This window comes from Triticum aestivum, chromosome 5B (assembly GCF_018294505.1).
Source record: "Triticum aestivum cultivar Chinese Spring chromosome 5B, IWGSC CS RefSeq v2.1, whole genome shotgun sequence".
NCBI classification, from domain to species: Eukaryota; Viridiplantae; Streptophyta; class Magnoliopsida; order Poales; family Poaceae; genus Triticum; species Triticum aestivum.
The window spans coordinates 155,157,514-155,229,602 of NC_057807.1; the positions used below are offsets into that span (position 1 = coordinate 155,157,514).

The 72,089-nt window shown below is 46.4% G+C and overlaps 2 protein-coding genes and 1 long non-coding RNA gene across 3 annotated transcripts; 2 read left to right on the forward strand and 1 right to left on the reverse strand.

The window, feature by feature from the left end:
- Positions 1–14,820: 14,820 nt before the first annotated feature.
- LOC123115876 (uncharacterized) lies at positions 14,821–16,422 on the reverse strand. The gene is made up of 3 exons (XR_006456789.1): positions 15,838–16,422; positions 15,658–15,750; positions 14,821–14,862 (listed from the first exon to the last, which is right to left on the reverse strand). It is a non-coding gene; the product is annotated as an uncharacterized lncRNA (long non-coding RNA).
- A 66-nt stretch (positions 16,423–16,488) lies between these two features.
- Positions 16,489–16,902, forward strand: LOC123114709 (early nodulin-like protein 1; the record flags this gene model as incomplete). The annotated part of the gene is made up of 1 exon (XM_044536142.1): positions 16,489–16,902. A coding segment is annotated over one exon (414 nt), but the record flags the coding sequence as incomplete, so codon positions are not given.
- A 4,279-nt stretch (positions 16,903–21,181) lies between these two features.
- LOC123110901 (translocase of chloroplast 90, chloroplastic) lies at positions 21,182–30,967 on the forward strand. Its single transcript, XM_044531535.1, has 3 exons — positions 21,182–21,404; positions 21,532–21,653; positions 28,566–30,967. The coding sequence occupies exons 2-3, from the start codon at positions 21,539–21,541 to the stop codon at positions 30,809–30,811; spliced, it is 2,361 nt and encodes a 786-aa protein (XP_044387470.1). The 5' UTR covers positions 21,182–21,404; positions 21,532–21,538; the 3' UTR covers positions 30,812–30,967.
- The last annotated feature ends 41,122 nt before the right edge of the window (positions 30,968–72,089 follow it).

Sequence of the window (72,089 nt, forward strand, 5' to 3'; positions counted from 1 at the left end):
ATGTAAAATACAATCCCAGCCGTAATTTTTTCAAGAAACATGTGGGATCCCAAACAAAAAGCACACGTCACTCTAGCCGCAACCGTCGGTGATACACAACAAATCACAAACGGTCTGCAACACTTGTATGTGTGCCAAGGGGCTCCTGAACCGTTTGTGATAGAACATTATCGTAGACGGTAAATGTTGGGAGAATGTGTGCGATGGAGTCTTGCATGGCAGACGGGTTCCGCCGAAAACTCATGTGTGATAGGGCACATATCGCACACAGTTCATATGTTGGCCCGTGTGCCTTACATACTGTTTCCCAAACGGTTCATTACAACACACCGTTTGGTTTCACTGCGTCATTAGAAACATTTAATCACCGATCCTGCAAGTGCGAAAGAATTTAGTGTGTGCTGCACCACACACGATTACGTTTTGTAAGGCCTCCGGATCATTGCTCCATATCCCCGACGGTTTCTGGGTTGTGTGGGAAGGACCCCCTATCGCCCACACTCACTTGGCAACGGTTCCAAATGCTGTCGCGGAAAGGGGTTAAAAACCATGTGTATAGCACCGACGCGTACCAGTGTTATCCTGTCCACCTTACTACTGAACCGGTTTACCAAAATCAGTTTCATGTACTACATTCTAAGCCTGTGATGTGTCTGATTGTTTCTCTTGTAGAATGCAAACCGAATATTGGAGAAGAGCACCCCATTGCAATGGTAGAGAAAGTAATGCATATAAGGTTCAAGATAGTGAGACAACCCTGTTGATCTCCAAGAAAGGTGATAAAAACTATCTTGTAGACAGTGAGACAACCCCAAAGTCATGCGTTGATTTAGTGTTCGAGTTACTGGCCACTACCGCTGGCACAAGCTCTTTGAACTCGCTGCTTGAATCACTTCAGCTTCTTCAGTCTCAGCTACAAGATGAAAGGCACAAGTAAGTTGTGATGCGGCAAGAAGCCGAAGGACTGAGGAAGTTCCTGCATAATTCACATGCATACTTTCTGGTGCAATAGCAAGCACCGGACGATTTTAGCGCCAAACAAGAGAAAACTAATAAGCTTGCTAAGCTTATTGCCAGCATGGTGGGTATCCAGGATATCGTTTCTTGAGCTCTTATGAAGTGGTTTCAGTTCTAGACTTGTTTTGCTGTCACGTTTATTTTCACTGGTGGCCAATTTAGACGCCCAGTGTATGTAATATGCTGCTTTGTTTACTATATTTGCACTAGTGGCAAACTTTGATGCCCAATGGATGTAATATTTGTAATAGCCATAATATCCTAGCGTAAGCTGCTTGCTTATTTATTTCCTTATTGTCTTGTTTATTTTTTTGCTGGTAGTCGCTGCAGTTCTTTTTCCGCGGTGACCTTTTTATATAGAACTAGGCCACGGTAACCATGGGCAACATACTGACCATTGTAACCATGGTCCTGCTACCTGCTGTAGTGGGCCTCCTAAGGTTCATATGATCCATGGGCTTTCTATGAGCCATAGATTCAATGGGACTTCTACGGGTCGTATGATCGATTGGCCAAACATGGCTCGTACTTTCGTGGACAATTAACGGACCGCAATATGGGACATAAATGGGCTATAATGGGAATTGTCTATTTATGGGCCATTAACAGGCCCATGTGTACAATGGGCTTAATTTCAACCGCAGGCATAAAGAGGTTGTTAATGGGCCATATTTGATGACGCCATGAAAACGGCCCAACGGATTAAAGGGCCACAGACGGGCCGACTTTAACCACGGGTTGAATTTGGCCCACAAGCGGAACATGCCAATAATGGACCGTAAGTAATCGAATGTCGGAAATGAGCCCAATAATAAAGTGGCCCTTAAAAGGCCGAAAGATAACACAGGTTGAAACAGCCCAATGGAATAATGGGCCATTAATGGGTATAAAGCTATATGCTGTTCATTATGGGCCAGTTTCACCACAGGCCGTTTATGGGCCAAGATTTAGAAAGGGCCTCATATGGGCCAAAATACATGATGGGCCATACATGGGTCGGATGTTACAACGGGCTGGAATCATATTGGACGCCCATATGGCGCTACTAGGCCTAATTCGGATAGGCTATAATGGGTCGTGAGTTAGCGGGTTGTAAATGGGCTATATGCGAACAGGCCGTTAATAGGCCTTCGGTGGGCCGGGGTTTGTCATTCTTTCACCCTTGCTGAGTAGCGAACTGAGCATACTCAAGATCCAATTCATCAATCATTTGAGTTGGTACGAACATAGGAATCCAGAGTTCCAGACTTCGCTTGATTTGATCTTTAGTTTCGACCTTCATCAGTGAGGAAAAAGAAGGACCCACTTATTCCACTCGGAGAGACCGAACCAGGCAACAAAAAAAGAAAAACTAAAGGAAGTTCTCTTTCCATTCCAACTAAACTAAGTGAAAAAGGGGGAGACGCTACCTTTTGACTAAGTCAAATGGGCCGCTCTTTTGACCTGAATGGGCCACTGTTGGTCCATGCCACGTGTCGATGTATCATAGAGGAGTCCCATCCATTCGCTGGATGACATTTGTCCCAGCAGTGAGCTGACACGTGGATACTCCGGCGAATGAGAATTTTACACGTGGAAAATCCCCACTGGTCAGGGATGTTAACGGGTTATCGGATCCAAACCGGAACCAGATAGCTTAACGGCGACCAGTTACAGTGGATGCCACGTGTCGGTTACCCTTGACGAAAACACTTCCATGACGCGCGATTTATCGTCGTGGAAGTGGACACTTCCGTGATGATAATTTTGGTATTGTCATGGAACACTTCTACGACAGCACTGGTATGACTATCTTGATACTGTCATAAAATCGTCATGGATGTACATGCATGACAGAAAGCGTGACCTACTATGACAAACACGCATAATCACGGAAGTGTTTTTTTTGTAGTGAAACTGGTTCAAACAGAGGGACATCTTCGATATAAAACCACTCCGAAGACCACTCTTTAGAGTCTTCCTTTGGAGTCCCAATTGGATATTCCGTACCGGCTATGCGACACACCTCGGCTCCGCCTACTTCGAAAATTGACCCTTCATGGGTGTGAGGGATAAGGCAGTAAAACTTCCTCCATAGTTCGAAATGGGCCTCGCAGCCCAGGAACATCTCGCAAAGAGCAACAAGCTGGGAATATGCAGAATTGATCCCAGGGTGAGGTGGTGGAGTTGGATCCTGTAAAACTACAGCAGGCCCCTTAAGAATGGGTGAATGGGGAATCGGAGACCCCTTAGAAGGAAGGATACAAAGCATACCCTCTCATGCATATTTGGACTAGGAAAGTTCTCTGCGAAGGCTTCACCATTGTCTGAAGTCAGCCCGGCGTGAACGGGCACGAGATCTACGGCTGGAAGGTGCCCTTGCCGTTGGAGGTTGCATAGCTAAAGCCGCGACATGGAGCAGCTGGGCCAGTCACCCGGGAGATGGCCGTGAGGATGCGAGGATGAGCTAGGGACGTCGGCCATGAGGATTTTCTCTGGGCAGGGTGGGGTTCGTTTCTTGGGTATGGATGGACCACTTGATGCGCCCTTGGCCTATTTAATAGACATGTTCCTGGTCCCGGGGGGTGTTCTTATAAAAAGACACAAGACTGCTCGCCTTCTAGCGGCTGCACAAAAATCGAGAGTCGCCTATGACAAAGTTAATGGTAATGGGGCCCGCCATGATTTGGTGGGTCGAGGAGTCATCGGAAACCAAAATGTTTAAGTTAGTTGAACAAGGTGAAGATGAGGAACTCGCCTCGCAAGCCGAAGATTTGGGGAATCACGGGACGACCAATGATTGTAGGCTCCAGCATTGAAGGCAATTTCGGGGGCTACCGAGGGAGTCCTGGATTAGGGGTCCTCGGGATGCCGGCCTATCTTGTATGGGCCGGATCGGTGGGTCGCATTGTATCTGGACCGGAGACCTTTTATGCCTTGGTGTTGAAAGTGCAACTAATCCTGGGTGGTTTGGTAATTCATAACAACATATAGCTCATTGAACTAATATCCTTTAAAGACAAATATTTCAGGAAGTTCAATGAATGGCATGGCATGGACTAGAGATGTGGACCCCTCAAAATGGTAAGGACATATATTCGCAAAAGCTCAAGACTCTTCATTTCTACTTTAGTGATCCAAGATCACATTGAGTCCATAGGAAAGCCAATACTATTAAAAGGGGATGATGTGTTACTTAATGGCTTCTTGCTCAAATTCTTAGTGATATTGCTCCAAAAACCCTCAACCACTTTCTCCATCCAAATATGTCAAAACCCTAAACTCTAACTTGGCCCCACCGATTCTTTCTATCTGGAGCCATCGAGTTCATATGACATAACCATAGCCACAAACCCTAACAGTTCGGTCACACTGATACACATCTTGGTCTCACCGAGATGGCCTTGCCAACTCCCTGTTATATGTTGCTATTATTTTGGTCTCACCAAAATAGCAATTGGTCTCATCGAGATGGCTTGACCAATTCTCTATTGCCCTATTGCTCCATCTCGGTCTCACCGAGTTGATGCTCGGGCCCATCGAGATGAGGTTTGCCCTAAGCCCTAGCACATCGGTCCCACCAAGTTGTTCCAGTCGATCCCACCGAGATTCCTAACACTCACATTTTGAACTAATCGGTCCCACCGAGTTTACCCATTCGGTCTCACCGAGATTGGTCAAATGAGTGTAACGGTTGCATTTTGTGTGGAGGCTATATATACCCCCACCCCCTTATCCATTTCTAAGAGAGCCATCAGAACATGCCTACACTTCCACCATACATTTTATGCGAGAGAACCACCTACTCATGTGTTGAGATCAATACATTCCAATTCTACCACAAGAATCTTGATTTCTAGCCTTCCCCAAGTTGCTTTCCACTCAAATCATCTTTGCACCATATCCAAATCTGTGAGAGATAGTTGAGTGTTGGGGAGACTATCATTTGAAGCACAAGAGCAAGGAGTTCATCATCAACACACCATCTATTACCTTTTGGAGAGTGGTGTCTCCTAGATTGGTTAGGTGTCACTTGGGAGCCTCCGTCAAGTTGTGGAGTTGAACCAAAAAGTTTGTGAGGTCAAGGAGATTGCCTACTTCATGAAGATTAACCCGAGTGAGGCAAGTCCTTCGTGGGCGATGGCCATGGTGGGATAGACAAGGTTGCTTTTTCGTGGACCCTTCGTGGGTGGATTCGTCCATGGACTCGCGCAGCCGTTACCCTTCGTGGGTGTACGATAGCACGACCAATCGGAACCACGCCAAAAATCTTTGTGTCTCCATTGCGTTTGCTTTCTTCAAACCCTTCCCTTTACCTTCATATGCAATCTATTACATTCCGCTACTACACTCTTAGAATTGCATGTGTAGGTTGATTGCTTGACTTGTGCTAATTGATAAAATTTGCCCACAACTAAAATTGGGAAAATGTTAGATTTTTATTTAGTCAAGTAGTCTAATCACCCCCACCCCCCCCCCTCCAGACATTCTTTCAATCCTACAGGTGTGCACCCCAAGTCAAGATGGAAGATCCGGAGTTTCCTTGATGTAACTGACTATCTGTAAACCCTAGCACCCTTTGTGTCTATATAAACCAGAGGGCTTGGTCCGTAGAGGCTAGGAGAACAATCGCCATCCTACTAGTTAGGGTTTAGTTCGTCTGATCTCATGGTATATATACTCTGTAACCCCCTTACACACAAGCAATACAATCAAGAAGGACGTGGGGTTTTACCTCTTAGACAGGGCCCGAACCTGGGTAAACACCATGTCCTACGTTTACTGTTCCCCATCAATCCAAGGTCCACAGTTCGGGACCCCCTACCCGAGATCTGCCGATTTTGACACCGACACCGTCTGCTCGCTGTCTACGGGCTCGTCTGCTGACGTATAAGGACTCGGATTAGGCAATTCCGGTTGTAGTAAATGCTCTTAGGCCAAGTCCAACAGGTGACCCCATTTCATTCGGGTGTGTCCATTTTGATACAAATGGACAAAATAATGGCCCAACACGCGGGAGCATACCGTTTTTCTGTCTGGTTTGTGTCTGTTCATTCCCATTTTCGGACCAAATTTGCTCGTGATTTGGGTCTGAAGCGGACACAAACCAGACTTTTACTGGGACTCCTTGTCCGTCCCTATTTGCCGCTTGCCCGACCTGGCCCACCTGCAATACACCCACCCATTGAAACAATGGGCCCACCCACCCACCCATCCCTCTCTCTGTCTCCTGCTTTTCTCTATTTCTTCCCTAGCCGTATGCTGGCCATGGGTGCCCTGCCACTGTCGCGCATCCTGAACCTCGCTCATCATGCCTCGTCGCTGCACTGATCCGCAATAGCAACAACAACATGTCACGCTAGAGCCCGCAGCAACGGCATTCACGACTCGTGGTATCAGCTCCACGTGGCGGAGCCGCTAAACCTATCGCTCCGTCTCTTCCATGTACCAAACCTTTATCCCGTTCGCACGCCTGTGGCCACGCCGTGCACTACTCCCACAAGCGCCAGGCTAAGGAGGTCGGGTTGGTGACAGAGTGAGGTGGCTACGAGCACGAGGCGGCCGAGGAGTTGGTGAGTGTGGAGCTTGGCATCCAGCTCGCGCTCCCCACGCCCGGGCTCGGCACCCCGTACGATGACGGGGGCGATGTGACACGCAGGAGGGAGAGAGGGTGATGCGGAGCATCCTACGGCCATATCGATGGACCTACCATCGTCTCACCAAGTGCCAAGAGGACCCATGACACGAGCACGATCTAGAGCTCTCGAGACCGAGGTGACTTCTTTCCTTAGTGATATCTCATTCGATCCTCTCGAGACATGGCCACTACTTAAGTCTGGAATGTTGTGCATGATTAGGTACCAAGAGAACCCTCCCTAGGATGCACATGAAGATGGTCAAGCCCCCAAGTTCATGGACGAAGAGGAATGACAGAAGTAACTGGAGAAGTCCCCAGGACCCGGACATCCGGCCCCCAAGCCCCGGACATCCGGCCCCTGGAACAACTACCACGGTCGCAGCCCAGCCGAAGCTACAGGCCCCGGACATCCGGCCCAGGCACCGGACATCCGGCGCACGGCGAGCAGCCGGACATCTGGCTCAACCCCCGGAAACCCGGCGCCCATCACAGAAGCTGAACACGGCCAGCCCGAACATCCGGCCCGACAGCCCGGACATCCGGCGCCTTGCGAGCACCCGGACGTCCGACCACCCATGTCTGCGCACAGTGTAAAGGGCCAATCCCATGTAACCCTTTGCCCCCTAGACTATATATAGTCCTCCTCCGCCCTCTTTCTAGGGTTAGCGTTGTGATAACATATATGTGAGATAGAGCCTCGCTCATCCATCTAGATCTGCTCCTCCAAGAGAGACTGTGCCTCTTCGAAGAAGATCCAGTTCGATTCAAGACCCCTAACGGGAAGAACTCACGACCTCCTCACAGAGAAGAACCGGTTACCCTATGTATCGTCCCTTGTTGGATTCAGATCGTGTATCTCTTTGTGTTTCGAGGATCTAGCATATGTGTGACCATATTCTTGTTTGTTGAGTGATTTCTCTCGTGTTTCCCTCGTGTTTCCCTCGTTTCCCCACTCATGTTCTTCGTGTTCTTGGTAGGATCCCCTCTAATCGTGAAAGATCGGGCATCTAGGGTTCCACCCTACATCATCTTGGTATCATGAGCCACGTTGATCGCGTTTTTGTAGCCCCTACCCTTTGGTTTCTAGCTTGATTTTGTAGTTTTTTGTCCTAATCCAAAAATCCCCACCAAAAATAGCCCCAATTTTTTTGTGATTTGTTGGTGTGATGATGTTTTGTTGGATTTCATCCATGGATTTGCTTTGCCACGTGTGGATCTAGCTTTCCCCCATCTTCTCAGCAATTTCCATCCACTAAATCCCCCGAATTTTGCCCTGGAGTTGCCTTTCCCCCGCGGAGTTCATCGCTTTTGTCCACGGATCCTGAGACTGGACATCCGGCCCGTGACCCCAGACATCTGGCTGCCCGAACATCCGGCTCCCTGGCCCAGACATCCGGCCCCTGTCAGCAACAACTCCATCCGCCGCCCCGTTTCCCGCCTAACTTTCGCCAAATTTTGCCCTGGTGCCCATGCATACTTCCGTATACCACCATCACTTCCGCATACCACCACCGCTTTCCGCAAGCACCACCATCGCTTACCGCTACTACCTATGACAATTTTGACCCATTTTGGTGTTTGAGAATTTGAGCTGTGGTTCCCGTGTCCTATTGTGTTTCGGCTATATAGGTACAGTTCGACATCAACATCACCACCGCTCATCTTCGCCAAGGACTCGTCGTCGCCAACACCCTTCAGTGCTTTCCAACGACTACCACGGCGGTAACCTCGATGACATCTTTGTCTATTCCATGCCATTGCATTGATAACCACTTAGCCTTACTTTTGCGTTGCTTACTGAAAGCACAAGTGCTCCCTGGGTGATTTTGGTAATTAATGTCAACATATCTCTTGTTGGACTAATACCTTTATCTAGTATGTTTCAGATAAGTTCAAAAATGGAGTGGCATGGACTAGAGGATGTGGAACCCCTTCAAGATGCTAAGGACAAAGGATTGGCTCAAGCTCAAAGCACAAGACTCTACATTTTACTTTTAGTGATCCAAGATCACATTGAGTCCATAGGAAAGCCAATACTATTAAGAGGGGATGAGGTGTTGCTTAATGAGTTTCTTGCTCAAAGTGCTTAGTGATATGCTCCAAAGCCCTCGACCACTTTCTCACATCCACATATGTCCCAAACCAAAAGTCAAACTCGGCCCTACCGAATATTTCTATCTGGCGCCACCGAGTTCTCTTGACATAGCCACTGCCAGAAACCCTAGTCTTTTCGGTCTCACCGATAGGGATCTCGGTCTCACCGAGATGGGATTGTAATCTCTCTGTGTGTGTCCATTACCAAAATCGGTCTCACCGAGATTGTGTAATCGGTCCTACCGAGATTACAATGCAAACTCTCTGTTCCCCTTTGTAACATTTTGGTCTAACCGAGATGAGAGAATCGGTCCCACCGAGTTTGCCTGACCAACCCTCTGTGTGTCTATTACCAAAATCGGTCTCACCGAGTTTGTGTAATTGGTCTCACCAAGATTACATTATTCCCTAACCCTAACCATATCGGTCCCACCGAGATGACATGTCGGTCCCACCGAAAATCCTAACGGTCACATTATTTACTAAATCGGTCTGCCCAAGTTTCAGGATTCGGTCCCACCGAGTTTGGTAAGTTGTGTGTAACAGTTAGATTTTGTGTGGAGACTATATATACCCCTCCACCCACTCTTCATTCGTGGAGAGAGCCATCAGAACGTGCCTACACTTCCAGCATTCATTTTCTGAGAGAGAACCACCTACTCATGTGTTGAGACCAAGATATTCCATTCCTACCACATAAATCTTGATCTCTAGCCTTCCCCAAGTTGCTTTCCACTCAAATCTTCTTTCCACCAAATCCAAATCCTGTGAAAGAGAGTTGAGTGTTGGGGAGACTATCATTTTAAGCACAAGAGCAAGGAATTCATCATCAACACACCATTTGTTACTTCTTGGAGAGTGGTGTCTCCTAGATTGGCTAGGTGTCACTTGGGAGCCTCCGTCAAGATTGTGGAGTTGAACCAAGGAGTTTGTAAGGGCAAGGAGATCGCCTACTTTGTGAAGATCTACCCTAGTGAGGCAAGTCCTTCGTGGGCGACGACCATGGTGGGATAGACAAGGTTGCTTCTTCGTGGACCCTTCGTGGGTGGAGCCCTCCATGGACTCGTCCAACCGTTACCCTTCGTGGGTTGAAGTCCCCATCAACGTGGATGTACGATAGCACCACCTATCGGAACCACGGCTCAAAAATCTCCGTGTCTCCAAGTTGCGTTTGCACACTCCAATCCCATACCTTTACATTCTTGCAATTTGCATGCTTTACTTTCCGCTGCTCATATACTCTTTGCATGCTTGCTTGATATGTATTGTGAATCTTAAACTTGTGCCAAAACTCCACTTCAACTTAAAGAAATTAAAAATTGTAACTTTTCTTGCTTAGAGTCTATTCACCCCCCCTCTAGACACCTCTTCTCGATCCTTTCACTTACCCATCGAGACTAGCCTTTGAGTATTGCCGGCAATGTGACTTGTGCACATTAGTGATCATACTCCATATAGCATACATACTATATCAAAGTGGTGCATATCTTGGTATCATCTTTTGTGTCACAAAGTTGTCATCGCATACACAATTGCTATCTTGGTTCGTGAAGTTTTGCATGAGAAAAGAGCTCAAAAGTGAAAGAGCCAAACAAGCTTTTAAGCAAGAAGGAAAGATAAGCAAAGAGCTTATAAGCAAGAACCATAGCACCATACCACATTAAGATTGTCATACTCGATCATCTTAGATCATACCATCGGAATACCATACATATAGCATACTTGGGATAGAAGTCGTTGCATTTTTGCCTAGTAGGTTGTGCATAAGTTCCGTATCCGCCTATTGTGCAATCGTGCTAGCGTCTCTCTAGTGTTGTGCCACAAGAGCATTTTCGTGGTCTTCACATTTTTGCTCATCCCTTGATTGCACGACCCCACTTATCTATTTGCGTGTGTGTTTCCGTGTACCATATCTTTTTATTGGTCTACTTGTTGCATTTGAAAATTTGTGAATCTTTTCCAACATTATTGAAGCTCACTAACAATTGCATCAATTTTTGTGCCACCATCCTAACCGAGCTCCACCATTAAGCTTTTACTTGTGTAGGTGTGAGAACCAACAAGAATTGGTACCAATTGTGCTATTTCCTTGTTCCACATTTGAGCGATCATTGATCCATCATCAACATTGGTCAAGGTACATTTGGTATAAGTTCTTCTCTTTCTCCCACTCACATATTTGCTTGGAATGATGGATAGGCCAAGTTCTTCTACCAACCCACTCTTCATCGAGCAACACGACGACATGTCATCATATGTCACCAAGAGCCACCTCTTTGGTGCACAACGAGCTTTGCATCAAGAACAACAAGCAATGAGCGACCGCATCGACAATCTCGCCACCGACTTGTGACTCTCAGAGCAACGAACAAGAGACTACTTCGACAACAAGCTCGACGCTCACAAACAAGAGAACGATGCAAGAATGGACGAGATTCGTGCCTTGTTGGTGAACGGCCATTCTTCCACTTCTTCCTACTCAAGACAGAGCCGTTCGAGTCGACACACCGATGACACCTTCTCCGGCTCAAGTACACCAACATCAAACACTCTACGTTGAGACGCGCGTCAAGACCGTCAAGCATCTTACAATCCTCTACACAACAATCATCCATAAGAGCAATTCAATGAGAAAGCACATCATCATCGACAAAAACAAGTCCCTCTTGCACAAGCACAAGAAAGGCAACATCAACGTCTCCAAGAGGAAGAGCGAGCATGATAACATCAAGATGAACAAGACGCTGAGGCTGAACGTCAAGAACAACGACTACGTGAAGCACAAGCTCTTGAGGCGCAACGTACCCTTCGAGAATCAAGTCGAGCCATTGCCAACCACAACCGAGATAGGCGCAATCAAGAGGAAGCACTTCGCGAAGAAATTCAAGAGCGAAACTACCAAGCAAGAGTGAATCGTCAAGTTCCTCAAGCTCCTCCACAAGCTCGACAAGCTCCTCCACAACCTCAAGTTCATCAAGAACAAGACGAAAATGGAAATCCTCCATGCCAAGAGCAACATGAGGTTGATAATCCTCTACTTCAAGGGCATCATCATCACCCTCGAACCCAACACAATGAGGAGCAATACTATGGCAAGCTCAAGTTCACCATGCCCAAGTTCCATAGAAGCAATGATCCCGAAGAGTACCTATCATGGGCATTGAAGGTCAAGAAAATCTTTTGTTTTCACAACTATGAGGAAGAGAAGAAGATTTGTATGGCATCCCTTGAGTTCCAAGACTATGTGCTCATATGGTGGGAACAAGTCCTTGAATGCCGAGAAGCAAGAGGTGAACCCCCAATCACCACATGGGAGGAAATGAAAGATGTCATGTGTGCACGCTTTGTGCCAACCTACTACAACCGCGATCTCTTCAAGAAACTCCAACTCCTCAAGCAAAGAACAAAGAGCGTTGAAGAATACTACAAGGAAATGGAGATTGCCATGATAAGAGCCAATGTCATGGAAGATGATGAGCAAACTATGGTCCGTTACTTGAATGGCCTCAATCATCCCATCAAGAAGATTGCCGACTTCCAACCCTACTCCAACCTCATTGAGCTCGTGCATCAAGCTACCAAAGCGGAACGTAAAGTGCAAGATGACTTCAAGTACGCCAAGTACTAGTCCAAGAGCCATGGCTTCTCCAACAACCAAGCTTCAACGACTCCAACAACTTCTACCTCAACCAAGCCATCTACAAGCAACAGCGACAAGTCGAGTTACAAGAAAACTTCAGTAACCTCAAGTCGTCCTCCTACTACAAGCAACTTCAAGCCGCGCGCTTCATCATCTACTCCAACCGATGAGACCGTCAAGACAAGTTCCATCAAGTGTTCCACTTGCGACGGCCGAGGCCACAAGTCCTTTGAGTGTACCAACAAGCGCACCATGATCCTCAACGACGATGGAACCTATGACTCCATGAGTGAAGAGGGAATGGAAGCCCTTGAGCAAGTGGCCATGAATCAACGCGTGAACGAAGATGAAGATGATCAAGTCTTTTGTGATGAGGATTCGAGCCCCGCTCTCATTGTCTCCAAAGTCTTGACTCTTCAACATCAACAAGACGAAGACCAAAGATGTCACATCTTCCACATCAAGGTCGGCATCAATGGAAGGTCCATCAAGGCCATCATTGATGGAGGGAGTTGTCACAACTTGGCAAGTGAAGAACTATGCTCCAAGCTCCAATTGGTCAAGATGAAGCACCCGCACCCCTACAAGGTCCAATGGCTAAGCGATTCCGGCACTATACAAGTTGAGCATACGGTCAAAGTCTCCTCAAAATTGGAGCATATGAAGACACTTTGGAGTGTGATGTCGTTTGGATGTCTATTTGCCACCTCCTTTTTGGTCGACCATGGCAATTTGACCGTGGCGTCATCCACAACGGGCGTACCAATCATTATAGCTTCAAGCTGAAAGGAAAGGAGTATGTGTTGCGACCCATGTCTCCAAGTCAAGTGATCGCCGACAAGCAGGCCACCCATCCTGGAGAAAAGAGTGAGAGAGTGACCCACCCAAACGAGAGTGAGCGCCACAAGCCAAAATCGAGTGCCTCCACGATGAGCGACAAGAAGAACTTAGTCCTATTTGCCACCAAAAGTGAGATGAGAGAAGTGTGTGAGAACCCATCAAGTGTTATGTACTATGTACTTGTGTGCAAGGATGAGGCACCAAAAACTAACACCTCTCATGATCTAACTTTAGTGTTGTCTTCTCTTTTGCAGGAATTCCAAGATGTTTTCCTCGATGAGCTACCTCCGGTTCTACCTTCACTACGAGGCATTGAGCACCGAATCGACCTCATCCCCAGAGCACCTCTACCTAACAGATCTCCCTACCGCGTCAACCCCGATGAAACTAAGGAGATCCAACAGCAAGTACAACAACTCATCGACAACGGTCAAGTACATGAAAGCTTAAGCCCTTGTGCCATTTTGGTAATACTTGTTCCAAAGAAAGACGGTACTTATCGCATGGTTTCCGATTGCCGTCCCATCAATGCTATCACCGTTAGATATCGTTACCATATTCCACGCTTAGATGATACACTACTAGGAAAAGGCCTACTAATGGCGCACCTAATTTGGCCATTAATGGCGCATTAGTGGTGCGCCATTAGTGCCACGCCATTAGTATATTTTACTAATGGCACACCACTGATGCGCCATTAGTATACCAGATACTAATGGCGCACCATGTGGTGCGCCATTAGTATACCATTCAGTGCTCCACTAGTATTCCCTCCAGGTGCGCCACTAATAACCTTACAGGTGCGCCACTAGTAATAAAGGAAGGTGCGCCACTAATAAGGGCTTAATGCGCCACTAGTAATGTATTTGGAAAACAAAAAAAAACTAAATTTACAGAAAACAACCTATAAGGAAAAATAATTTAAAAACAAAAAATGAAATAAAATCATAATTTTTATTATAGTAAGAATATTACAATGTCTTTACAATTTCCAATAAAAGGAAAATTTCAAGGAAATAAAAGAAAATCCTAAAACTAATCTTCTAATCTTTTCTTCTTTTTCTTCACTTTATCCCTGCAAAATGGAACAAAATAAACAGAAACACAAACAAACTATTTATAACATGTCAATACTGTCATTTTTTATGCAGAACTAGATATGAGCATATATTTCCAGAATTACATGGTGTGAATATTGTATGAGTAAGATTATAATGGAAATGAATTTTGATAGGAGCCCACTTTCGACGAGTATTTATCTCACAGAGCTAAGTAATCAGGGCGTTTACCTTTTGATAATATTATTATACTATACTACCAGTATACTACTTCACTTGGATTTTTTAGATGAGCAGATCTGAGATAGACATATGTTCAAGTGGCTATAGGTAGGCTTAAAGAATTCTCATCGGTTCAAGTGGTCGCACAGCTGGAATATAGACTACTAGTACTATTTGAGAAGAAAACAAGAGCAAATCTGAACGTACTAGTCAGATCCGATCACATTGAGCTAGAAAGAAAATTCATCAGGAAACAGATGGCCGACGACTTACTTGCAGACGTTGAGGATCTCGTTGTGACCGGCGAAGACGCTGCGGAGCGCGTTGCAGATGGACTGCACACAGTGATAGCTGCCGCAGATGAACTTGTTGTCCTGCAGGTAGTCTAGCAGCCAGGAATTAAAGATAGGAGGGCTAGAATTGAAAGAACTAACAATTCATGAGTAGGGCAAACATAAACATGCTCAAGTATAAGAAAAAGGAGAACACCCAATTCTATGCAACAACATAGAAAAAAAGGAATAATTTAGCTAATGCATTTGAGCTCATATGCTTTAGAAGTGGTCATACGATGTGTTTAGCATTCCCATACGATGGTGTCCTTTTTTCTTCTTCTAAGGAGCACATACTCTTTGTGGTATTGTGGTTATACTAAGTTACTAACTCACCAGCAAGCAATCTCAAACAAGTATCAGCAAAAAAAAAGGGTTACTTACTAAGTCGAAGCCTGTTCTTTAATGCAGCTAAACAAACATATGTTGTGATAGGTAAAATACCCTTTAAAGCAGGACTGATTCCAGAGTCTATGATGTTCACCAATCAACGCGGTGCTCTATATCTATCACTGCGAGAACTGAAAACAGACTATCCGAAAAAAGTACTAGAACACAAGAAGCAACATAGACGGAAAACAGGAATAGTTCAGCCAAATGCAGTTGAGCCAGTTGGCATACAATTCAACAGTTGTTAAGAATCAAATTAAGGGTGTGTGGCATTTCCATATCCTGGTGTATTTATCTCTAAAAAACACTAATACTCTGTTTGGTAATATTAAGTTACTAACCGGAAGCCTCTTTTAGTGCAGCTAAACAAATACATGCTCAAATATGTTACCTATTCTCTAGAACAACGCTGATTCCAAAATAAGCAACGCAAAGCATGTACATTACCCCTAGATGGTATGACCCGAAGGTGAAAAGCACGACATTTGCGTTGACTTGGCCTCTCTGAATAGCCAACTCCTTAACCCACTCTTTCACAATCTGCATTTCAAACATGCATATTGTTCACCAGACGATAAATTACCGAAAGGTAACGCCAACTTGCATATGGTAGGAGGAAACAGCCACCTTGTCAAGCTTCCCCAGCACCTCTTCTTGCCTGGCGGCCTCCTCCTTGCTCTTGTACAGACCCAGCTGGGCCAAAAGCTGCGATTTTGATCAACGAGCAAGGCTTCAATCGGCTCATCTAGTACTTGGTTGAAATAGGAAGGTAAAGAAGACCAGAATATACGAGTTCTGTGGAGTGTTTTTTTTTCAGCTCACCATAGAGGTTTGGTAGCTGGTAAACTTGGTTGGTGACACATATGATTGTGAAGTTGTTGGTATTTCACCAAGTTTCAGGCTAAAGCTAGACCCGGGTTCTGTCTGAAGTCTGAACTGACAAGTTATAATAAGCTCAAGACTGCAGTGACTTTATTCATCCCTATCCAGTATACTCTACTAGTGCAGAAGTGAATTTGTTGTCAAAATTTACTTGGTTGTAAGCGGGAGGTGAAGAACGCCAGAATTATACAACCTGACAGCCCAAGATTCAGATGTTATATGCCGTTCATGTTGCTCAGGGAAACTTGGATCAGAAGTTCAGAACCCAAGATTCAGATGGCATGATGTAGGTGACTCCTAGCTAAATGAGAGCACGCGAGAAACGGCAGGGAGGGAGCAGGTGTTACTTAGCTCACCTGGGAAACGAAGAAGTGGACGGATGCGCGCAGGAGATAACGATACGGAGCGCTCAACTTGGCGGCGCCGGTGGGAATGGCGACCCTAGCGGCTCTGGCGCTGCTTCTGTGCATCTCCATGACCTCCATGGACGGGTGCGCCGCCGCTCAGTACAAGGTGGGCGGGCTGGACGCGTGGGGGGTGCCGCCGTCCAGCAAGCCGGACGTGTATGTGCGGTGGGCCAAGTCCGTCCCCGTCAAGCTCGGTGACGCCCTCTTCTTCCTCTACCCACCCAGCCAGGACAGTGCCGTGCAGCTCACCGCCAAGGCCTTCGCCGCCTGCGACGTGTCCGACCCGCTGCTCAAGCTGGAGGACGGCAACTCCGTCTTCAACCTCACCAAGCCCGGGCGGGCCTACTTCAGCAGCGCCGCCTCGGGGCGCTGCCGCAAGGGCCAGAAGTTCAAGCTGCGATGATACTTGTAAGAAACAGAATCATAGCCTCGGAGTGGCCAACCTGTGGCAATAATCGAATCAGAGCGGCACATCGGTTCGAACCTGCTCCAATTCTTGCGTGCTGTGGAGGTCAGCCTCCAGCGGCCCGTCGAAGGACCGCATAATCGGGAAGCTAGACGAGGATCTGGAAGCCCGGCTATGGCCGTGGCGGCTGGGTCTGGGGCCTTGGGGTGGCGGCTGGATCTGGGGCCTTGGGATGGCGGGGAGCTCCTCCTCCTGCAGCTCGGCGGCCTCCACACCCCGGAGCAACGCCCTCGCCAGAGGACGTGGTCACCAGCTCTCCTCTGGATCCGATGAGGAGGGTTGGGGAAGGAGCTCACCACGGCTCCATGCCCTGGATCTGGTGTGAGTGAGGGGGAAGGGGGCTCGCCGTGGTCGGGAGGGAGAGGAATAGACGGGCGGCCGGGGCTTCCCGATCTAGATCGAAGTCGAGGGAGGTGGGTGGGTGTGTCAGGAGGAAGGGGGAGGGGAGAGAACGTGACTAGAGGGAGGGGATAAGGGGTGATAGCAATGGTGCACTGGTAGGCGTGCGCCATACGTGTAGATAGCAATGGCGCATCTCGTACTAGTGCGTCATTACTAGTTAAAACTAGTAATGGCGCACGGTGGAACAGTGCGCCATTAGTAGTTTTGCAAAAAAAGGAATAAAAAATATAATAAAAAAACAACATTAGTGGCGCACTTTCCGACAGGTGCGCCATTACTAGTTACAACTAGTAATGGCGCACTGTGTCTGGATGCGCCATTAGTATGTTTGGACAGGCGCACTAGTTCAAAAAAAATTGATACTAATGGCGCACCTTGGGCCAGGTGCGCCATTAGTAGTTTCAACTCTAATGGCGTATCAGAAGGTGGTGCGCCATTAGTATATACTAATGGCGCACCGCTTGTCTGGTGCGCCATTAGTGTCAATCCCATCTATAGCCCTTTTTCTAGTAGTGATATGCTTTATGAGCTTAGCGGAGCCGCCATTTTCTCTAAAATTGATCTTAAGAGTGGCTAATATCAAATACGCATCCAAGAAGGTGATGAATGGAAAACCGCATTTAAGACCAAATTTGGCTTATATGAATGGCTTGTTATGCTAATGGGTTTATCCGAAGCACCCGATACTTTCATGTGAGTCATGCATTTTGTTCTTCGTCCCTATATTGGTGTATTTGTTGTGGTCTATTTTGATGATATTCTTGTCTTTAGCAAATCCCTCAAGGATCATGTCACCCATCTTAGAACCGTGTTGCAAACCCTTAGGAAAGAGCGCCTTTATGCTAACATGGATAAATGCCTTTTTGGTGTTAATAAGCTTGTTTTCTTGGGTTTTGTTGTGTCTTCTAAGGGTGTTCATGTAGATGAATTTAAAATCAATGCTATTAAAACCTGGCCCCAACCAACCAACTTGCAACAAGTGCGTAGTTTTCTTGGTTTAGCCGGTTTCTATCGTCGCTTTGTGAAGGATTTTAGCACCATTGCTTCACCTTTACATTCTTTGAGTAAGAAAAATGCGCCTTTTGTTTGGCGACCATCTCAAGATACCGCATTTAATGAGCTTAAGAATTTGCTTACTCATGCTCCCGTGCTTGCATTACCCAACTTTGACAAACCTTTTGAGATTTATTGTGATGATGGTGGTAATGGCATAGGAGGTGTGTTAACGCAAGAGAAGCGCCCCATAGCATACTTTAGTGAGAAACTTTCCGGAGCGCAACTCAATTACCCATCTATGACAAAGAGCTATATGCTTTACTGCGAGTTTTGCGTGAATGTGAACATTATCTTCGCCCTCATGAATTTATCATTCATACCGATCATGAAACACTTAAGTACTTAAAAGGACAAACTAAGTTGACAAGCGTCACGCTAAATGGAGTGAATTCATTGAGTTATTTCCTTATATCATCAAGTACATCAAGGGTAAGGAAAATGTAGTGGCAGATGCCCTTTCCCGCATATGCACGCTTGTCACTAATCTTGAATTGAATGTCATTGGTTTTGAGCACATAAAAGACTTGTATGTACATGATCCTAGTTTTGCTATTCCTTATGCAAAGTGTTTGATGCATACATCTTGGGAACAATATTACATCAAGCATGATTATATTATGAGAGCTAACAAACTTTGGATTCCCGAGTCTTCTCTTTGTTTGCTCCTTTTGCAAGAGGCTCATGGAGGCAGATTCATGGGACACTTTGGACGCGACAAGACATTCGCCATGCTCTCCAAGAACTACTTTTGGCCCAAGATGTTCCGCAATGTCTCACACTCCACCAACTGATGCTCTACATGTCGTAAAGCTAAGTCAAAAGCTCAATCCCATGGTCTTTACATGCCTCTTGCTATTCCTTATCAACCTTGGGAAGACATTAGCATGGATTTTGTACTTGGTTTGCCTAGAACTCAAAATGGAAAGGATTTTGTGTTTGTTGTTGTGGACCGATTCTCTAAAATGGCTCATTTTATCCCATGCAACAAGATAGACGATGCTTCACATATTGCAAATATCTTTTGTAGGGAAATCTTGCACCTGCATGGAGTGCCCAAGACGATTGTCTCGGGCCGCGATGTCAAGTTGTTGAGTTACTTTTGGAAGACTCTATGCGCCAAGCTCGGAATCAAGCTCTTGTTCTCTTCGGCATACCATCCCCAAACCGACGACCAAACGGAGGTGACGAACCGTACACTCTCCACTCTACTACACGTGATGATCAAGAGGAACACCAAGGAGTGGGAGGAGTGTCTACCCATCGCCGAGTACGCCTACAACCGCGCAAGACATTCGACCACTGGCAAGTGCCCGAATGAACTACCTCAAGAAGATGCATGAAGATACAAGGCACACCATCGAGCGCCAAGTACAACGACTCGCGACCAAGCTCAACATCAACAAGTAACCAATGATATTCAACATCGGAGATCTTGTGTGGCCACACCTTCGTAAGGAGCGCTTCCGCAACGAACGCAAGCCCAAACTTCTACCACGAGCCGATGGACCCTTCAAGGTGCTTGAACGCTACAACAACAACGCCTACAAGATCGACATTCCACGCGACAAGTACTCCGTGAGCGACATCTTCAACGTCAACGATCTCTCCCCGTACCATGATGATGAGGATTTCGATCCGAGGTCGAATCTTTCCCAAGGGAGGGGAGATGATGCGGAGCATCCTACGGTCATCCCCATGGACCTACCATCATCTCACCAAGCGCCAAGAGGACCCATGACACGAGCACGAGCTAGAGCTCTCGAGACCGAGGTGACTTCTTTCCTTAGTGATATCTCATTCGATCCTCTCGAGACATGGCTACTACCTAAGTCCGGAATGTTGTGCATGATTAGGTACCAAGAGAACCCTCCCGAGGATGCACATGAAGATGGACATCCGGCCCGACACCCGGGCGTCCGGCCACCCCTGTCTGCACACATTGTAAAGGGCCGAGCCCATGTACCCCTTCGCCCCCTAGACTATATATACTCCTCCTCCGCCCTCTTTCTAGGGTTAGCGTTGTGATAGCTCATATGTGAGATAGAGCCTCGCTCATCCATCCGGGTCTGCTCCTCCAAGAGAGACCGTGCCTCTTCGAAGAAGATTCCACTTGGATTCAAGAGCCTTAACGGGAAGAACTCAAGACCTCCTCACGGAGAAGAACCGGTTACCCTATGTATCGTCCCTTGTTGGATTCGGATCATGTATCTCTTTGTGTTTTGAGGATCTAACATATGTGTGACCATATTCTTGTTGGTTGAGTGTTTTTTCTTGTGCTTCCCTCGTTTCCCCACTCGTGTTCTTTGTGTTCTTGGTAGGATCCCCTCCAATCGTGAAAGATCGGGCATCTAGGGTTCCACCCTACATCAGAGGGGCTCGGGGACACCGAGGTCATGCTCACCTGGCCACGGCGCGCCGGTGGTGTTCTCGGGCGGCAAGGGCGCGCTGGCGCGGGCGGGGTGGGCGCGGCGGGTGCGTGCGACGCCCTCTTGTTGCTCTCTCGTGCACCTCCACGGCGGAGTGAGGCGACGCCGGTCCTCCTTGCGCACGTCGCTGGCCACCAGAAGCTCTCTCCGGCCCGATTGGTGGAGAAGTTGTTGTGCCTATGCTCGTCGTCAACGCTGGCGGCGGCCGTCCGTGCTGTGTTCGACAAAATGTCAAAGCTAGAGAAAGTCAGACACTTTTTAAGATGAGTCGACCGCGTTGGGCGCATCTACCACGGTCAGACAAAAACCGCACACGGACCTCCCTTTCTTCTTCGTGCTGCGTTGCGGTTGGGCGTTCGCCCCTGAGGACCCTGTCCGGTTGGACGGCCGAGCCACTCTCCTCTCCGTCCTCTCTTTCGGCTGCCACACGAGAACAGAAACCCCAAAAAAATACAAATTATATATTAAGAAAAAGAAAGCACATCTCCAGCAACGACATCTATCGCCTCATCTCGAGAACGCGAAAGCCTCCGGCCGTGGGCGCCGACCCACCAGGTACCGTCGACCGAATCCCTCCAAGCGTCCCATTGCGAACTTTTTCCTTGGTCAATCCGATTGGGCTTTTCTGTTGCGAGTTGGCGGAGAAAACATCGCTGATTTGGTTGCTGCCACCTCTGTGCAGGTGAAGGATGATGATGAACTTCAGGGACTGGATCTCATACCGGCTCGGGTCGTCGCTGCTGTCGGCGAGGCCGTTCGCCATCTCCGGGTCCGGCGCCGGCGCCTCCCAGGGCGATGGGGAAGGTACTCTCCTTGCTTGGTTTACCGCATATATATTCAGCGTGCTAGCTAAGGGTTCCTGTCCGGTCGTATCGAATTGCTAGTGATTTTTAGCCTTGTTTACAATGATTTAATGGAATTAGGCCTATTTCTTGTTACTGCTTGAATGCAACGTTGATTCATCGTTGGTTAGTTCCAGTTTCTCTGTCCTAATATATGTTCCTGATGTTTTTTTTCGAGAGTATGCCAAAGGCATACCTTACTTTTATAGAAGGCAGAAAGACATTTACAAGAACTTGTGCAGGATAAGAACATCCCCACAAGGATACAACCTACACCAACACCTAGAGACTAAGGCTACTCTCTCACAAATCTGTGGAGTACACCAACAACACCCATACCAGCTTCTTTCCATTCCTTGATCTCGTTGAAGATGTGCCTGTGCAGTTGTGCCACCGTCTTGACTTGATCTGCACGATTGAACACTCTAGCATTCCTTTGCTCCCAAAGTGCCCAAGCCATTGCCGTGGCTAAAGTGTCGAAACCTCTATTGTCTGCGCCGTGAAAACTCTCCCTGGCCCGAAGCCACCACTCCAGAAAAGTATCATCCCTGTCGGGTCGTTGCACGGTAATGTTGAGGTCCGTTAAGCAACGATGCCATATTTCTCTCGCGTAGCTACATTGTATGTGAATGTGCTCTGCGTTATCCTCGTCCTGAAGGCAAGTATAGCATGCAGAAGGTGCATCCTGTAGCTCATGCCTAGCTCGGCGATCGGAAGTCCAGATTCTATGTTGCACTGTCAGCCAAGTATGGATCTTACACTTAGAGGGGCCCAATTGCGCCAGATGCAAGTGGCAAAGGGTACTCTCTGTAAGCCTAGGCATAGTCTATCATAGACCGACCGAGCAGTGTAGGACCCCGACACGTGACAAGGCCAAGTGAAATCATCATCGACGATCGGATCTCGCTGGACTGTGGTGATCGCTCGTTGCAAGTGCAGTAGTTGAATGTGGGCTGTGAAGGACAACTCTCCCTGCACGTCCAACAGCCATGTCGCTCCTGCGAGGGCCTGTTGGATGGTCCGTCTGTTCCTTGTACGCTTTTCCACCGCGCTGACCACCAACGGGGCAATATTGGAGGCCGCAAAGCCATGAATCCATCTGTCACGCCAAAACAGGACCCTCGTGCCATTCCCGACCTTGATCTTTACCAAGCTGTCAAACACCTGTCTCGCCTCCTTGTCCACAAACAGGAGGATTCCTTGCCAGGGTCCCTCTGGGTCTACTCTTCTTAACCATTCCCACCTAACCCGCAGAGCGAGGGCTTGGATTTGCAAATTCTTGACCCCCAGGCCACCATAGCCCACCGGCTTGCATATGTTGTTCCAGGCCACCAAACATTGCCCTCCATTTGCCTTATCTTTGGCCGTCCAAAAGAAGGCTCTCATCCACTTGTTAAGGTCCTCATACACCCATAGTGGCGCATCCATCACCAGGAAATGGTGTATAGGCCTCGCCGACATGATCGATTTCACAAGAATGAGCCCCCTCCTGGCCTCGTGATCAGGCCTCTCTGCCATGCCGGGACCACTTTCTTCGCGCGATCAAGCATCGACTGCCAGTCATTCCTTGTAAGCTGCTTGATCGCCAACTGTAGGCCAAGGTACTTACATGGAAAATCCGTCATATCGCACTGAAGCATGTTGGCCACCCTATCCTTGTCCAGATCGTTTCCACGGATCAGAATAGCCGAAGATTTGCTGTAGTTAACTCGGAGACCTAACGCTTCCCCGAAAGCTTGCAGTGCCCAGCGAACAAATGTAGGCCCAGCCACCGAAGGCCTGATGAAGAGAGCAACATCATCAGCGTAAATAGATATCCTCTGCACAACCTTAATGCCATGGAATGAGCTGACCACGTTCTCGTTCGTCGCCTTTGTGATCATCAAAGTTAGCACGTCCATGGTGATTACGAAAAGAAGTGGCAATATAGGGTTGCCCTGCCCCATCCCACACGCATGCGCAAACGCTTCCCCTGGCACTCCATTTACCAACACACGCGTAGTTGCCGTTTTCAGTAGGATGGAGATCCATTCAATCCATTTTCTTCCAAATCCTTTAGCCTGCAAAACCTCAAATAGAAACGGCCATGATAATGAGTCGAACGCTTGCGATATGTCGAGCTTAAGGAAGAGCCCAACTTCCCTGCGATTGTGTATCTTCCGTGCGACTTGTCTGACTAGCAAGAAATTGTCATGTAAGCTCCTAGTCTTGATGAAAGCGGTCTGGTTAGTCACAACCACTTCTTTCATCTGTTTCCTCGCTTTGTTAGCAAGCATCTTAGCAAAGACTTTGGCCGCACTGCGTGTCAAACTAATCGGTCGGAAGTCTCCCACTTCCACCGCGTCCGGCTTCTTAGGAATCAGCACGATGTGTGCACGATTGAGCTTCCCAAAGCCATGACCATCTCCGATGTACAGCTTCAGCATAACCGCCATGAGATCTTGCTTAATGATCGGCCAAGCACGCTGATAGAAGGCGCCAATGAACCCACCTAGTCCTGGCGCTCGGTCCGACGACATTTCCTTTATCGTGTTCCACACCTCATCCTTCGTGAATATTTCCTCCAGTTCGTGGAGGTCACATGCTTGAACACCAAGGAAATCCAGGGTCCAGGGTGGCCTCCCTCGAGTTAGCCTTGCCCAGTAGTTGCTTGTAAGCCTCGGTGAACACCTCTTCCTTACGAGCTTGATCGGTGATAATGTCATTTCCAAAGCTTATACGCGGGATAAAGTTTTTTGAGCGCCTTCCGTTCGCCACAAGTTGAAACAACTTGGTGTTCGCGTCACCCTCTTTAATCCATCTTAACCGTGACCGCTGCCTTTCTATAGTACGCTGGAGCGAGGCTAGGCCCAGCAGGGCCAACTTCAGCGTCCTCCTAAGCTAGACCTCCTCGATAGTCAACCCTTGATGCTCCTGAGCTCTATCAAGCCGAAGGATAACGTAGTTGGCCACTGTCATCTGTATCTTGATGTTGCCCACCTTCCTTTGACCCCATGCTTGGAGTGCACATGCCGTGCTCCGCAACAGTTCATCCAGCCGTTTGAAGGGATCTGTGATGTTCCCATCGCAAACCCAAGCGTCCCACCACGTCCAAGAGCCATCAAGCTTAGTCCAAAAAAGCTCGAATCTAAACCTCTTTTGGGGGGAGAACGTCGCAGAGGTGGAGGGTAGAAGTGGCGCGTGATCCGACACGTTCGTCGATAGAGCCTGGAGCAAACAGTCAGCGAAGTGCAGCTCCCAATCCACGAAACCAGAATTCTATCAATTTCGGTCATAACCGGTTCGTCTCGCTCGTTCGTTCAGGTGAAGTTGCTACCATGCATTTATAACTCTTTGAGTTCATGGTCGTCCACAAAGTCCTTGAACTTGCGCAGCATCGCTCTGTTCAGATTAGTGTTATTCTTTTTCGAAGCTCGAAGGATCATGTTAAAAGTCCCCAAGAACCATCCACGGTCCAAAACAGCCTGCCCTTGTAACTCTCAGTTCCTCTAGGAAATTTGTTTTGAGCTCATCTCCTTGAGGGCCATAAACAACCGAGATCCACCATTTGGCCCCGTCCTTCCTGTGTACCATCCCTGTGAGAAAATTGGTGTCCAGCTGTATGCTATCTATCTCCATGACCGTGGTGTCCCAAGCAAGGAGTACCCCCTCTCTAGTTTCCAACGCAGGCAAATACGCAAAGGCATCAAACGACGGCCCCAAACATTGTATAACACAGAAACGGTCAATTACATCTAATTTGGTTTCTTGTAAGCACACCATGTTCACACGCATCGATGTCACAAATTCCCGCACCGCCTTCTTTGCTGGATTGTTCAGGCCTCGAATGTTCCAGCACAACACTTGCGGTTGAGATCCATAAAGCATATCGATCTCCCGCCTCCAACCAAGCACTCAATGCGCCTCGATCCCCGACGACTGCTCCAAGAGGTCCCTCCTCGCTGGCATCTCCTTGCCGAAGAGGGCTGCGATGATCCTCACGTGCTGCTCTCTCAACGGTGAATCAAATAGCACGTTGAGCTCCTCTATGGTTGCATGGTCCACTTCCAAGTTTTCCGGGGCCAATCCTAGCGCCCGCATTAAGACGTTTTCAGCCGGGGAGGCCTTTCCTTTTTGTGTCGATGGCGCACGTTTGGTAGCTCTAGTCATGCGGCAAGGGGTATAGGGCTTCATCTCTGGCCTGAGCGTGGTCGTCTGAACTTCTTTGAGGAGCGGTGGGGCTAGCTTCTTGACCAGGTTGGAGCAAAACCACTTCATCTTCTCATATGCAGCTGCTTCTTGGGGGGTCATACCTGGGTTGCATGCAGCTTGGACGATTTGCATGTCGCGATCAGCATCTGGATTAACCTCCACCAGCAGCGGCGAACTCTGGGCCGGCACGTGTCCCTTGCTGTCCCCATCTTTGGAAGCTGCGTTGGTCTCCATCGTGATCTCCCTCGGGATCGACAGTGGGTATTTGGGTTCCATGATGGCAGCCTCCACTCGAGAATCCACAGTATCATACGCCGCCGATGGGCCCCTCTTGTCCGTCTCCACCGCCGAAATAGAAACCAAGGCTGGATCCTCTGCGGGCCGACTTGACGGCCCTTCCCTGCGGCCCTTGGGCACCTCCTCTTGCCCCACCACAGCCGAAGCCTGAACTGCACAGAAAAGATCCGCAGTGGGTTGCGGGGCGGGATCCACCACCAACAGTTGCGTCCCCTCCGTGGCTGGCCTCGAAGTCATGTCCTCATCCATATCTAGCCCTGCCGCAGCTGTCCTGGTCTCGCGAATCCCCACCAATGATGGCTCGGATCCAGCAAGGGGCCCCCCAGCCTGTCGTCCCTCTCGCAAGTCTTGCATGGCGGGTGCGCGCTCCACCTGCTGAGCCGTCGAGTTGGCGCTTGGGCGATTCAAACTTCCAGTTGCCGCGCGTGGACTGGTTGTCGTGGCGATATGGTCAAAAGCAGACTGTCGAACCGTCAGCCTATCCTGAACTCTGCGTGGGCCTCTCAATGCTTTTTGCTTTGTCGGCATTCATTGGTGGGAGCCTCCAGTCCTGGGGCGTCCCTGGCTGCCCCTCGCCGCCGGCGAACTGCCGTTCGCCACCACGGCCCTGCCCATGCTCCTGAACGCCGCCACTGCGGGTGTCCCTCACCCCCAAACTGCCGCTGCCAGTGCCTGGTGGTGATCCCACGGCCTCTCTCCATCTCATCATCGTCCGGCAAGCCACTTTGTCCATTGTCCGAAGAGCCACCAAGGAAGAAGGGCTCGCCAGCGCCGGAGTAGTCTGTCACTGAATCCAGGTGAATGAGAATCTTGTATTGCAGCATCTGCGGCTTGAAAACGTGCTCTGCAGGCTCCGGCACTGCAAGCCACCGACGAGTCGGAATAGATTTCGGGTCCGCTGCCCAAGCCGACAGCTGGAAAGATGAAAGGTTGGAGCGTGAACTCGTCTCCGGTGCCACCAAGTTGATGATGCAAGCAGAGCCCAGCAAGTCCTCCACGACGCTGCGGTCCCAAGCGTGCGGAGGAATACCTTCAATCTCAAGTTGAACCTTGTACCTCATCACCGCATGAACTGCCTGCGATTGTCTGTTCCATTGGCGGAAGAATAGCCGGACTCCATGATGCTCCACAGTCGGGCTCTGCCCTAGCCTGTTACGGTGATCTTGCCTCGCGAATACCACCAAGAAATCCTCTGGCCTGCAGGGGTGGACCGAGACCCACTCTGCAGAGATGCCCATCTCCGTCTCCAGCGCGTCGAGCACGAACCGCGGTGACACATCTCGCCTGGCGCCGCCCACATATGCGACCATGGCATGCTGAAGGCGCCGCTCCAGGTCAGCCATGGCGGCTGAGCGGTTGACGACACAGAGCTCCGAGGGCTCCATCTCCAGATCATCCCGAATTTGCAGCCTGGGGGCTGACAGCAACGGCCAGATTGGCCTCGCCGCCAAGGGAGGCGGCGGAGGGGGTGGAGGAGGTTGCCGGGCCACGACCGGCCTGTGCCGAGCCGCCGCCGAGTCCGAGGCCTTTGCAACGTCCCGGCCCCCAGCAGAAACTGAGCGGCAAGCCACCTTGGCCGCCGCCTCCCGCCTGAGCTCGTCTTCAGAAGAGGGGCTGCACGCGCCCTTGTGACCCGACAACCCACAACGAATGCAGACGACGTCATTGGTACAGTCCCGCCGGAAGTGCCCCTTCTCCGGGCACCGGAAGCATTTGTCGCGCATCTCCGGCGAGATCTCTTTGCAGACCGGGGAGGGAGGGCGCGGCGCCACCTTTGGCTGCCCAATGCCGCGCCTGTGCTTCCGCAGGGTCTTCCTCGGTGGGGGGGCTTCCTTCCAGGGAATTAGCCGCCGGCAGGACTCCACCTCCGGCGCCGGCGCCTGCGCCGCCTCCTGCGCAGCAGCCGCAGCCGACTTCTCCGAGGCCGAGGAAAGTCCCAGACCAGAGACAACGGGGTGCTCCCTGTGCAGGAAAGAGGAGGTGATGGAGAGCGGGCTCTCAGCCATGGCCTAGTCGGGGGAGAGCGAGAGAGGGGTGGCCACCGTCGCCGGAGTGGCGGGCGGCGGGAGGGTGGACGCTGGCGTCGGAGTGACGCACGGTGGAGGGCTTAGAGCGGAGCGGGAGCGCTAAGAGCGGAGCGGAGTGGGAGCCCTATGTTCCTGATGTAAAGTTATAGGACTTGGCGATGTTCACTTGCTGTTATTGCAGTTGTGATATCCCTTTAGTGTGCGGTCTATCTTGATTTCATTTGCATAGCTTAAGGTCCTATTGCTAATTGTTGTTTTATTTTTTATTCCGTCACATGGAGACATTTCCTGACAACAATTTGTTATAAAGCCATCCTCCTGTTAAATGTTAAGGTAAATTGGTGGATTTCTTGTTTCAGGTACAACACAAAGTGAGTTTGTAGAAACCGTATCCGCCAACAGATTTCCTTCCAATGATAGCCGTGCACTAGAGGTCGTCACATCCAACCCACAGGATGCTGTTTCCTCTGGTCTTCTTCAGCCAGATCATGATCACAACAAGTCAGATCCACTAAAGCAAGTTGAGGCACTTCAAATTAAGTTTTTGCGGCTGGTACACAGGACTGGAGTGCCTCCCAGTACCAATGTAGTTGCACAGGTACTGTACAGACTGCAGCTTGCCAACTTGATCAAGGCTGGTGAATCAGATGCGAAGAGAACTAACCTTGCTATCAACAAAGCCAGAGTTATAGCAGCAGAACAAGAAGCACCCGGTGGACCTGATTTGGACCTCCCCTTGCGAATTCTTCTTCTGGGAAAGACTGGTGTGGGAAAGAGCGCCACAATAAACTCCATGTTTGATGAAACAAAGGTTGCTACTAATGCACTTGTTCCTGGTACTAGTAGGATAAAGAGGGTTCATGGAAATATCAAAGGAGTAAGAGTTACAGTTATCGACACACCTGGTCTGGTACCTCATTACCATAGCCAACGGAGGAACAGGAAGATTTTGCATGCTGTCAAGCGTTTCATTAAAAGAAACCCGCCTGATATCGTCCTGTACTTTGAGCGGCTTGACCATATTAATAGCAGATGCAGTGACTACCCTCTGCTGAAGCTTATAACTGATACCTTGGGTTCTTCGATATGGTTCAACACTGTCCTTGTAATGACTCACTGTTCCTCATCTCCTCCTGAAGGACCAGATGGTCATCCTTTGGAATATGACGCGTACACCCGTTACTGTAAGAATGTCGTGGAGCGTCATATCCAGCTAGCAGCTTCTAACACACAGCTGGAGAACCCTATTGTTCTGGTTGACAATCATCCAATGTGCAGACGGAACACCAGGGGTGAAAGAGTTTTGCCAAATGGGCAGGTATGGGTATCAGAACTTCTTTTGCTGTGTGGGGCGACCAAGTTGTTAGCAGAAGCAAATTCCTTACTAAAGTTCGAAAATAGTTTTCTGCTGTCACAAGCAAATGCCAGGCTGCCTTCACTCCCTCATCTTCTTTCGTCACTCCTTAAACCTTCTGCGTCATTGAGTTCTGAGGGTGTTGACAATGAGATGACTGAGCTATCAGATGAGGAGGATGAATATGATCAGCTACCACCTTTCCGTGTTCTAAAAAGATCTGAATATGAAAAGTTGACCAAAGAACAGAGAACTGCATATCTTGATGAACTGGACTACCGTGAGACTTCATACCTCAAACAGCAGTGGAAGGAGGGAATCCGGAGTCAAAAGCTTGCTGAAGCTCAAAACAGCGAAGCATCATCTGCAGTTGCTGATGATTATGAAGAGACCACATCCCCAGTTGTGCACATATCAGATATGGAAATCCCATTAAGTTTTGACTCTGATTATCCAGCACACCGCTACCGTCACATTATAACTAATGATCAGTTGTTTAGACCAGTTTTGGATCCCCAAGGATGGGACCATGATATTGGGTTCGATGGTATCAATTTTCAATCATGTCATGACTTAAAAAAGAACATATCAACATCTATTGCTGGACAGATGAGGAAGGACAAAGAAGACATGTATATCCAGTCGGATTGTTCAGTAAGCTATAGTGATCAAAGGCGCTACTCATTGATGGGGGGCATGGATATGCAAACAGCTAGTAAGGATTTGGTTTTTACTGTTCATGGGGATGCCCGGTTCCAAAATCTGCCTTGGAACACCACCGGAGGAGGTATTTCTGTTACTAAATTCGGGTCAAAGTATTTTTCTGGGGCCAAATTAGAAGACTCCATCACCATTGGGAAACGAGTCCACTTGGTAGCCAATGCCGGGAGGATGGTTGGTGGTGGACAAGTGGCAGATGGAGGTGGCCTGGAAGTAACAGTAAGGGGGAAAGACTACCCTGTGAGAGAAGGGAGCACCAGCATGGCGGCCACTGCTCTGTCGTTCGAGAAAGAGACTGTATTCGGGGCGAATCTTCAGTCTGTCTTACGAGTGGGCCGTGGGTCAAAATTATCGGTCAGCGCAAACGTAAACAGCAGAAATCTAGGCCGGCTCTGTGTCAAGATCAGCACATCAGACCATGTGGAAATAGCTCTGGTCGTGGCCGTATCACTGGTCCAGTTCTTGCTAAGGAGAAGATTGCTGCCGACTGGCAAAGGCCACCAACAGGTTGACACCGACTTAGATGAGTAATAAGTGAACAGATAGACGGAAGAGCAGACAGCCATTTCATGATGTAAACGTTCAGCAGTTGGGAGTCGTACCTGGTCAAGCTACTGTACCCGCCGCTAATGTGGGGTTCCTAATTGTACAGATTTCCTAAATCTATGTCTGATTTTATTTTATTTTCTTTTTATTTTGAAACAAGGCAAAAGACTTCCATTTTTATTGATTAATAAGAGGAATTTGCAAGAAAACAACCGCAAAAGTAGCACAAGATACTCAAGTGCTTAGCCCCCGCGCAAGAGCAACTCTAGCAGATCATGTAAAATGTTGTACAGCAAATTTTGTTCAAGGGATCCTGTAAAACGAATTTGCGGTACCGTGGAAGGCATGGCAGAATAGATCTGCTAAACCATACTGCATAGTTTTTTTGTGAACACAACTATACTGCATATTTGAAATTTAAAGTTCGTGCCACGATAGTTCATCACCGGAGTTCATACATTCAAACATACAAACTTAAACACATAGTAGATAAAATCTAATCTAAACTAGTTTAGGGCTTTATGTTGAGGTAGAACTCGGCCGCCGATCGGTAGAGAACGTACGTGAGCTCGTACACCACCTTCGTCGCCACGAGCCGCTCGGTGGTACTGTCTTCACCAGCCGACATGGCATTGTCCGTGGCGGCGAGCTCAATCTCCGCCCCGCGGAGCCCCTTGGTGGTGGGCCAAAGCGTCCCCGCGGAGCCCCTTGGTGGTGGGCCAAAGCGTGTCCCCGACCTCGTGGAAGTTGCTCCACGCTCTCCGGACGCCACTACGGGGAGGGCGTTGCACTCTTTGGCCTGCTTTGAGCGCCACGACTCGACGGCGGGCCAGCTGGAGTTGTCGGCCTTAGCGTCGTGTTGGGCACGCTTGTGCGGTGGTGACCCGCCATGGGCCCCGCGCCCCCACGCCAGCAACCTCCATCGGCCATTGATTTGCTCCGAACGGGTGCGTGCACGCGTGGATCGGTCGCCGGAGTAGGGGGGATTGCGTTGGAGGCGGGCGTGGGAAATGCCAGATAGGAACCCTAAATCGCCGGGAATTCGGCAAATATAGCGGTGGAGTCGGGAATATACAGACCGCTTGTACATTTTTTAGGGCCCAGGCCTTCTTTAACCGGATCTGCTCGGGCCGAAAAAATAGCAGATCTTGTAACACGTCCAAAATTATAAGGGCCCGCGAGGTTTTACAGGATTTGCTCTAACAATGACCGCCACCGCGCTGCTTTGTTTTGGAAGAGGTGCACATTCCTTTCCTTCAAAATTGCTCATCCAACAAAGCCAAGCAACGCAAGATAGTTTTTTTTTTCCTGAGGGAGCAAGATAACTTTTCTTGGTCGTGCATTGTGCATTGTTCAGGAGGACCTCTTCCCACAAAGATTTCACCATTTCAGTGTGATGCCAAAGTATCGTACTAACTTGAAGACCTAGCCAAGAGATCATACATAACTTTCCTTGGTTGTGCATTAAAAAAAATCATACCGTTCCAAATTCGAACTAAAAACCGACACTGGAAGAGTAGGTGAGCTGTCGTTTCTTGCACTTGGATGCAAAGGGGGCATCAGTCGCAGTTTGGTCACCCTCTCCGTTGGAGCCTATCCGCCGTCCAAATTTTATTATGGATGACTAACCAAGCGACCAAGCGTAGAACATACATTTGGAAGGTGCCTAAACCTTTCAAATCGTGGTGACCAATTGGACCTTGTAGGTCGATGAAGCAGTGTAGTTCCACATGATGGTATCTTGGATGCCTAGTTGGGTCATGACATTGGCAAACTTCTCCCATAGGATGGTGAACTGATTAATGTGCTCAAGTGTTAGACCTCTTTGAGCGGCAGTCTTCTCAACCCAGTCATAATCTCTCAAAGACTTATCCGCAGTGGCACTTTTTCTTGCGGTATAGCTCAATTTTGTGGTGCAATGTTTTCAGGCCTTAGCCCTTCCAACCAAGATGATTCCTGAATTTCTGCGTTTATTCCAATATCAAGCATAACTGATGCAGAGCATCCTATGGACATCATCATGTCAAGAGCTTCATTTTCAAGAGACACATGCAATATCTACTTCATATATATAAAGGTGAATCTTCTTCTTTACACTTGTCTTCTTGCCCCCCTTCAAGGATGTTGTTTCTTCATTACCAGATCCTCCATAATCTGACAAGATTTCACCTGAAGGTGCAGAAAACTGTCAGATCCCTCCGTAGGGGTCCTAGCGTAGCTGAAAGTCTCAAAGCGGAGGTCGCACAAAGGGTTTATCCATGTTTGGGCCTTCAGAGAGTAATACCCTCCACCCTGCTCATGTTTGTTATTCATGATGGAGGGATAACTCGTGTGATGAGGGATGACTACCGAGAGTTGTTTCTACGGGAGTAGATGGAAATGAGGGCTCCCTAGCCTCCCCTCATATACTCAAGGAGGCTAGGGTTTTACATAAAGGCGAAATCAATCTAGGGTTGCCGTCGTATCAACTTGGAAGTAAAGTTGGCCGCATGGTGGTTATCCTTTCCTTGGGGCTACCTCTTCTCGCTGGGCCTTGTGGGCTCTCCAGTAGGCCTGCTGCCGGGATCCCTTCAGTGAGCCACCCTGGTGCGCCACACCGTCAATAGCCCTTGAGCATGGCAGAGGTTGCAGGAGTGGGTCTTCAGACCTCCGGTGGTCTTCACTACCGATGGTGCTTTAGCCCTCGTGCTTCTTTAGAGAGCTCATCTCCCGGGCCTCCATGAGTGGCAACCCGTGCTAGGAGATGATAGAGGCAAAGGTGTCCCGTCTTTCGATGAGATGATGAATTTCGCTTTGGTGGAAGTCAACTTTGACGATCCGACTACGAACGTGTGAGGACGTCGCGCCTTAGCAATCGCTAAACCAACTCCGAGAGGTTATTAACCACGCCGGAGCACGATCAACTTGACCACGAGGGTCTGTTTCCTGCGAGCAAACGAAGAACAAGCAAGAAAATGAGATTGCAATCTGGATATTGCGAATATAAGATGAAAGCTTTATTGATCAAGGTGGGGTTCTGTGACGCCTTTGTCTGGTCGTTGAACACAAACGAAGTACGTGAAGTTGCAGCTATGGCAAACTTTAATCTAAACAAAACCCAAAGTCTAAACGGTGCCCTAAGGGCTGTATATATGGAGGAAGAGGGGGGAATTTCGTGACCCTTGGTGGAGGGGTCCGAAATCAACCCTATCTCTTGTTTCCCCGCACATACGGACTCTAAAAATAACCTATACTTATGTATTTCGAAATTACATGGGCCTAGCCCAATAATAAGGTGACGCAGCACCTAGAATAGCCTCTAGACGAAATTTATGAAGTGGCATCTTGTATATTTCGTCCAAGGCTTCATGCACCCATTATGGTGGCTTCAAAGTCCTGAAATCATCACTTGTAACTCCGTTCTTGTTCCCCTTGCGCATGCCATCATCTCCATGCTTGCTCTTGCTCCAATGTTCATCCTTCTCCAAGCTAGGCCCTTCATTTGTAAGCAAAACAAATGTATCCAATTTAGGCAGCATCATATTCTCATGAACATTAGAATCATTACCAAGAAACGAAAGTACCTGGTAATTTAGTTGGCGTGCGCGAGCTCTAGTAATTGGTCCAATATGTATAGCAGCAGGGGCTGTGGGTGTAACAATGGTATTGATGTCCTCATCATCCTCCCCTTCTTGAAATGAAGTCGTCCTCGACGGAAGTTCATCTTCCTCACCCAAATAAGGCTTCAAATCTGCAATGTTAAAAGTGGGACTAACCCCAAAATCTGCAGGCAGCTCAAATTTGTATGCATTATCATTTATTTTCTCTAGCACCTTAAAGGGACCATCAGCACGTGGCATTAGCTTTGATTTGCGCAAATCAGCAAATCTATCTTTACGCAAATGTAACCAAACAAGATCTCCAGTTGCAAATACAACATGTTTTCTACCCTTATCTCCAGCAAGTTTATATTTAGCATTCATACGCTCAATGTTTTCCTTAGTTAACTCATGCATTTTTAAAATCAATTCAACACGTTGTTTAGCATCAAAATTAACCTTCTCCGAAGATGGAAGAGGCAACAAATCAATAGGTGCACGAGGTAGGAAACCATACACAACTTCAAAAGGGCACATCTTAGTAGTAGAATGCAATGAACGATTATAAGCAAATTCAATATGAGGCAAGCATTCCTCCCACATTTTCTTATTATTCTTCAAAACAGCCCTAAGCATAGTAGACAATGTTCTATTGACTACTTCAGTTTGTCCATCAGTTTGGGGGTGACAAGTAGTACTAAAAAGCAGTTTAGTCCCTAACTTAGCCCATAAACATCTCCAAAAATGGCTAAGAAATTTAGTATCACGATCTGAAACAATAGTATTTGGGACACCATGCAAGCGAATAATTTCACAAAAGAACAAATCAGCAACATTAACAGCATCATCGCTTTTATGACATGGTATAAAGTGTGCCATTTTCGAGAATCTATCCACGACAACAAATATGCTATCCCTCCCCTTCTTTGTTCTAGGTAAATCTAAAACAAAGTCCATAGATATATCCTCCCAAGGAACACTAGGTACAGGCAAAGGCATATATAAACCATGAGGATTGAGTCGTGACTTAGCTTTTTGACATGTAGTGCAGCGAGCAATAAAATGCTCAACATCCCGTCTCATCTTTGGCCAAAAGAAATGTGTAGCAAGTACGTCCTCCATCTTATTCACGCCAAAGTGTCCCATTAGTCCTCCTCCATGCACCTCCTGCAACAACAAAAGACGAACGGAGCTAGCTGGAATGCATAGCTTGTTAGCACGGAACACAAATCCATCATTAACGACAAACTTGTTCCATGTTCTTCCTTCTTTACAATTCTGCAATACATCTTTAAAATTAGCATCATGCACATATTGATCTTTGATGGTCTCCAAACCAAATATTTTGAAGTCAAGTTGTGAAAGCATAGTATAGCGACGAGACAATGCATCAGCAATAACATTTTCTTTACCCTTCTTGTGTTTAATGACATAAGGGAAAGTCTCAATGAATTCAACCCATTTAGCATGTCTACAATTCAGTTTAGCTTGACTTTTAATATGTTTCAAAGATTCATGATGAGAATGTATAACAAATTCTTTGGGCCATAAATAATGTTGCCATGTTTCTAAAGTCCGAACAAGAGCATATAATTCTTTATCATAAGTAGAATAATTTAGACTAGGCCCACTCAATTTTTCAGAAAAGTATGCAACAGGTTTGCCATCTTGTAATAACACACCTCCTAGTCCAATTCCACTAGCATCACATTCAAGCTCAAAAGTCCTATTAAAATCAGGAAGTTGGAGTAAAGGAGGCTGTGTCAACTTATCTTTCAATACCGTGAAGGCTTCTTGTGCGGTACCCCAAACAAAAGGCACATCCTTCTTTGTAAGCTCATTGAGAGGTGCAATAATGGTGCTGAAATCTCTCACAAAACGCCTATAGAATCCAGCGAGGCCAAGAAAACTCCTCACTTGTGTGACCGTTTTGGGCTGCGGCCAACTCTCAATAGCTTCAATCTTGGCTTTATCAACTTCAATTCCCTGTGGAGTAACAACATAACCAAGAAAAGGCACTCGATCGGTGCAAAAGGTGCACTTCCCAAGGTTACCAAACAAACGTGCATCACGTAGAGCAATAAAAACAACACGTAAATGTTCCAAATGTTCCTCCAAAGATCTGCTATAAATCAATATGTCATCAAAGTAAACTACCACAAATCGTCCAATGAAAGCACGTAAAACTTCGTTCATTAATCTCATGAAAGTACTAGGTGCATTAGTTAACCCAAAAGGCATGACTAACCACTCATATAATCCAAACTTAGTTTTAAATGCTGTTTTCCATTCATCCCCCAATTTCATACGAATTTGATGGTATCCACTACGCAAATCAACCTTGGAGAATATTATAGAGCCACTCAATTCATCAAGCATATCATCTAGCCTAGGAATAGGATGACGATAACGAATAGTAATATTATTAATGCCTCTACAATCAACACACATACGTGATGTACCATCCTTTTTCGGCACTAGAATAATAGGAATAGCACAAGGACTAAGGGATTCGCGTATATAACCTTTGTCGAGCAGCTCTTGTACTTGACGCATAATCTCCTTCGTCTCCTCTGGATTGGTACGGTATGGCGCACGGTTTGGCAGTGAAGCACCGGGAATTAAGTCAATCTGATGCTCAATCCCTCGAATAGGCGGTAATCCCGGTGGCACGTCTTGTGGAAAGACGTCAGTGAACTCCTGCAAAATGTTAGTGACAGCAGGAGGCAAAGAGGAAGGCACGTCCTCGAATGAAAATAATGCCTCTTTGCACACAAAAGCATAACAAACAGATTTGCTGAAATCTAGCTCATCAATATCAGATTTGGTGGCAAATAAACATGCACTTTTCAATTTTATTTCAGAAGCAACACTAGATGGTTTATTATTAGGCTTCATTTGTTGCTCAAATTCTTTTGCCACAATCTGATTTTCGCTCTTATTCTTCTCCTGTTTTGCTTTATTAGCTCTATTAATATCATCTTTCAAAATAGAATCAGGAGTCATAGGAAGCAAAGTAATATTTTTATCCTTATGAACAAGAGTATACTGATTGTTTCTACCATGGTGTACAGAATTTTTATCAAATTGCCATGGTCTACCAAGTAATAAGGAACATGCTTGCATAGGTACCACATCACAATCAACATAATCAACATATGTAGAGATACTAAAATGCACACGAACAGTACGTGTTACCTTAACCTTGCCGCTGTTGTTGAACCATTGGATGTAGTAAGGATGTGGATGTGGTCTTGTGGTGAGAGAAAGCTTCTCCACCATCTCCATGCTAGCCAAGTTGTTGCAGCTCCCTCCGTCTATGATGACGCGCACAGAACATTCCTTCACAACTCCCTTGGTATGGAACAAATTGTGCCTCTGATTTTGCTCAGCTTGTGTGACCTGCACACTCAAAACACGTTGAGCAACTAAACATTCATACCTGTCAGCGTCTTCAGGAGCCATGTATTGCGTCTCATGATCAGAATCATCTCCACCATGTTCTTCACGTGTAATAAGAGCCAGCGTCTCCTCATCATAGTCACTAGCGGACTTATACCCACCATCCTCAGTAGCAATCATCACACGCTGAGATTTGCATTCTCTCGCATAATGACCTCTTCCCTTACAACGACGACAAATAATATCACTTGTGTGCCCAGTTGATGCCATGGAAGAAGAAGAGCTCTGTGTAGGCCCGACAGGTGCGCTCTTGGCAGATAGTGGTGGTTGTGCCTGCTTTCTTGTATCACGACTGGAGGTAGCAGCTGATGGAGGTGCTGGTGTAGTGGAAGTAGAGGATGCACGCGGTGTCCATGATGAAAGTCGATCTGCAGAAAAGTTAGTTCGTGCCAATGCTTGTCGATCCTGCACTTCACGTTCAGCTTTACAAGCAAGATGGAATAAACGAGTGATATTAGTATACTCCTTATACTCTAGAATGGTCTGAATCTCTCTATTTAATCCACCTATAAAACGTGCAAGCATAGCTTCATTCTCCTCAACAATACCACATCTAATCATGCCATTTTGTAATTCCCGATAATATTCTTCTACAGAATTTTTCCCTTGTCTTAAACGCTGCAATTTTTGAAGCAATTCACGTTGATAATATGGTGGAACCCAACGAGTATGCATAGCAGTTTTCAAAGCAGCCCAAGTAGTTGGAATAGGATATAATCTACAATGTTCAGACCACCATACACATGCAAAACTAGTGAAAGCACAAACAGCAGCAGCAACCCGTCTCTCCTCGGGATATTGTAAACATGTAAAACGTTGTTCAGTTTCTAACTCCCACGTAAGATATATATCAGGAACATATCTACCCTCAAATGGTGGAATATTCAATATCAGTTTCGGAATATGGTCATTATCTCGTACCTGAGGTGGTAGTGCAGGCCTACCGTTGCGAATATATACCCGAGGTCGACCTGCTGGTGGTGGTGCTGGTGGCTGCACGTAGTTCTGATTTTGATCAACCTCATCCTCATAATATTCCTCCACCTCTGTAGTAACAGCAGGAGCTACAGAAGCACCAACAGCAGTAGCAGCGGCACCAGAATTTTGTCCTGGCTCAATAGGAACACACTGTGCTCGTCCATACTGATTCGGAAGGGGGCGTTGTTGTAGTTGTTGTTGTTGCAGAGGTGCGATAGGTGCAGCCGGAGGTGGTTGTGGAAAACGCGCGAGCAATTCATTAAACTTGCTATCAAGCTTTGTTTCGAATGTCTTCTCAATGCCATCTATCTTCTCCATGGCCTCGTCAAATCTGTTTAGCACATCTTGCACCTGTCCACTCATCATTTGCTGAAATTTATCATGTAGCTGTTTGTTCGTCAGGTTCTCCCAATCAGTCTCATCGGCTTGTGATCCTACCATGGTTAGCAGCAAATAGAAACACACAAGAATATGATCCTATAGACTACTAAGAAGTGGTGGTGGTGTATCACAAACCCGTGAAGCAAATCTCAAATTCTTACTAGTTCTTACCCAGCAGCAGGCGGTGATCGGCAACCGTTGTAGTCAAAACTCTCAAAGCTTGGATAGAGCGATTACCAGGGAGAGTCAAACGCACGACTTAGATGTATGTGGAGCTGGGAAGGCTTATAATATCGTAGCAAAAAAGGTCAGCAATAATCAATTCAGAGATGCAAAGTTGAATAAACGCTCAACGACGATACTGTGCTGGTCCTAGGCTAGACTGTGCTAGAGACGCGAGCCTAGAACACCAACAAAATCACGGCGCGGCACGTAAACAAGGGAGGAGCACACTCTGAATTTTTTTTCTTTTTTTTTTCTTTTTTTCCTCTTTTTTTTTGCTCCGCAACAATTTTTTTTTGAAAAAGTCTACAAATGGTCTAAAAACTGCCTAGCCAGAATTTTCCATACTTAGTTTTTTTTGAAACTGGAACTATTTTTCTTCTGCGGATGGCTCGGAAGTTGGGGAGTCCTTCTCTGTCACGACTCGGAGTATCGCATGATCTGGAAATCGAGAACAATGCAACAATTACTGGACCCGGACTAGGACTGGTGGCGGAGATGAAACTGGTGGAACTTGGACTGGTGGCGAAGATGAATCTGGTGGAACTCGGACTGGTGGCGGAGATGAATCTGGTGGAACTCGGACAGGTGGCGGATATATGTTGCAGGTGAACTCGGATTGGCGTGATGGCGGCAGATATGTGGTGGCGTATATGGATTCGGATTGGCGGTGAATATGTGGTGGTGGTATATGGCAGCAGCGACGATGATAACCTGTGAACAGAACTCGAAACTCTAAAAGACTAGACGCTAAGACCAGCAACTTGACACGACGATGCAACCGCAAATTCAACAAAGCAAATACAGAAAAGATTATGCAAAGGCTCAGATTGGTTCGGATGGGATGAACTAACCCTAAATTTTTTTTGGCTTTTTCGTGGACTATAGGTATGAAGAATAGACTCGATCTAAACTACGAAAAACTGTAAAATCTCACCGAGCAACCTGGAAATCTGATACCACTTGATAGAGGCAAAGGTGTCCCGTCTTTCGATGAGATGATGGATTTCGCTTTGGTGGAAGTCGACTTTGACGATCCGACTGTGAACGTGTGAGGACGTCGCGCCTTAGCAATCGCTAAACCAACTCCAGAGGTTATTGACCACGCCGGAGCACGATCAAGCTGACCACGAGGGTCTGTTTCCTGCGAGCAAACGAAGAACAAGCAAGAAAATGAGATTGCAATCTGGATATTGCGAATATAAGATGAAAGCTTTATTGATCAAGGTGGGGTTCTGTGACGCCTTTGTCTGGTCGTTGAACACAAACGAAGTACGTGAAGTTGCAGCTATGGCGAACTTTAATCTAAACAAAACCCAAAATCTAAACGGTGCCCTAAGGGCTGTATATATGGAGGAAGAGGGGGGAATTTCGTGACCCTTGGTGGAGGGGTCCGAAATCAACCCTATCTCTTGTTTCCCCGCACATACGGACTCTAAAAATAACCTATACTTATGTATTTCGAAATTACATGGGCCTGGCCCAATAATAAGGTGACGCAGCACCTAGAATAGCCTCTAGACGAAATTTATGAAGTGGCATCTTGTATATTTCGTCCAAGGCTTCATGCACCCATTATGGTGGCTTCAAAGTCCTGAAATCATCACTTGTAACTCCGTTCTTGTTCCCCTTGCGCATGCCATCATCTCCATGCTTGCTCTTGCTCCAATGTTCATCCTTCTCCAAGCTAGGCCCTTCATTTGTAAGCAAAACAAATGTATCCAATTTAGGCAGCATCATATTCTCATGAACATTAGAATCATTACCAAGAAACAAAAGTACCTGGTAATTTAGTTGGCGTGCGCGAGCTCTAGTAATTGGTCCAGTATGTATAGCAGTAGGGGCTGTGGGTGTAACAATGGTATTGATGTCCTCATCAGGAGAGCTCTGACTGGCTTTCGGGAGCCCCGAACAGTCATCATTCTGACCTACCTGGCTGACTCAGAGTCCTTTAAAGGGATGTTTGTACAAACCCTATTGATTAAGGGATGTGATGACGTTGGTTCCTGGATCCAGGCACCTTACCTTGCAAAATGGGGAGTCGCAGAGGATACAGATCAAGTGTCATGTCGTCAGGGCAAACGCTTCCGTTTCAAGCCCGCTATAAGTAAGGAAAAAGTACGAAGGATTTTCTTATTCCTCCACCCTCATGCATTTCCGTTTCCTGCCTCCTGCTATCGAAGGCATGCCACCATCGCTAGATCTTCACCGATTGCGTTTGTAACTCTGGTCCACCCCTTTCCGCCACCGAGATGGCTAGCACTAGGAGCGAGAGGGTTCCTCGGGATTCCAGCCAGGATCTGCCCCCGTTGGGGTGGGGATGACGCAAAAGAGGGTCATCTTCAAGGCGGTGAGAGACCGCAGTCGGAAATCCCCAAGATCATGGGAAAGTGGTTCCCTTCCTCGACCATCGACGAAGAACTTTAGGGCCTCGTGGAGATACGGCTGATTCCGGCGCATCTGGAGTGCCGCCTCCGAGCGGATGAGGCTCAACCAACTCCTCGTGACGGCCCATAATACCGTTAGATCCCTTGTTAGGGTTCATGACGAGGTAGAAAGTACCAGGACGGAGCCCGCACGCACAGGTTACCCAGGTTCGGGCCTCCTAAGAGTAATACCCTACATCTTGCTTATTGTTATTTATGGTGGAGGGATAACTCGTGCAAGGGATTACAACGGTGTCTGAGATTGCTACCAGAGTCTTCCTATATAAGATTGGATGACCTAGAGGGCTGCCTAACCTCCCTTTATATAGACAAGGAGGCCTAGGGTTTACATGGTGGTAGATGCAATCTAGGCCGCCGCTTCCCTTCTCTTGAGTAACAGGTCATAGCAAGGTCGGTTTCGCCCATTGTTGGGCCTTGATAACCAGCCCAACACTTCACTTGGTGTGGCTTGGTTATCCACCCCCGGGTCATGGCTCCGTTGTGTGGTAGAGGTCGTTGGCGGCTTTAGACCTCCGTCGAGCTCCTTTGTCATGTAGACGCGACCTCCATCGCTTCAAGCGACTCCCTTGTTTCGGAGCTCTTGCCTTTTGTAGGGGAGACCCGCGTGCATGCCTTGCGCCCTCTTCCCGTATCAACCATCCTGGTGGGGTTGTTTATCAGGCCACTTGAGCTATTACGTCGCCTTTTGCACGACTCAAAACCACCGCGGGCCAGCTCGTCACCTATGGGCAGTTGATGTCACTAGAAAGATTCAGATGCTTTTTCTGTTATAAATACAATGGTAGGAGGCGGTGCTTCGTCCGCTAGTTCTTCTTCCTCCAAATACCCTTCGCCCGCCATTACCAGGCTTAAATAACTGAACATCGAGAGGGAGATGGCTTCTTCTTCTGCGCCTCCTAGGGAGATCCCAGGTTAGGAGGGTTAGCTAGGCATGCAATTGTCGTCCTTACCATGTTTGCCTAGTCCGCCCGAGTGGGTGAGAAATTGGAAACACTCCTCCGTCTCTAAATCCGTTTTGGAGCAGTTGGTGAAGATGGGCCGGCTGTTGGAGTTCATCGTAATGGCCTGGATGGCACCCCGACAGAGGGATGTGGTTCCGCGGCCACTTTGTTGGAACCAAGTAGTACACGTGGCTTTTATCCATCGTGGGCTGCGACTTCCACCGTGAGTCCTTTCGCCAGAGGTGTGTTGACCCTCTACAGACAACAGCTGCATCACCTTATTCCAAGCGGTGTGTTGCATATGTCTTGCTTCGTGACTCTTTGTGAATGCTTCTTTGGGGTTCACACACATTTTGATCTCTTCAGGTATTTCTTTGAAGCAGCTCCTTGTCGTGGTTTTGTCACGGCAGATGTCCTAGTGTGAGGACTTAGTCGTGAGGCCATCGCAACTAGGTAGTATCTTGAACGGGGTTGGTCGGAATCGAGAGACATGAGATTTTACCCAGGTTCGGCCCCTCGTGGTGGAGGTACAAGCCTACATCCTGCTTGCTTGATATTGATGATGATGATCTCGGTTATAAGGGCGGTGCTTCGCTACCTCTATCTCGAGAGCATCTACTTTGATCTTGTCTAAGACTTGTTTGTCTGTCTAAAAGCTCGTTCCCCTTGGGGTGCCCTGCCCCTCCTTATATAAGTTGAAGGGTCGGGTTACATGTAGAGTTGTAGTAGGATTAGGACTTAGCCTAGTTATGACTTCTTATCACGGGCTTCTTAACCCTGGGCTTCCCACCGTGGTCTTCTTAACGCCCAGGCTTCTTATCTCCAGGCAGCTCATCTTCAGGGCTCATCTTTGAGATCATCTCTCCAGGATTCTAAGTAGATGCTGGGTTAGGATCTGGGTTACACAATCTGCCAGGTTAGGATCTGGGGTACACAATTGACCGGGCTACACAATCTACCAGGCTAGGATCTGCCAGGCTAGGATCTGCTAGGCTAGGATCTACTGGATTAGCACCTACCGGGTTAAGTCTAGAGATGACTTAACATCATGAGTCGGGTTTAACCGCGGGTAATTCCCCCGACAACCCTCGTCTAGGCTCCAATTATTTTGAGGTGGCGACCGCCCTGGAGCCTGATTCATGGAAGTGGGGGTGATTTTATGGCCTGAATAACTCCTTCGACCTTGACGACCCTGGGCTGTCTGAGTTAGCCGACGAGCCTTGCTGGCAGAGGCTAGAGTGGAGATCGAAGACCGTTTTCTCCTTGGAGATCGACCTTTTGATAGATGCGGTTTTCGTCTGCAGGAGAAAGGGCTCTCCGGGCTGCAGATCCTGAAGACCTAGGTGGAGCAGAATGTTCAGCCCTTGTGGTGGATTGAGTCCCCCATGTATGAGTATTGAGGGTTGGGTGACCCCAGCCGCCTGCTTTGGTTGGAGCTTTCGGAAAGCGAGGTCAAAGATCGTGTACACCTGCTGACTGGCCTCCCTCTCGGGGAGATCCACATGGAGGTCTCCATGAAGCCCTACAACCAAGTGAATCTGTGGCCTCCGATAAGTTGCAGGTGTCCACTTTTTTCTGTTTTATTGGGGACGACACACTATGCTTTGTCCTAACACTCCAGCGCCATTTTTCCTTCTTCGGCCAGTCTTTCAAGCATTTGCGGAGCAGTGCCTGCCCCCCGCGGCCTCATGGCTACGTTGTGGCCCAGTACTACAGGGGTCATGAGGCCATTAATAAAAGCAGTTACAATGATTCTGCGGTTAAAGCCACCGCTAAGGCAAGGGAATCTGTCAAGAGGTTGGCGTCTTCTCCAGGAAAAACTTTTGTGGTGAAGGTCGCATGGTTGCAGGCGGGGTCTGCTGGAGGGTCATCGATGGAAACAGGGTTGACATGGGAGGACACTACAAGATCTGACTCCTTGGATCCCCCGCTGGACACGTCCAATTCTCCAGCCAGAGAGCTCATGCTCCTGACGAACCACCCGGAGGAGTCGTCCAAAGCGCGGGCCTCCGCACCTTTGGTAAGTCCTCCTCAGAAGCCGAACGGTGGCAGCCAAGAAGAAACTCGCAAGCCGCCGCCCACCTCTATCATCCATGATCCAACTTCCCATGGCGGAATTGCCTTGTGGTCATTCAGGCTCTGGAGGTCTTGAGCATTCCAATCGCCCTACAACGCAGTTTGGGGCCTCGGTGGAGGCCGCGGTGTTACCTCGCGGGCTCTTCTCTAGGGCCGATGTAGTGGGCAGTGGTATGCGGCGTTTGACCTTGCTACCCTTACACGAGGGTCATCCGAACACCCCCCTGTGTTAGACCGCTTGAGGGCTGTTGTTCGCAGAAGTGGAGCCCTAGGATAGGCACTGCAGGTTGCGTTAGGGGAGCCTTGATAGAGGCAAAGGTGTCCCTGAAAAAGCACGGAGGCTGGAACTGAGGTAGCGCGTTGGTTCTCTCATAGTATGTCAGCAGCCTGACAACAGACACCAGCGTTGTAGCTGTTCTGGCATGCAACGAGGGCGCTAAAGATTCAAAGGTGGAAGATGGTCCAACGACGAGCCGACCCATGAGGCAAAAGAGAACACCTGCGCGATTTGCTGATCCAGCTTGGGCCCATTAACTATGTTAACGACCGCTGGGTTCGGCGCTAGGCATAGAATCTCCGGAGTCTGGCCACGTTCCATGGGTTCGGCTCGAGTCTGTTATCAGATGCATTACGTAAGCGGTATGCTCCTCCGGTGAGAACTTTATCAATGACGAAGGGACCTTCCCACTTAGGTTTGAGCTTGTCCTTCTTCTTCTCCGGTAGGCGTAGAACGAGTTCGCCAATATTATAAGTTTTGGCCCGCACTTCTCTGCTTTGGTACCGTCGAGCCTGCTGCTGATAGAATGCAGAGCGGGCTTTTGCAACGTCGCACTCCTCCTGCAGAGCATCCAAGTTATCCTGCCGATCTAACTCGGCTTCCTTCTCTTCGTACATGCGTACGTGAGGCGAATCATGTATTATGTCGCAGGGTAGTACTGCTTCCGCGTCGTACACCATAAAAAATGTTGTATATCCGGTGGTGCGATTCGGTGTGGTCTGCAGCCCCCAGAGTACGGAGTCGAGCTCCTCGACCCAGTGCGTGTCCGACTCTGTCAAGGATCGCACTAGTCTGGGTTTGATGCCGCTCATGATGAGACCGTTCGCACGTTCGACCTGGTTGTTTGTTTGGGGATGGTAGACGGAAGCGTGGTCGAGCTTAATGCCCATTTTGTCGCACCAAGTTTTCACTTCATCGGTTGTGAAATTTGAGACATTATCAGTGATGATGCTGTGGGGGACGCCGTATTGGTGTACAACCCCGGCTATGAAGTCTATCACTGGTCCGGATTCGGCCATTTTGACTGGTTTAGCTTCTATCCATTTGGTGAACTTGTCCACCATGACCAATAAGTATTTTTTCTTATGGCTTCCCCCTTTAAGTGGTCCGACCATATCCAGCCCCAAGACCGCGAAGGGCCAAGTTATGGGGATTGTTTGGAGAGCGGTAGGGGGCATATGACTCTGATTGGCAAAGAGCCGGCAATCGACGCAGTGTTGGACAAGGTCCTGTGCGTCTGCTCGGGCTGTCGGCCAATAAAAGCCTGTACGGAAGGCCTTGCTGACTAGTGCTCGAGCCGCGGCGTGGTGCCCGCCCAGTCCGGCATGGATTTCAGCCAAGAGCTGCCACCCTTCCTCTTCGAAGATGCACCTTTGGAGCACTCCGGTCGCACTTTTCTTATAGAGTTCCCCTTCATGGACTTTGTAAGCTTTAGAACGCCGCACGATGCAACGTGCTTCATTTTGGTCTTCGGGGAGCTCCTGCCTGTTTAGCTAGGCCAAGAAAGGTTCAGTCCACGAGGCGATTACAACCATGATTTCGTGGGCCGAAGATGTTATTTCGGTGGTGGAGACTCCGATTATGTCTGATGGTTCAGAATCTGGGGGTGTATTCGGATCCGTGCTAGTGCTGCCGGACTCCCCTTCCCATACCACAGATGGCTTGAACAACCTTTCTAGGAATATGGTAGGTGAGACAGGGTCGCGTTTAGTGCCGATGCGGGCAAGGATATCCGCCGCTTGATTATTTTCTCGAGCCACATGGTGGAATTTGAGCCCCTCAAACCGAGCTGACATTTTGTGGATGGCATTACGGTAGGCCGCCATTTTCGTATCCTTGACGTCAAAGTCTCCGTTTATTTGTGATATTGCGAGGTTTGAATCCCCGCGCACCTCCAGGCATTGAATGCCCATAGAGACTGCCATCCGAAGACCGTGCAACAGAGCCTCGTATTCGGCTGCATTGTTGGAGTCTGTGTATAATATTTGGAGTACGTACTGGACCGTGTCTCATGTGGGAGACGTCAAGACTACACCTGCTCCCAATCCGGCCAGCATTTTACAGCCGTCGAAGTGCATGATCCAGTTAGAGTACGCGCCGTACTCTTTAGGGAGTTCGGCTTCCATCCATTCGGCGACAAAGTCAGCCAGCACTTGCGACTTGATGGCCCGCCGTGGCTTGTATGTTATGTCGAACGGAAGGAGCTCGATGGCCCATTTAGCAATCCGGCCCGTAGCTCCGCGGTTATTTATTATGTCGTTGAGTGTTACTTCGGAGGCCACCGTAATCGAACACTCTTGAAAGTAGTGTCATAGCTTCTGGGATGCCATGAAGACCGCGTATGCTATTTTTTGATAGTGTGGGTATCGGGATTTGCATGGGGTGAGGACTGTGGATACATAATAAACCGGCTTCTGGAGCGGGAATTTGTATCCGTTAACCTCTCGTTCAACGACGAGCACTGCGCTTACAACTTGATGTGTTACAGCTATGGACAACAGCATAGGTTCGCAAATATTTGGCGCTATTAGGACCGGATTACTGGCCAATAAGGTCTTTATTCCGTCTAGTCCGGCCGCGGCTGCATCCATCCACACGAAGTGTTCGGTGCGCGAAGAAGGCGGTAAAGAGGTAATGCCTTTTCTCCTAACCTGGAGATAAATCGGCTTAAGGCAGCCACACATCCAGCTAGTTTCTGGATGTGCTTGAGGTCTGTTGGTATAGCCAACTGCGACAGAGCTCAGATTTTTGCCGGATTCGCTTCAATTCCTCTATTGGAAGCAATGAAGCCGAGCAGTTTCCCAGAGGGGACGCCGAAAACACATTTTTTCCGGGTTTAGCTTGATGTCGTATGTTCGGAGGTTATCGAACGTAAGCCTCAAGTCGTCTATTAGGGTTTCAACATGTCTTATTTTTATGACCACGTCGTCCATATATGCCTCCACTGTTTTGCCGATTTGCTTTTCTAGGCATGTTTGAATCATGCATTGATATGTTCCGCCGGCATTTTTAAGCCCGAAAGGCATAGTGTTGAAGCAGAAAGGACCGTATGGCATTATGAAAGCTGTTGCAGCTTGGTCGGACTTTGCCATCTTTATTTGATGTTATCCAGAGTATCCGTCGAGGAAACATAGCGAGTCGTGTCCTGCTGTAGCGTCGATGATTTGGTCGATGCGAGGGAGGGGGAAGGGATCCTTGGGGCAAGCCTTTTTGAGGTCTTTGAAGTCGACACATAGGCGCCAGGATTTGTCCTTCTTTGGTACCATTACCAGATTTGCCAGCCAATCCGGATGCTTGATATCTCTGATGAATCCGGCCTCGAGTAGTTTGGCTAGCTCTTCCCCCATGGCTTGACGTTTGGGCTCTGAAAAGCGCCTTAGAGTCTGCTTGACAGGCTTGTATCCTTTTAGTATATTGAGGTTGTGTTTGGCCAGTCTGCGTGGGATGCCCGGGATGTCCGAAGGGTGCTAGGCGAAAATGTCCCAATTCTCGCGCAGGAAGTCTCGCAGTGCGGCGTCCATTGTGGGGCTCAACTGTGTCCCGATGGAAGCTGTCTTCGTGTGGTCCGTTGGATGGACCTGGAATTTGACTATTTCGTCTGCGGGTTTGAATGAGGTGGACTTGGGTCGCTTGTAAAGTATCATGTCGTCCCTGTCCACGGTGGCGCGCATCGTTGTTAGTTCTTCGGCTGCTAGGGCTTCGGACAATGCTTCCAGGGCTAGTGCTGCGGTTTTGTTTTTGGCGCAAAGTGCGACGTCCGGATCACTGGCTAAAGTGATGATTCCATTGGGTCCGGGCATTTTAAGCTTCATGTACCCATAATGGGGTATAGCTTGAAAGCTTGTAAATGCCTCCCGCCCTAGAAGGGCGTGGTATCCGCTACTGAAAGGAGCCACTTGGAATGTGATTTCTTCGGACCTGTAGTTCTCCAGAGTGCCAAATACCACATCAAGTGTGATTTTTCCCGCGCACCATGCTTCTCGACTGGGGATGATTCCCCTGAAGGTTGTGCCACTTTGCTCAATGCAGCTTTTATCAATTTCCATCTTGCTGAGTGTTTCTTCATAGATCAAGTTTAATCTGCTTCCGCCATCCATGAGTACTTTAGTGAGCCGAAAGCCATCTACGATTGGGCTACGGACCAAAGCGGCTGGTGCCCGGACGGTCTAGAATTGAGGTTCATCACTGGCATTGAAAGTTATAGCAGTGTCATTCCACGGATTTATTTTTGCCACATGGCAGATTTCAGCGGAGCTTCGATGAGCTCGCTTGCACCTACTGTTTGAGGAAAAAGTCTCGAAGACTGTTAGTACCGTATTGTTTTCTTTGGCGGGACATTGTTCTGCTTTATGGCTTACAAGAAGATCCTCGCCACTTTTTGCTACCTACCGGAGTATCCAACATGCTCTAAGGCTATGTGTTGGTGTAGTGTCCGGCGTGCTGTGGAGTTTACATGGCCCGTTGATCCATTCTTCCAATACGGTTCCACGCGCTGGGGTGGGCTTTGGTTTCTTGGGAGTTGGATCGGCCGACTTTCTAGAGTTCGTCCATTTAGCTCCGACAAAGGTTTTACTGAGAGCCGGACTATCCCAAAATTCTGTTTGGGTTTTCCAAGCGCTTTCCATCGCACAGTACTTTTGTACTATGGTTGCCAAGTCTGCGAAGTTTGCTATGTCACGGCGACTTATAGCATTAAGGATTCCTTTGTTCGTGCAGTTTTTGCAAAAAAGTGAGACTGCGTCCTCCTCACGACAGTCCTTGACCTTGTTTAACACAAGGAGGAATCTGGCCAGTAGCGATGTACTGTCTCTTGGGGCTCTTGTCTGATATGGGAGAGAGGGTTTAAGTACGGGTGGGTGGGTGTAGCTGAATCTTGATTCTGATCCGATCTAACGCCCTGGGGCAGGGAAGCTTCCGGGCTTGACAGCTCGGGATCCAGCATGCTACCCAGTTTCTCCGACCCAATAGCCGATTCTAAGTCCGGGGTCTGGGTCATGTCTTCCCTTGAGCGGGTGTCCGGCTCAGGGAGCTCGGTGATCCGGACATAACTTGTCCTCAAGATAGAGGGGTAATCCGTATGTGGCTCCTCCACTACCGCTATCTCGTGGGTGACCAGCGGGGATTTAATGTCCCTTTGGTCGGGTTTAAGCCCAACCCGGTCATAGTCTGTGGCAACTCCCAGAGTGGCGATGCGATCCAAGAGCTCATTAAGAGAGGAGAGCTCCATCGGATCCATCTGTTCGGCGAGTTCCGAATCGACGTGGAGGTTATGCGTGATGACCCAAGAGGTCATCATCGGCGCGACAGCCGACGGGACAGCCATGATGAAGCCGCCTAGTCGGAGAGTTTGGCCTACAGCCAGCGCTCCCCCAGAGGTGATGCTGTCCTTGACAACGAGACGGGCCATCGAGCCTTGCAGCGACGACACAGAGGGACTCTCAATGAAAGCACCAATGTCGGTGTCAAAACCAGCGGATCTTGGGTAGGTGGTCCTGATGTGTGCGTCTTAGGCTGATGGTAACAGGAGACAAGGGACACAATGTTTACCCACGTTCGGGCCCTCTCGATGGAGGTAAAACCCTACTTCATGCTTGATTGATATTGAAGATATGAGTAGTACAAGTGTAGATCTACCACGAGATCGTAGAGGCTAAACTCTAGAAGCTAGCCTATGATGATTATGATTGTGATCATTCCTCTAAGGACCAACCTCTCCGGTTTATATAGACACCGAAGAGGGCTAGGGTTTACACGGAGTTAGTTACAAGGAAGGAAATACAATATCTGGATCGCCAAGCTTGTCTTCCACGGAAAGGAGAGTCCCATCCGGACACGGGACAGAGTCTTGAGTCTTGTATCTTCACGCTCCAACAGTCCGGACAAAGTATTTAGTCTGGCTGTCCGGATACCCCCTAATCTAGGACTCCCTCAACTACCGTCAGTCACAGTTTCTTTGCAAGTACCAGTTCAGATACTCCAGTAGCGCGTTCACCAGGTTGGCCATAAACTCGTGGCCCAGGGATTGATTTTATGGAGTGGTTGTTCTACTGACGAAGCCACTTGGGAAGATCTGGACTCACTCAAATAACAATCCCCGAGAGTTCCGCCTTGGGGTCAAGTCGTTTCTAAAGGAAGGGGGGATGTCAGCACCCCGACAACAGACAGCAGCACTGTAGCTGTTCCGGCACGCAACGAGGGCGCTGAAGATTCGAAGGCGGAAGATGGGCCAACAACAAGCTGGCCCATGAGGCAAAAGAGAACTCCGGCGCGATTCGCTGATCCAGCTTGGTCCCGTTAACTGTGTTAACGACCGCCTCCTTTAAATAGCTAGCTTACCATTGTAAGAGGATAGAAAGGAATTGGACGGCGGCTTTGGCCAATGCTTGTAATCTCTATGTAGCTGTGTGGGTGGTTGGCGGGTTAGCTATGCAAACACTTTCCCCTCTCGATTTGGAAATGAAACCCTAGTCCGATTCCAATAGATCGAGAGAGATCCTTACATAGTAGCCCCCGAGCCTGAAGTAGATTGTGACACAATGTGCTTGAGGCTTCATTTATTTTGTTGTAGGCCTTCGTTGTGCATAGAGCGGAGCTGACTGCGTGGTCCCGCTAACCAAGCCAGCTGGTGGTGGCGAAATAGGAGCGTGATTCTCGGTTTGAGAGAACTCTCACAGACGTCTTGTGTAAGTCCTATGTGTCCTGCCTTCAAGTTACTATGTTGTGAATTTGTTCCGAGTATTCTTCACCTAAAATAGTGAAGGATCGTGTGCTGGAGATGCAAGGGCGCCTCGACGCCAATCGAAAGGTGGCGAGTCGTGCTCGTGATGTCGTGGAGGCCAAGCTCATGGAGGCGCGGTCCTACCAGGACGTTCTTCGTGCTGAGGGTGATGTGCTGGACAGGAACCGGGACATTACCGAAGACCACCATGATGAGATGCAGGAAGGTCGGGTGAAGGAGGCTGAGCTCCAGAGGAGAATGGAAAGTGCTTGAGGTCATATCGCGGCCACCCATGTCCAATTGGAGGGTTTCAGGGTGCATGAGGCCTCGTTGTTGGAGGCCGGGCAACAAGTTGTGCTACTTGTAAGTTGCTTTGGGATTTTCCTCGAAGAGGAAGGGTGAAGCAGTATATTATCGATAAGTTTCCTTAGTTGAGAACCAAGGTTTATCAAACCAGAAGGAGCACCAACCAGATCTTAGTGAACAACACCTGCATACACAAAAGTAAACACCTGCACCCAACACGGGCAAGAGGGTTGTCAATCCCCTTGAACTCGTTACTTCCAAGAATCAAATCTTGTATAGGTAGATGGATAAATTGCAAAACAAAATAAAAGATAAAAAATTGCAGCAATGTATTTTTGGTGTTTATAATATGATTAAAGTAGACCCAGGCACTACTAGCTAATACCTTGTAGGTAGAGGATTAACAGTAGCGATGGCTTAATGGGAAGCGCTATTGTTATTTAGCAGCAGCACGGGCATGCTATCCGCACTGCAGGTGGGATTTAGCAGTAGGCTAGCCTGCCAGACCAGCGCAACTACTATGCGGGCCTCGCCGTGTCCCCATGGGCTGGCCATATTGGCAACACGGGTCACAGACCAACGGTTCTGCTAAACCCATTAGCAATAGTGCTGGCTGATGGCCCGCGCTGCTATCATGGCCAGCCCGGGCCCACAGGCTTGTCCCCACTTAGCAGCAGTGCTAGCCGAAGACCCGTGCTATAACTAATGGGTTTAGCAGTAGCGTTGGGCTCTGACCCCGCACTGCTGCTAAGTGGGCCTTACCCTGTCTATATTGGCGCCCGTTGTGCACTCTCCCTCTCCACTCTCTCTACCTTCATCACCTCCCGTGCTGTCACCGTCGTTGCCGCACCGACATCCTGCTCGGTAAGCCTCCTTCCTCCTCCAACCGGTTGCCCCTCCTCCCTCCTCCAACCGTTGCTGCCCCTCCTCCCTCCTTATCCTCCACCCCCCGCCCCTCCTGCCCCTCCTCCCTAGGTTTTTGGGATTTTCTTCAAGTTCTAGCATTTCTTCAAGTTCTAGGTCTAAATGGAAATTAATTGCTAATGTCCTGCTATATGCATGTTTTTATAGGTTTTCATAGATGTAGTAGTAGTAGATGAGTAGTTGTGAAAATGTGAAGTCATTATTTTTTTGAAATAAAAATGTGAAGCTAGTATTCTTTTGACATGAAAATGTGAAGCTAGTATTTTCTTTTGATGAAAAACTGAAGCTAGTATTGTTTTTCAAATGAAAAACTGAAGCTAGTATTTTTCTGAAATGGAAACATGAGGACTTAGGGCATCGACGAAAAAGGTTAGTGTCTCACACAATTTGACTTTAGAAAGGAGCAACAATAGTTGACTATAGTAGTCCTTTGAATGATTTTAAAACATGGGAGAATGGGCATTACAATTTCTTTGCTCTCTTGTGGTACGATATAGAACTTGGAAAATTGGTGGGAAGGAAATTGAAACAAAATCACAATTTTGAGTTGGAATTTCATTTTTGCATTTGTTAGTTCTACATGGAGAGGACTGTTGAATGCTCATGTGGTGCAGGGTAGATCACCGACGAGCCACTCGACAATGCCCAGAAAATCACTGATGACACCTGCATCCTCGACAACCGTCTAGTGAGTAAAGATGGTCTATTTGGACATGTGATATGTGGAGTAGTGTTGTGTAGTACTAGTGTTGTCACAGAATGATATTTTGGAAAATTATATGATGGATATGTCTACTACAAGTGTATGTGTTTTCCCAAGTGCTATCTTCGCTTTTATTGTTTGCAGGGAACACCTTCGAGTGGCCTATGTTTTGCCAGAGTGTTGATTCATTTCCGTTCAAGCAAATTTCAGGCGCTCGATATGTCCTATTTTAGCAAAGGTCATGCCGGAATTTTCCATGAATTTTAGATTGACTTGTGCTATAATATAGGAAATATCAAGTGCCTTGGATTTGTCAGAAAGATAATTAAACGACCTTTCAGGTTAACTTCAAGTCTGTCGGGGCTCCATACATGACGGTAAAAAAATCAGTGAGGGAGAGTGTCCGCCATATATGAGACAAGAACAATGCCGACTATTGTCATGGGGGTCGCTCTTCCTCTTCTTTCTCGTGATATACCTTTTGGTAGTGCACGGGAAGGAAGAGAAGAGTGACCATCACCAACGGCCAAAAAATCAGTGAGGGAGTGTCCACCATATATAGTTGAAATATCAGTGAGGAAGAATCCCGACTGTTGTCCTGGGGGTCGCTTCTTCTTCATTCGCAGGTGCTAGACATTTTTGTGTAATGCACTTTCGAATGAAAGGAGGAGCGATCATCACCGATGGTCGAATATATCAGAGAGGAAGAAGCCCAACTATTGTCGTGGGGGTCGGTTCTCCATGTTCCTGTGTGCTAGAAATTTTGGTGTAATGCACTCGGGAACGAAGGGATGAGCGACCATCACCGATGGTCGAATATACTAGAGAGGAAGTGCCCACCATATACCCCACATGAGATGAGAGTTTTCAAGGAAGACTCGACAGACCAAAAGTCAACCCATGCTGAATAGTGATATGTGTGTTGAGTTTTTGGTAATATCCGTTAATTTATAAGCTTTGAATTATGAACACAGGAAATGTCTGACGATGATAGGATTTTCGAGTGCGAATACTACAACAACGACTAGGATATGTGCGACATGCATCACCTGGAAAACAGTAGATTCTTTACCATCAAGCTGGATGAGACCTTTGACGATTTTATGGTACGCAACAACGACAAGTATTTTTTTCGTAATTAAGCATGGCTTGCACTTATTTGCTTCAACATGTAATTTCTTTTTTACAATTCTACTAGTGCATCCCCTGCCATGCAAGGCTGTTTGTCTTGGATAAGCTTGATTTCCAAGATAGTGACAATATGGAGATGAAGATAGCCCATCTAAGGACTCAACATGGTTACGCTTTTGCGGTTAAGGTCCACAATGCAGTTAATCACACACATTTTGGTTGCTCAAATTAGAGAGCTCTATGCAAGGCCTATCGATTTCAGGAGGATATGCAAATAACCTTCGATATTCGTCCTGAAGATGATGTTCAAGATAGTATCGAACTTTGGGTGAATCTGGATATGCTTCCAGTTCTACCTCTATGTGAGTTTGTCAAACAAATTTGTCAAGTAATTTATATTGCTTATTTAAAAATAGTTGACAACTTATTTCCATTGACAGCTTATTTCCATTCTTTAAGAACTGTACGGAAGGTATAGACAACACATACTGCAGTTATGGCTCTGAACTACTTGCGAGGAGAAAAATCATCTTGTCTCATTTATTGATGATATTGAGACTCACAACAACAATTATGAAAATAGCCCACATTATGGTCAATACCTGCCACTAGTCCACGTGATGAACTACGATAATATCAATGGAAATAGCATGGTAAGAATTTTACTATTATGTCACTAGTGCATCTTTTGCATACATTCTTATTAAGCTAAACTACATTGCTAACTATGTTATTATTATGTTCTTCAAAAGAAACTACCGAAGAATTGTGTGCCTCATCTGTTGCATATGCAAGGTGACCCGAATATTATTATCTTACAACCAAGTTTGCCTATTGTTCACCACTGTGCATACTTGATTTCTCGAAGAGATGAAGACCTCACAATCAAACAATGGATAAAAGTAACGAATGATCACAGGGAGCTACTTGGAGGCGACATGGTGTGAAGCCCACAAATTGGAGACAGGTGCATCTCCATTCTCCATAATGGAGAATCAGGGGCTATCCTATTTTATGCTATTTTACCTTAGAGAGAGTAGCACACCCTAGCTAGCACTCATCATGTGCTCAGAACAATTAACTAGTGTTGGTTATGACTATGATGATGTGTTGTTATTATGATGATGAAGATGAGTTATGTGCTAGAATGATTAGTTGTTATATGAGTGTGATGATGATGAGTAGGACTTGTTATTATGATGATGATGTTGAGTTGTTATTATGTGCTAGAATGATGAGTTGCTATATGACTATGATGATGATGAGTAGGACTTGTTATGATGATGATGATAATGAGTAGGATTTTTGATTACTTTGTATACATCCACTTGAATCAGATCCTTGTTTGTTTCACCGACTGATATAATAACTCATCATGATCATAATGATATAACAATCTCTAAATTGCTACTATATCAAATCTTGTATAATGGTGTATAAAAATAGTATAAAACAAATGAATCGAAATACAGATGAATAGTTGTAGTGCGGGGCTAGGGCGCATGCTGCTAGTACATAGCAGTAGCACGGGTGAGAACACACATTATTGCTAAAAGTTAGCTGTAGCACCATAGCAGTAGCATGGGTACCCACGCTACTGATAGCCTCTAGACCCGCGCCACTACTAGTATTTTCCCTAGTTGTTTTTTTTGGGGGGGGGGCATAGTTTTCACTAGAGACCTCTCTCTTGAAACAATAACATACGATGGGTATACAAATTACTGTTGGGCAACTGATAGAAAAGTGCACAGTTACGACGTATTCATGGCAATGATCATGTATACAGGTATCACATCCGTGACAAGTAGACCGACTCCTGCCTGCATCTACTACTACTCCCTCCATTCCTTTATATTAGGTGTACTTTTTGGTTAAATTCCACAAATGTAAAGTGCATTTGTTCTAATTCATCATAATTTCATTCTTGGCCCTTGAAAGAAGGAAAGTATCTTTCACCTGATTGCATGCATCTCTCCTTGTAGAGGAAAAATAAAACTATCTCTCCCCTGATTGCGTGTATCTCTTCCTTTTCTAGCCTAAATGATTTACTTGCCACTAATCAACAAATTAGACAAGGGTAATTTCGTCCTAAATTGTTTACAATTATGTGCCTTGGTCACAGTGCCGAAAATAATACACCTTACATAAAGGAATGGAGAGAGTATTACTCAACCAATCGACCGTTGTCCAGCATTCATCTATGGTATGTTCATGACAAACAGAGTAATGCAGTAAGCAAGATGACATGATGTATACAAAGTAAACTCAAGCAATATGATTAAATCCCGTGGTTTTACCCTTAATAGCAAAATACAATACATGCCTTGCTACCCCTTCTATCACTGGGTGAGGACACCACAAGATTGAACCCATTAAAGAACACCCCTCCCACTCAAGATAAATCAATCTAGTTGGCCAAACCAAACTGATAGATCATAGAGAAATACAAAGTTATAACAATTATGCATAATAAATCTTAGAAAAGACTCAATTACTTTCAATGAATAATCTAATCATAAACCCACAATTCATCGAATCCCAACAAACACACCGCAAAAGAAGATTACATCGGATAGAACTCCAAGAAGATCGAGGAGAACGTTGTATTGAAGATCAAAGAGAGAGAATAAGCCATCTAGCTACTAGATATAGACCCATAGATCTGTGGTGAACTACTCACACATCATTAGAAGGCATCAAGGATGATGTAAAAGCCCTCCGTGATCGATTCCCCCTCCAACAAAGTACCAAAAAAGGCCTCCAAATGGGATGATGGAAGAACATAAGGTTGAGGCAGCGGAAAAAGTGTTTGGGGTGGCTCTCTGTTGGTTTGGGAATATTTATGAATTCATAGAGGTGGAGTTAGGCCAAATGGAGCTTTGTGGGCCCCACGAGCTCAGGGGGCGTGCCTTGTGAGCTTGTGACTCTCCCGTAGGTCTTCTGGCCTCCTCCCAAACCTTGTAGAGTCCTTTCTAGTCCAGAAAAAATCACCATAAAGTTTCATCGTGTTTGTACTTCATTTGGTACAGATTTTCTGAAAAGCCCAAAATAAGCAAAAAAAAAAAATAACTCGCTCCATGCACTGTGTTAACAGGTTAGTCCCAAAAATGATATAAAATAGCATAAAAATGCATATCAAGCATCGAAGATTGATAATGTAATAGCATGAAACAATCAAAACTTATAGATATGTTGGAGACGTATCAGCATCCCCAAGCTTAATTCCCGCTCGTCCTCGAGTAGGTAAATGATAAAAACAGAATTTTTTATGTTGAATGCTACCTAACATGTGTATCATGTAACCTCTTTGCGGTGTAAATATTGAGAAACGATGAAGTAACAATATCAACATAATAATATCCATGAATATAAGAAGCATAATCATTACTTTTCAAAATATATGATCCTTAAGGATTGTTATCCCTACTGATTTTATCATGTTAACATGGCATGACTCCGCCTTCACCACATAAATATAAATCATGAGCACCCCAGTGTCAAACTAGGTAATTGGATTGTACTTCTAACGCGCTTCAGCATTTTTAACCCCACGAAATACATGAGCGTGAGCCATGGATATAGCACTATAGGTGTAATAGAATGCGGTGATAGAGATCAATAAGGGAAGTCGAAAAGTAAGAAAGTCTCGCATCAACATGGTTGATCAACGGGCAATGGACAGACCCTCAATCGATGTCAATGCGTGGAGTTGGGATTGCCATCCAACAGATGCACGAGCTATAAGTGTATGAAATTTCGACGGAAACTCAGTGGGTGTGCATCCACCTTGCTTGCTCATGAAGACCTCAGGCATTTTAGGAAGCCCATCATCGGAATATGAAAGCCAAGTTCTATAATGAAACATTCCCACTGGTACATGAAAGTGATAAATCAGGAAACTCTCTTTATGAAAACAGGGTGCTACTCTGAAGCACAAATGTGGAAAAAGGATAATAGCATTGCCCCTTCTCTCTTTTCTCTCATTTATTATTTTTCTTTCTTTTATCTCTCTCTTTTTTATTTTTTTATTTTTCATCCGGAGTCTCATCCCGACTTGTGGGGGAATCATAGTCTCCATCATCCTTTCCTCACTAGGACAATGCTCTAATAATGATGATAATGACACTTTTATTTTGTAGCGACCACAATCCTAATGGACCGAAGTCTCTGTGCTTAAGTGTCATCCCTGGATCGGTATGCTGACACACACACAATACTCGAGGAATTATAACAGAGTTCAGTCACACACTTATTACATCGAGGTCCTCATAAAGACTATCTATTGCAGAAATAAAATGGCTGAAGGCCATCTAACTAAATAACCGCGGAAGCTTCAAAGATAAATGAGTCCATTAACTCCAACGGCATAGCTGAGTGCACGACAACAACCTATCGCACCTTATTCTTCATCGGTAAAGTCTGCAACATGAGACGTTACAACCGTGTAGGTTAGCACATGGAATATGCTGGCAGAGTTACACTGTATAACAAGGTGAATGCAGGAAACTATATCTACATGCATCTTTGGCTGGTGGAGGCTCTAAGTTTAATGTTTTGCATAAAGCTAATTTTTCCCTACAACAAAGGAATAAATTTTATTTACTATAAAACTAAACCAATATTTGAGAAGGTTCCTCCAACTCAAATCCCAAATTTAATCAAGTATCATCATTAAACCCAATTCATTAATTAAAGAGTGATGAGATCAACAATAATATCCACTTCTAGATACTCAATATGTCCATAACAGGGGACACGGCTAACCATGATTAGTTTATACACTCTGCATAGGTTGCGCACTTTTCCCCACAAGACTCAACCGCATCCATGATCGGAAGATCGAGACATAGTCTTCCTGAAGCATTAACTCTCTACTCTGGGTACACCGGTACACCTACTTTCCCCTACATATGCTAGTCAACCGCTTCAAGAGCTCATACAACTTAATCAACTATGCCAGAGCCCATAATGGCTTGTGGCTGCACGCGGAAGTTTCTAGGCATGAAGTATCATATGATTCCTTTGATCCTGGGTGATGAACCAAGGAAAAATCACATGGGTACTCCGGGATTTCCCAAATGGGCAAGCACCGGTTTCTCCAGGTGCCGCAACTAGTCCACCCAGATGTGTATTAAAGTTGCCACCTTAATGTTATCCAAATATTAATATCTCTCACAACTTCCATGTACATCATGATCCAATCCCCATCTACGTGCATGGCTAAGCAATAATTGAGCATAACATATATTCCCGGGGTGATCAAAGGTAATAGGTTCCTACCTCATGAACTACAACCAAACCACATGTTCCCAATCCTACTCATGCAAATCTTTGAGGGGCAATACTAATGCGTAGTAAAAGCTGGGTATAGAAAAGTATGATCAAGTGTAACTTGCCTTGCTAACGATCGAAAACTCTAGAGATTCATAGTAACAAGCTTCGCACTCCGGAAAATCTAGCATAGACAAACAATAGCATACATAAGCAATCAAGCAGATGACGCAGAGAGAAAGCGAGAAAAGATCCAAATAAAACTTGAAACAAACAAATTAACAAAAATAAACAGAAAACAAAACTTAACAGCATCCTTATTATGTGGATTAGATCTTAACAGTAGGTACTTGTGATTAGCTATGATTTGCAAAAAGAAACAACAAACGGAGCTACAAAACTCAAGATACAAACAAAACAAGATCAAATACTAATATGAACTAAACTCAAATTTTAAATTTTCAAAACCATGTTAAAGTTGGTTTACTGGATAGAGGGAATCGTTCTGAAGATTTAGGCGTTGGTTTCATCTAATTTGACCAAACGAGCTAAACGTTACGCTAGCTTGAAGATTAGGGGCTAATCTGCGATAAAACTATTCACGGATAGGTCCCTGGCCGAAAAAACAGAAAAGAAAAATCTATCGGACGAACGTCCGCTAACAGAGACTAACGGATGAATTCGTTCGTTAAAAGATCTAAATGGGTGAATGTTTGTTAACTAACGAACTAAAATAAATAAATAAAAAACTGATCTAATCTAAACCGAAAAAACTGGGAAAAGACCGGCGAACCGGATCGGGTTTTTACCGGCTAACGGCGGCGAGCTAAAACTGATGGCTGCGGTGGCGGCTCCGGCTAACGGTGGCGAGGTGAGGCACGGTCGACGGCGGCGGCTGTGGGGCTCCGGCGGGGCGGCGGAGCGGGCGGTGACGGCGGCAGCAGCGGTAGGCGCCGACGCAGGACGGCGACGGCGGCTGCAGTGTGGCGGGCGGCGACGGCGGCTTGATGAGGAGAGAGGGGGCCGGGGGGGGGGGGTCCCGTATTTATACGCGGGAGGAGGTGGCGGCGACTTGGGGAGGGGGTCACGCGGCGGCGGTGGCGAACGAGGAGTCCGACTCGGACTCCTCCGGCGACAGCAACGGTGCTCGGGACTTCGGTCCCGAGTCGGTTGAGCTTGCGAGGCTAGCTGGGCCGTGGCCTGGCTCAGCTGGGCTAGCTGAGTTCGGTGAACTTTTTTTAAAACATTTTTTCCTGGAGACTAAAACACTCAAAATAAATAAAAATATAAACCTAAAAATTCCAAAAAAATTCACGTAGCTAAATGGCCTTATATATGACATCGTGATCATTTTTCTAGACTTATATGCCTAAACTAAAAATAAACATTACAGTTCTCATTACTCAACTAATAAATAAACAAACGAGCGAATATAATCAAATAAGCTCTCAAAAATTCAAAATTCAATTTCCTATATTTTTCTACTGATTTGAAGAAGTCATATTATCTTCTCTCATTATTTTCAAAAATATTTGGAAAAAGAATTTTGAAAACAATTTGATCCAATTACCAAATTTTGATAAATCAAAACTGGATTTTTGAGAAACCTCCAACTCTCTCAAATTGGTCCTTGAGTTGCTTAAGGCCTCTTGGATCAAAATGCAACCAAACTAAACAACAAAATGCAATAAATCATGTATGCATATGAATGATCTATGTATAACATCCAAATTGAAAATTGGGATGTTACAAACCTACCCCCCTTAAGATGAATCTCGCCCTCGAGATTCGGGTTGGTCAGCAAAAAGGTGTGGGTGGTCCTTGCGGTGGTCTTCTTTTCGCTCACAGGTGGCTTACTGCTCGGTATGGTGGCTCCACTGAACTTTGCAAAACTTGATGACTTTGCTATGAGTAACTCGGCTGGAAAACTCGAGAATCTTAACTGGCTTCTCTTCGTAGGTCAGATCACTATCCATCCGTATTGCTTCCAGCGGCACTGTATCTCTCAGAGGAATGTCAGCCATCTCTGTGTGGCACTTCTTCAACTGGGAAACATGAAACACATCATGAACCCCTGACAATCCTTCGGGTAATTCCAACTTGTAAGCAACTTCACCCATACGTTCCAACACTCGGGCAGGGTCCCACAAATCATGGCGCTAGTTTTCCCTTGACTCCAAAACGCTTAACTCCTCAAAGTGGGGACACACGAAGATATGCTCTGTCTCTGACTTCATAGCCTACCTCCTTGCGTTTAGTATCTGCATAACTCTTCTGCCTGCACTGGTCTATCTTGAGCCTATCACGAATCAACTTAACCTTCTCCTCGGAATCTCTGATTAGATCTGGTCCGAACGATTGTCGATCTCCAACTTCATCCCATGATAATGGTGTCCTGCACCTCCTTCTATACAAAGCTTCGAAAGGGGCCATCTTCAAACTAGCTTGATAACTATTGTTGTAGGAGAACTCTACATAGGGCAAATTGTCATCCCAACTAGATCCATAATCTAGCGCACAAGCTCTCAACATGTCCTTCAGAATCTGATTGACTCTATCGGTCTTACCATCTGTTTGCAGATGAAAACCTATATTGAACTCTAGCTAGTACCCAAAGTTTCGTGCAACTGATTTCAAAAATTTGAAGTAAACTGTGTTCCTCTATCTGATACGATGGTCCTCGGAACTCCGTGCAAACATACGATCCTAGTCATGTATATCTTGACCAACTTAGCACTGGTATAAGTTGTCTTCGCAGGGATGAAATGGGTTACCTTGGTTAAGTGATCAACTACAACCTATATAGAGTCATATCCTAAACGGGTCCTGGGTAATCTGGTGATAAAATCCATGCCAAGTTTATCCCACTTCCATTCAGGTATCGGCAAAGGCTGTAGTAACCCTGCTGGTTTCTGATGCTTTGCCTTAACTCTCTGACATACGTCGCATACTCCTACATACTCCGCAATATCCTTCTTCATTCCTGTCTACCAGAAACTTTCCTTCAAATCCAGATACATCTTGGTATTGCTTGGATGAATCGAATAAGGCGAGTCATGAGCCTCCTGAATATTTAACTTCCGGATCTCATGGTCATTAGGCCTGTAGATACGATCCTCAAACCATAAAGTGTCGTGCTCATCCTCTCGAAAACCTTTAGCTTTTCCTTTACTCATCCTTTCCTTTATCTATGCAATCTCCTTGTCCATCTTCTGGGCTTCCCGGATATTTCCCAGCAAAGTGGACTGAATTTCCAATGCTGCAACATAACCTCTCAGAACTATCTCCAAGCATAGTTCTCGGAGATCATTGGCTAACTCCTGAGGCAATCCTCCGGTTATGAGCGTGTTAACATAACTCTTGTGGCTCAACGCATCTGCTACAACATTGGCCTTTCCTGGATGATAATGCAATCTCATATCATAATCCTTTATGAGCTCCAACCATCTTCTTTGCCTGAGATTCAACTCCTTCTGCATGAAGATATACTTCAAACTCTTATGATCCGTGTAAACATCACAACGGTTTTCGATGAGAAGTGTCTCCATGTCTTGAGCGCATGCACTACGGCTGCTAACTCCAAATCATGCGTGGCATAATTCAACTCATGAGGTCGAAGCTGTCGTGAGGCATATGAAACAACTCTTCCATCCTGCATAAGCACACCTCCAAGTCCTCGATGTGATGCGTCACAATACACTTGGAAATCCTTGCGTATGTCTGGGAGAATCAGCATTGGGGCTGTAACCAAACGTTTCTTCAACTCCTGAAAACTGGCCTCACAATCCTCTGTCCATTTAAACTTGGTGTTCTTCTTCCATAACTCCGTCATGGGATTCGCAATCTTGGAAAAATTCTCAACGAATCTCCAATAATAACCTGCGAGTCCAAGGAAACTTCTGATCTCTCCAACTGAGGTGGGTGCCAACCACTTAGTGGCAGATGCAACCTTGGTAGGGTCCACTGCTATTCCTTCTCCTGATATAACATGTCCAAGAAATCCAACTTCCTTCAACCAAAACTCACATTTGCTGAACTTGGCGTACAACTGATGTTCCCTGAGCTTCTCGAGGACCAAGTGCAAATGTTCCTTATGCTCTTCTTCATTCTTCGAGTAGGCCAATATGTCATCAATGAACACCACGACGAACTTGTCCAAAAACTCCATGAACACCTTGTTCATCATACTCATGAAATAGGCAGGGGCATTAGTCAAACCAAATGACATAACTGTATACTCATATAGCCCATACCTCGTGGTAAAAGCTGTCTTAGGTATATCCTGCTCTCAGATCTTCAGCTGGTGATAACCTGATGAAAGATCGATCTTGGAGAAAACCTTAGCTCCCTGTAGCTGGTCAAACAAATCATTGATCATTGGTAGAGGGTATTTGTTCTTGATCGTCACCTCATTCAGCGCATGATAATCAAAAACCATCCTTGGAGATCCATCCTTCTTCTCAACTAGAAGCACTGGGGCTCCCCAAGGCGATTAGCTTGGTCGAATATAACCTTTCTCTAGTAACTACTTAATCTGCTTCTTAATTTCCTCTAGATCATTTGCGGGCATCCGATACGGTCTCTTTGATATTGGTCCGGTGCCTGGCAATAACTCAATCAAAAACTCAATATCTCGATCTGGTGGCATGCTCGGTAATTCCTCCGAAAATACATCGGGATAATCCTTCACCACTGGTACTTCCTCCTGAACAACTCCCGACAGGGAATTCACAGAGTCCTCCTCGGCGCATGCCTAGACACATACTTGATCCTCTTTCCTTCTGGGGTGGTGAGAAGAATTGATTTACTGGCGCAATCAATATTTCCCTCAAACTTGGATAGCCAATCCATGCCTAGGATCAAGTCCAATACTTCTGACTCCAGGATAATAAGGCCGGTGGGGAAAACATGTCTACGTATGGTTATCGGCAACTGATAACATCCCCGACTAGCCATATACTCTGCTCCTGCGCAACTTACTAACATAGGTGACTTAAGGGCTACTGTTGGCAGCTTAAACTTATCCACAAATCCCCTTGATATGAATGAATGAGATGCACCAGTATCGAAAAGAACAAGTGCTATAAATGCATTAATCAAAAACTTACCGACAACTGCGTCGTGCTGCTCCTCAATCTCCTCCACACTGACATGGTTCACCGGACCTCTGGTGAAAGGGTTGGGATTCTTTCCATCCATTGCCATTTCCATTCTTTGCTTCAGAACATTCAGTGGCGTAATGTCCGGTCTTCCCCCACTTGAAACAAGTAATGTGACTCTGATCCTTCTTGGCGGGTGTCACGGGATTGGAACGGTTCAGATTGTTGCTTCCTCCATTCCCATTGCCATTCTTAGGGCCACTGTGGTTGTGTGAACTTCCTCCATTGTGTTAATGTCCTCCATTGTTATGCCCTCCGTGGTTATGAGTGTGTCCTCCCGAGTACGGGGAATAGCGAGGCTTCTGCTGAGCTCCAGAATTGTACCTCCCCTGTCCGTACTTCCTCTTGCGATTGTCAATCTGCTGTTGCTTGCCTTCTATCATGAGGGCCCTGTCTACCTACTCCTGGTAGTTGTTGAAGGTTGCCACCATCAACTGCATGCTTAGATCATCATTGAGTCCCTCAAGAAACTTCTCCTGCTTCGTGGCATCTGTGGCCACATCATCTGGGGCATAGCGTGCTAACTTGCTGAACTCATCCACATACTGTCCCACTCTACGACTCAATTGGCGTAAGTTGCAAAACTCATGCTTCTTCAAATTCATGGCTCCAGCTGAAACATGTGCGGTGCGGAAGGCCTGATGAAACTGATCCCATGTAACTGTAGCTATGGGGTAAGTAATGGTGAAGTTATCCCACAAAGATGCTGCGGGACCATCAAGCTGATGTGTAGGAAAGCGCACTCTCTTCACATCTGTGCATCCGATAGTGGTCAGCTCTCTTCCAATCTTGCGGAGCCAATCATCTACAACAATTGGCTCGGTGCTGCTAGAGAACACCGACAGATTCAACCTCAAAAAGCGGGCTAGGTTGTCAACAGGGGGTGATGGCGGTGGGTTGTTGTTGTTGCCTTGGTTCTGATTCTGGTTCTGGACTAACATCTGCATGAAGGCATTCTGCTGCTGGATCAACTGGGTGAGCTCCAGCGGGAAAGTGAATCCGGTGTCTTGTCTCGGAGGCATCTGATGGTTAGAGGGGGTGAGAAAACAGAATAGAATAAGGTTTAAGAGAGATTTCACTACCCATATGCACATGAGGCAAATAAAATCAATTCACATCACTCAATATCAAACAAGATTCATACAAATGATCTAAACTACGATTACAAATCGATCGATACTAACTACTTGGAAGAATACTATTAATAACATGGTCGTCATCTAGAAATTTTGATCGGTGGAAGACTCCATAATATCAGCTCCAGCTTCATCTTCATAGTCATCATCACTGTCATCATTTGCATCACTATCCGTGTCGGTGTCGTCCAGGATGATGTAGTCCTCTGAATGAATGTCCACTTCAGGTTCTTGCTTCTGGTTCACCACGGGTATTCCTAGCTTCGTCTTTAGGTCTTCATGCTTCTCCAGTAGCACAACAATTTCTTCTTCATATCCATCGCGGGTTGACTTGAGTTCCTCTTCTAGCTCGATATTTCTCTTCATCAGCTTCTTGGTCTTCTTCATGATAGAGAACATCTGGTTCTCATATCGACGAATGTGCTGATCCATCTCCTGAATGTATGCTGCAATTGATCCATCCTTCCCGGTATGAATCATCTCCCATTCCTTGTCTCGGCGTCCATATATCTGATAGACGGTGTCTTCAAGCTCCTTGTGGTACACCTCACAATGCGTCCAAAAGTGATGTGGGCTGCCATGCTCATTTCCAAGTTCCAACTTGGTGCATCCAAGGTAAAATCGATGGGCTCAGTTGTTGGCGCAAACGTCCTCCCAGGTATTCGAACTTCGATCCTCCAGCGCTCCTCTTCCAATAAAGTTATAGTGAAGGTTCCAGTGAAGCTTGGTAGTCCAATGTTCAGGTACTTCATGACTTCCTTCAAGTGTCGTCCGAAATGGGTGTCGTCATCCGGCTGGGTGAACTTGTTCCTAGGGTCCGTCATCTATAGAGTAGAAATAGAGGAGGAGTAGAAATGAGAAGAGAAGAGTATCTTGTGGCTTTTCCTAGTGGTCGCGTCCTACAGTCAGCGTGTTCTCTGATACCATCTTGTAGCAACCATGATACCAATGGACCGAAGTCTCTGTGCTTAAGTGTCATCCCTGGATCGGTATGCTAACACACACAATACTCGAGGAATTATAACAGAGTTCAATCACACACTTATTACATCGAGGTCCTCATAAAGAGTATCTGTTGCACAAATAAAATGGCTGAAGGCCATCTAACTAAATAATTGCGGAAGCCTCAAAGATAAATGAGTCCATCAACTCCAACGGCATAGCTGAGTGCATGACAACGACCTATTGCACCTTATTCTTCGTCGGTCAAGTCTGCAACATGAGATGTTGCAGCCATGTAGGTCAGCACATGGAATATGTTGGCAGAGTTACACTGTATAACAAAATGAATGCAAGAAACTATATCTACATGCATCTTTGGCTGGTGGAGGCTCTAAGTTTAATGTTTTGCATAAAGCTATTTTTTCCCTACAACAAAGGAATAAATTTTATTTACATAAAGTTAAACCAATATTTGAGAAGGTTCCTCCAACTTAAATCCAAAATTTAATCAAGTATCATCATTAAACCCAATTCATTAATTAAAGAGTGATGAGATCGACAATAATAATCACTTCTAGATACTCAAGATGTCCATAACCAGGGACAAGGCTAACCATGATTAGTTTATACACTCTGCAGAGGTTGTGCACTTTTCCCCACAAGACTCAACCGCATCCATGATCGGAAGATCGAGACATAGTCATTCTGAAGCATTAAATCTCTACTTCGGGTAGACCGGTACACCTACTTTCCCCTACATCTTCTAGTCCACCTCTTCAAGAGCTCATACAACTTAATCAACTATGCCAGAGCCCATAATGGCTTATGGCTGCACACGGAAGTTTCTAGGCATGAAGTATAATATGATCCCTTTGAGCCTGGGTGGCGAACCGAGGAAAAATCACATGGGTACTCCGGGATTCCCAAATGGGCAAGCACTGGTTTCTCCAGGTGCCGCAACCAATCCACCCAGATGTGTATTAAAGTTGCCACCTTAATGTTATCCAAATATTAATATCTCTCACAACTTCCATGTACATCACGATCCAATCCCCGTCTACGTGCATGGCTAGGCAATAATTGAGCATAACGTATATTCCCGGGGTGATCAAGGGTAATAGGTTCCTACCTCATGAACTACAACTAAACCACATGTTCCCAATCCTACTCATGCAAATCTTTGAGGGGCAATACAAATGCATAGTAAAAACTGGGTATAGAAAAGTATGATCAAAGTGTAACTTGCCTGGTTGACAATCTAAAAACTCTAGAGATACGTAGTAACTAGCTTCGCACTCCGGGAAATCTAGCGTAGGCAAACAGTAGCATACATAAGGAATCAAGCAAACGATACAAAACGAGAAAAGATCCAAATAAAACTCGAAGGAAACAAAAAACTAAACTAAACAGAAAACAGAACTTAACAGCATTATTATTATGTGGATTAGATCTTAACATTAGGTACATGTGATTAGCTACGATTTGCAAAAATAAAAAAATCAAGCGGAGCTATGAAACTCAAGATACAAACAAAACAAGATCAAATACTAATCTGATCCAAACTCAAATTTTAAATTGTCAAAACCATGTTCAAGTTGGTTTACTGGATAGAGGGGATCGTTCTAAAGATTTAGGCGTTGGTTTCATCTAATTTGGACATACGAGCTGAAAGTTACGCTAGTTTGAAGATCAGGGGCTAATCTGCGATAAAACTATTCATCGATAGGTCCCTGGCCAAAAAAAAAACAGAAAAGAAAAATCCGTTGGATGAACGTCCGCTAACAGAGACTAACAGAAGAATTCGTTTGTTAAAAGGTCTAAACGGGCGAACGCTCGTAACTAACGAATTAAAATAAATAAAAGAACCGATCTAATCTAAACCGAAAAAACCGAGAAAAGACCAGCGAACCGGATCGGGTTTTTACCGGCTAACGGCGGCAAGATAAAACCGACGGTGGCGGCGGTGGCTCCGGCTAATGGCGGTGAGGTGAGGCATGGTTGACGGAGGTGACTGCAGGGCTCCGGCGGGGCGTCGGCGGCGCGGTGTCGGCTGCGGTGTGGCCGGCGGCGGCGACGACTTGATGAGGAGAGAGGGGGCCGGGGGGTCCCGTATTTATATGCGGGAGGAGGTGACAGCGACTTGGGGAGGGGGTCACGCGGCGGCGGTGGCGAACGAGTAGTCCAGCTCGGACTCCTCCGGCAGCAGGAGCGGCGGCGCTCGGGACTTCGGTCCCGAGTCGGTTGAGCGCGCGAGGCGAGCTGGGCCGGCCCAGTTCGGTGAACCTTTTTTTAAACAATTTTTCCTAGAAACTAAAACACTCAAAATAAATATAAATATAATCCTAAAATTCCAGAAAAATTACGTAGCTAAATAGCCTTATATATATGACCTCGTGAACATTTTTCTGGACTTATATGCCTAAACTAAAAATAAACATTACAGTTCTAATTACTCAACTAATAAATAAATAAACTAGCGAATAAAATCAAATAAACCCTCAAAAATTCAAAATTCAATTTCTGATATCTTTCTACTGATTTGAAGAAGTCATATTATCTTCTCTCATTATTTTTAAAAATATTTGGAAAAATAATTTTGAAAACAATTTGATCCAATTACCAAATTTTGATAAGTCAAAACTGGATATTTGTGAAACCTCCAACTCTCTCAAATTGGTCCTTGAGTTGCTTAAGGCCTCTTGGATCAAAATGCAACCAAACTAAACAACCAAATGCAATAAATCATGTATGCAGATGAATGATCTATGTATAACATCCAAATTGAAAATTGGGATGTTACATATTTACTTACAACTTGATACTATAACTCGATAAAACTGAAATAATGGCTCTATATAAATGCCTCTGTTAGTGTACCATGATGTGCAAAGGTTTAGCGTAACATGTATAATAATGATGAATGGTGGCTGTGGCACAAATATCATGTCAGCTCTGTATGATCATGCAAAGCAATATGATGATGAACACACAAGTCATGTGTTGGAACGGTGGAAGTTGCATGGCAATATATCTCAGAATATTTATGGAAATGCCGTAATAGGTAGGTACGGTGGCTGTTTTGAGGAGCATATAGGGAGCCTTATGTGTGATAAAGTGTATCATATCACAGAGTTTGGATGCACTGGCGAAGTTAACTCTCGAGGTGAAAGGGCAATGCACGTTACTGAAGAGGCTAGCAAATTGCGAAAAGTTTATTATCCCTCGAAGCAAGGTACTACTCGCATGCCCCTAGGGAGGAGGTTGGTAGGAGTTAATTATCGCGCGCCCCCAATTATTACAACACTCAAGCATTTCATTTCAAATATAAAAATGCTCAAACCTCCCCACCATGCCATAACCAACACTTAGATGAGAAGTTAATAACAAGTTTTAGTACCGATATTCCTACTAACCAATGATCATGAACCAATATCCTTTCATATTACGACCGATATATTGATGTCGTAACATACCGATATATTGTAGACGAAAGAGGGAATGTCATCCGGGGCATCCCCAAGCTTAGACACTTGGGTCTTCCTTGGATATTACCTAGGGGTGCCTTGTTCATCCCTAAGGTTAGGGTCTTTCCGCTCCTTATCCTTCATCCATCGTGATCTCACCCAAAACTTGAAGACTTCAGCACACAAAAATCAATAGAAAGCTCGTGAGATCCGTTAGTATAATAGACAAATGATAAACTTTAGGTACTATTATAACTCATTCATAATTTATTCTTTCATAATACCTACTTTATTCTAACTTCTCCATGACTTATACCCACCGATATAATCCATAGCATCATTAAAACAAGTAAACTATGTAAAAAAGAATCTATCCAAAACAGAACAGTCTATAATGATCTGAACAAACACTATACTTCTGTAGCTCCAAAAATTCTGAAAAATTAGGAAAACTTTGGAAATTTGTATATCAATAATTTGTAAAAAATTCAGAATTTTATCACGTTCGAGTGAATTATAGTAATTTGAGCTCTGGGTGCAAAAGTTTCTGTTTTTTCACAGAATCAAGTCAACTATTAACCAAATCATCCCAAATGCTTTACTTAGCACAAACACTAATTGAAACATAAAAACAGAATCATAACAGTAGCAATAATTTTCTGAACACACCAAAATAGAATGTAAAATCAAAAATTGAATATAACTATTGGGTTGCCTCCCAACAAGTGCTATTGTTTTACGCCCCTAGCTAGGCGTAAGGCATTGTTTCAAGTATTGTCATCCTTCAAATTAATTCCATAGTTGACTTTCATAATAGATTCATATAGTTGTTTAATCATCTTCATAGGTAAGTGTTTGATCCCTTTCTTTAAAGGAAATTGGAACCTTATATTTCCTTCTTTCATATCAAATAGCACCTATGGTTTGTAGGAAAGGCCTACCAAGTATCATAGGACAAGACAGGTTGCATTCAATATCAAGCACAATGAAATCCACCGGCACATAATTTCTGTAAGCAAGTATGAGCACATCATTTATTCTACCCAATGGTTTCTTAATAGTTGAATCTGCTAAGTGCAAATTAAGGGAACATGCATCCATATTGGTGAGAACTAGAACGTAACATAAATATTTTGGTAGAGTAGAG

Coding starts and splice junctions, on each gene's coding strand:
- LOC123110901 (XM_044531535.1), top strand. CDS start 21,539: ATGATGATGAACTTCAGGGACTGGATCTCATACCGGCTCGGGTCGTCG. Junction 21,654..28,565: donor CTCCCAGGGCGATGGGGAAG/GTACTCTCCTTG, acceptor TTCTTGTTTCAG/GTACAACACAAAGTGAGTTT.